Source organism: Quercus lobata, chromosome 10 (genome assembly GCF_001633185.2).
Source record: "Quercus lobata isolate SW786 chromosome 10, ValleyOak3.0 Primary Assembly, whole genome shotgun sequence".
Lineage (NCBI taxonomy): Eukaryota > Viridiplantae > Streptophyta > Magnoliopsida > Fagales > Fagaceae > Quercus > Quercus lobata.
Window position 1 is genome coordinate 16,095,276 of NC_044913.1, and position 57,047 is coordinate 16,152,322.

At 35.5% G+C, this 57,047-nt stretch overlaps 1 protein-coding gene and 1 pseudogene across 3 annotated transcripts; one reads left to right on the forward strand and one right to left on the reverse strand.

The window, feature by feature from the left end:
* Positions 1 to 18,261: 18,261 nt before the first annotated feature.
* LOC115963119 lies at positions 18,262 to 33,255 on the reverse strand (annotated as a pseudogene).
* A 5,465-nt stretch (positions 33,256 to 38,720) lies between these two features.
* LOC115963552 (ABC transporter A family member 12-like) lies at positions 38,721 to 53,256 on the forward strand. Of its 3 annotated transcripts, XR_004085856.1 has the most exons (19): positions 38,721 to 39,002; positions 40,628 to 40,946; positions 41,162 to 41,259; positions 41,408 to 41,519; positions 42,275 to 42,391; positions 42,525 to 42,634; positions 44,980 to 45,141; positions 46,054 to 46,216; positions 46,304 to 46,429; positions 46,526 to 46,609; positions 47,620 to 47,963; positions 49,028 to 49,228; positions 50,395 to 50,504; positions 50,653 to 50,737; positions 51,278 to 51,406; positions 51,504 to 51,609; positions 51,862 to 51,950; positions 52,205 to 52,353; positions 52,711 to 52,796. XR_004085856.1 is itself a non-coding variant. In XM_031082592.1 (18 exons), exons 1-18 carry the CDS (start codon positions 38,925 to 38,927, stop codon positions 53,008 to 53,010), a joined length of 2,733 nt encoding a protein of 910 aa, XP_030938452.1. In that variant the 5' UTR covers positions 38,724 to 38,924; the 3' UTR covers positions 53,011 to 53,256. The 3 variants fall into 3 exon arrangements, 2 of the variants coding, with proteins under 2 accessions (XP_030938452.1, XP_030938453.1); XM_031082592.1 differs by lacking the exon at positions 52,205 to 52,353 and having other exon boundaries at positions 38,724 to 39,002; positions 52,711 to 53,256; XM_031082593.1 differs by lacking the exon at positions 52,205 to 52,353 and having other exon boundaries at positions 38,724 to 39,002; positions 46,394 to 46,429; positions 52,711 to 53,256.
* Positions 53,257 to 57,047: the final 3,791 nt, after the last annotated feature.

The window sequence follows — 57,047 nt, forward strand, 5'->3', positions numbered from 1 at the left end:
CAACAACTTCTAACATCTTCTACTTTTACCCCCAACCCAATTACAATTCAAAAAAATTGAATTCATGGAAATTATTATGATTACATTAAAACTTTTGACACATAATTAGACAACACTAAAATGACCCTAGCAAAAATTAAGATCAGCATTCAGTAGTTTGAAATGCCTTGTTAAAAAAAGAAAAGAAAAAAGCTCTGGTTTTGTGGCATCATATATGGCCCGTATGAGTTTCAGTATTCTAGGATATAATGCAACAGTTTACAGCAAACAATTGTAACATTATTACTTTCCTCATCCGTCAGTTACTCAGGTAATCAATAATGTAAACATTTCCAATGCAGCTGAAGTTCTTCACCAAATTGTTCAAGATCTTTTGAACAAAGAAAACAAAAAAAAGTGATCTAATGGAAGAAGAGTTGGAATAAGAAGAACTTGGGTTCGAATATTTTCACCCCTACTTATTGAAAGAGAGAGTTTTTGGGAATGTCACATACTTAATAAATCATGACGAGTGGTGATAGCTCAACACTCCTTATTACACAAAGACCGTACGCCCTCATTAGAGCCTTGCATGCTAAGGAGTAATAAATCATATACCCAGAAGTTTTAATGGCATAGGACTTCCATCCACCTATGCCATTAAACCATACAATATCAAGTGCGTGGTGATAGCTCAACACTCCTTATTACACAAAGACCGTACGCCCTCATTAGAGCCTTGCATGCTAAGGAGTAATAAATCATATACCCAGAAGTTTTAATGGCATAGGACTTCCATCCACCTATGCCATTAAACCATACAATATCAAGTGCTAATGTGATACACCGATTCAATGCGAAAATCATGCTAATATATAACACATAAATATAAATGTTGTTTGGGTTCAAGTTAGCTCAACTGATAAAATCTTTGATGGTTGAATAAAAGATCTAGACTTCAATCTCTGCCTATACCAAAAAACCAATTAGTGTCTTAGTTTAATGATAAAAAGCACAATCCCTGTTAGTGGCGGAGCCACATTGGGACCCAAGGGGGCCTTGGCCCCCTCAAAATATTTGAAAAAATTAGTATGTATATATACTAGAGTTATTTTAATAAAGAAATGCTATATTCACAATATTTTTACAATAAATCTTAAGTGGCAAGTTATTATTGGTTGTTACGTGTGCGCAAAAAAGTTATTTAAGTTGTGGATTAAAATTAGAACTAATAACAACTTACCACTTAGGATTTATTGTGAAATTGTTGTAAAAATATTGTGTATGTAGCACTTAAATTATTTTCCTCCACTACATAACCGTGTGTGGTTAAAATCAAGGTTTTGAAACCCAGACCGGACCGTATAGTCCAACCGGAAAAACCTCGAACTGCTTATCTTTGCGGTTCTTTTAGCTTCAAGAACCCCTCTATGTGAAAAAAGTAGGACCCATACGAACCGCAATCGGACCTCACGGTTATGAGAACCGTGGTTAAAATACTTCCTGCAAAAGCAGGTGTGTAGCTGTGTAGGCTACACTCACTTTCTCATATTTTTATTTGTTCTTAAAATATTAAAATAATCAATGTATCATAACATCATAAATGTATATGATTAAAATATATTATTTTTATCATTTAATTTATATATATATATATATGAAACCGAAACTTTTCAAACTCCCACAATTTTCCACGTCAGCATTTATTTATTTATTTTTTCTATTCTTTAGATTTCGTTTTTTTTTTTTTCTACTTTTTAAATTTCGCTTTTAAAAAAATATTTTTTTATTTTTATTTTTTTCAGTCTTTTATGCGACTCACTCATTCACTCTCTCTAACCTATATGCATTCTTAAAAGTTAAAACCCGAAACCCTAACTTTTGAGCTCTCTCTCTCTCTCTCTCTCTCCGCTTTGTCTTAGGTTCTGCCGTTTCCCCTTTCTCTCTTTATTCCTCAAACCTCTCCCTTACAAGCCATCCCCATTCGTTCATTCGCTCAGTTAAAAGCTTTTTCTCAGCTTGCTTTGCTCGCTCTTCGCCGATTTCGGCGTATTTTTAGGTAATCTATACGATTTCACATTGGATTTGAAATTTTCTGCATTTTTTCATTAAAAAATATACATATTGCATCAGATGGTTGAATTAGAACTTTGTTTCAAAAAATTAGGGTTCGTTTTTCTTCTTCTTCTTCTTCTATTTCTTATTTTTTGAGATTTTCGATCAAAATCGCATAAAGTTGATTTTTTTTTCTTTATCAAACCTAGGGTTCGATTCGATTAATTAGCAATAGATTAATACTGAGTACTTCGACTTTGTGTGTGTGTGTGTGTGTGTTCAGATCTGTAAAACTATTTGTTGATTTGAGTAAAATCTCTATGGATTTTCAAGGGACTAGAAATTTAACTAGGGTTTTGTAAATTTTGTTCTGTTACTGAACTGCTTGATTCTGATTTGATCATTTTTTTTTTGTTGGATTTTTTTCGATGAACCGTTTGGTCTTCACTACTCATTTGATCTATTGAGTTGATTTTGCTTTTGAGTCCGTTTGATCTGTATGTATATTTATGTTCTGTTTGTGTGTATGTGTACATACTATTTGTGATTTTTTTGGTATAAATAGTTATGTGGTTTGGTATTTGTTGTTTCATATTTTGCAGCAAAGTGAAAAAAAATCAAGTTAATGCTTCTATGTCATCGTAAGATTTTTTTTTTTTTGATAGATTACTTCATGCTTCCTAAATCTCATTCGAAGTAATTTGTTGACTAATTGATATTTTTTGGCAACATGTAAAACCCAAAAATATGGAATCATTGATTCAATGAAAATTATTAATGCAGAAAGACTGATTGCACAATTTTTATGAACATTTTCTATCAAATGTAAAATAGCATATATAGCCACCAAACACTCTACAGCTAACATGAAAAACAAACCAACATAAGACAATATACAAAGGCTGAAATTCAGTGCCACCTAAATTAAGCCTTTAATAGAATGGAATGGAAAGCTTTGTTTGTATAGAGGATAGAATGAAGGAAATGAAGGTCATATTACTTGAAATTGATTTACTTAATATTGGGTTTCTTCCTTTTAAGACTTGTATGAGCTTTATTTTAGAATTGCTTGAATTAGTGTAGGATATCTATGGCTGTCAATACATGAGGTAAAATTAGCCTAATAGTCAGTTTGCTTAGCTACAAGCTATTTGATTAGCATGGGCTTTAGGAGATGATGACTAAAAGAAATTGACCATTAACCCAGAATTTTGGGTGCAAATTGGTTACATATGCATAGCAAAAACAAAACTAACGAATGTGTGCTAAAAAGGTGACCGTCATAGTAAAACAAGCATATATGGGGTCTGTAAGATAAACCTCTAATGTTCTCTGCTGATTCTGGTACTTAGGACACCAGTTGCCTCAGTTGTTGCAACTCCGAGTTGAGAAATCTGTTTTGCTGATTAAGTCCATGAACTTCTTGCTTGAGATTTCTAATTTCCTGGTTAAGTCTATCCTTATGGAAGTACAATATCCAATTTGTCTATGTATAATTTTATGATTTTTGAATTTAATGTAAGATACAATCACTTCCAAGTGATTCTGAATTGCAAAATATCAAAATGATTTGTTTCTATAATATTCCTTAAGAATGTTTATTTTTTTGGCAACATGTAAAACCCAAAAATATGGGGCCTTGCATGTCCATGAGAAAGGTTTTTAGAAGTAGAAGTTATGAAATCAATGATTCCATCAGAAGTTCATCCTCTTGGGATAAGTTTCTGTGTCTAAGCCTTTTAAAGTGGTACTATATTGTTCTATCCCGTACACATCCATGACTTAGATTTGCTACCAAAAGGAAAAAAAAAAGCTTTAAGTGGATAAGGATAGGATGAGTGAAGATAAAATTTCTTTGTTAATGTTTAAGACAATAACATGAAGAAGTCTATTTAGTATTTTTGCACACTGTTTGTGTAACTTCTTTTCTTTTTTTCAGTACAGTTTTCATTTTTATTATATTAATTGGTTTCTCAATTCTAAGAAACTCTTTTTTTCCCTTTGGTTTCTCAACTCCCCTAAAAGTGTTCAAAGAAATGCTTGAATAGAACTTTTCATCAATATATTTGATTGGATTGGTGTTGATTGCTTGCTTTCTAATTTTTTGGGTTGCATATACTTTAAATTTGTAGAATTTTAGTGTTTTGACTATTTTCAGTTCAACTAAACTAAGGAGGTTGTAATCAAATTATAACATATAATTTAGCAAATATAAATATTCATTAGGTTAGTTGTAATCAGATATAATATATAGTTAAGCAACTAAGAGATCAATTTAGTCCAGTATTAAAAGATTAAATGCAAATCATATTCATTTTAAAATATAATGTTATAGTGGCAATATAAGCCATGCATTACAAGGTTTGTCACATTTTACACTTAGAAAAAGTAATGCAGCAAAATGGTTGAAATCATGACGAATCCAATCAGATTTTAAATTTATTAAGAGATTAGTAAGGACTCGACAAATGTTCACAAATTCAATGGCCCACCACTACAACCAATGGATTAGATAGATAATTAGATTGCTAGGATAATATTGATGCTAAATCTTGTGCTACACTATCTATAGAGGTTTGCTTTGGTATTTCAGGTTCTGCAGCTGAATCTAGGCATGTACATTCATTTGTTTTACAAGTTTTCAAAAATAACTATTAGTATGTGTAAGTACAAGTATGGTGGAAGATATGAAGCATTCATTTTTAACAATTTTTTTTTTCTTTCTATTTCTTCTATATTATTTTCATGAATAAAAGGCAGTAGAACAAATTAAGTTTATATACGCTACACAAATCTGTTTGAGAAATTTTGGCTCTTTCTTTGTATTCAATATTTGAAGTTAGGGTATGTAGATTAGTAGATATATAGTTTAGTGATCTAGGGAGGTGGATGAAAATTGTGACTAAGATACTTGGAAATTCTTCCAGACATTGTGCTTTCAACCGGGGTGAGTAATTGGTTGCCATACATAGAGTTGAACTTGGAAATTGGTGCTGAAATATGTTTGAAGAACTTCATCTTTGAGACTTATTTAAGTTTTTATGTCGCTCCGCTTTCAGATAATGATTTAAAGTAGTTGATTCTTCAAGTGGTTTTTATTTGAAACTGATGTAAATTACTTATAGTTTTTGATAACGTTTTAGAGAAAAAGAATGATTGAACTTTTACTTTTAGTTTTAATATAGAGCTATATTCCATTTGCAATAAGATGTTGTCTCAAATTCCATTGATGACTTACATTAGTCCCCTCTCTATACCTGTCATCAATAAGTTATTTATGGAATGTTTTCCATATTATCATTTGACCCTTTTCAAGTTTTATACAGGTAATTTCCATTATTAGCAAGTATGCAACCATGAAATGCAACAATGACTTTTGTTCATGAGCTACAATGCCACTTGGGTTGATTACTTGATGGACAAAGTAGTCTCTTAATAGTTCTTTTAGCCTTTTCTTTTACTATGAGGTTGATTAATTATCTTTTTATTTAACTATCCCGTGCATCGCACGGGTTAGCAACTAGTTTATATATAAAATAATATAACATGTATTTGGTTGTAGTTATAGCTATTTTTTTTTTTTTATATATTGAAATTTGAATGATTTTTTGTCTTTTATTTAAAAATCTTTAAATTATTAGTATTGTGGGGACAATTTTTGCCTAGACCAAGTGTTGCACTTGTAGTCATTTTTGGCTTGGAGAGTCCCACATTGGAAGGAAAGCCTTCCTCTTCATGCCATATAAGGGATGACCAATGGTGATAGAGTACCACTAGTTGATACCAACTATTATACTAAGAGAAAAGAAGAAACAGAAGCTAGAGGGAAGACTAAAATAGAGGGTGTGAGAAGATTATGGAAACTGGTTAATTAGGTAGATTACTAGTAACATATAAAATAAAACATTGAAATGTGGAATAGAGCATAACACCAGATACAACAAACTGAGGGATATTATTAGATTCAACAACTTTTTTACATTGGATACACTAGTGGACATCTTACAAGGATTCTTTTCTCTACTTGCTTCACTCTGCCCTTTACAAAGCCTTCTAGGGCTATTTATAAGCAAAACATTACAGAAATATCTTACATTCAGAGTACAATGGTTTCTAAAGAAAGAGTAGGGGTCGGCTCTATGTTGACAATTGTCCAAAGGGGCAGAGGCCTAAGTTAGCCCTAATTGGGTTGTGAAGCAGGTGTCATACATGGTAGGGGTCCTTACTTGAGAGATAGACAGCTGGGTGTACGTTCTGAAAAGTAAAATGTAGGGATAAGGATGGAACGTCTGAAGACGTTTCTAGGGCCTTTTTTTTTTTGTTAGGAATGTCTAGTCCCATCCATTTCTTCCTTGGAACCATTCTTCATCTACATCAGCATCTACATTTGGATCATAGTTGTGGTAGTAGGGGTCATCATATCCTTCAAGAGGATTAGGCATTTCCCAATGATCTTTATGTGGCCACTGTTGTCTACAAGTTTCTGGATCCATTGGTACTGTTTCAGATAAGATCCCCTTATTTAGAGATTCTGTCAATGTGAGAGCATAGTAACAGGATACCCAAGATGGGTCCCAGTGTGTGTGTAAAGTGCCATCTGGATTAGTAATCCACTGTATTTCTGCAGGGTGGAAAAGTCCTTCTGCACGAACATCATTTTTGGAGTTAAGCTTGACAATTAAAGTTGCTGAAGTGATCTTGCTTGCAAATCTTGGATGTTCCGTAGTAGAATATTTTATCCAATCACCATCAAAGGCATCATTTTTCAAAATATCAAACCAGAATTTATGGAAGTATCTGTTTACACGTGGGAAAATATATTTGTAAAATTCTGGCTCAAAATGGATGCACAAATGATACTCATTGAGTAAATACCACATGTAGAGGTAATGTGCTACCGTCCAATTTGTTATCCAAAAGGCAAAAGGGATTTTCCATGGTTGGTCAATATTAGGGAAAACAACAAGGAAGTGGGGCTGGTGTTTTTTAAGGTAATCATGGAGGGTTTTGATAATTCTTTTACTTCTAGCTTCAAGGGTCAAGATTTTGATTTGATCTTTTATTTCTGAGGGAAGGTTTTCTATCATGTTAAGGATATCATTAAGGTCTGTAGAGGAAGAGCTTGAGGATGATGATGGGTCTGTAACAGGATATACACATAAAGGTGGGGGGATAATTGTGGTATTAAGGACTGGAGGTTTCCTGGAAAGGTAATCAGTGATAAGGTTGTCCTTACCTTTAATGTGCTTGACTTGAAAAGACCATTGTGAAAACCAGTTTGGCCATCTGAGTAGCTGAGGATGTGGGAGCATTTTCCTTTTGAACTGGAGCATCTTGGGAAAGGAAGACATGTCCATTTCTACTAAGAAATTATGTCCAAGAAGATGAAATTGGAAATTTTCAATTCCATGCTTGACTGCAAGGATTTCTTTGAAAGTAGAATGGTAATGAAGTTCTGAGGGCTTGAATGCCCCACTTTTGTAGCCACAAATATTCCTTTTGCCATCAATTTCTTCAAAAAGAGCTGCTGCCCAATATTCATCACTTGCGTCTGTCTGTAAGATTCATTTACCTGGTCCTGGAATCTGTAAGGGAGGAAGTTTTTTTGACAATCTTTTCAATTGTTGGACTGCTTCTGTGTGAATAGAATTCCATTCTGGAGGAGACTTCTTCAACAATTGAGCCAAACAGTTCCTGTATCTAGAGACTTTTGGAATGAAGTCCGACATGTAATTTACAATTCCAAGGAACTGTTGTATTTGCTTAGTGCTTGTGAGCTTGTCTGGAAATTCACCCAAAGAGGTCGCTATGTGAGACTGCAGAGTATACTTTCCATCTGAAATATTTACTCCCAAAAAGTCTATAGAAGACTGCCTTATGAGCATTTTCTTTTCTGAAAGCATTATCCCTTGGGATTTCACTAAATTATAGAATTCAGTGAGCAACTTGGCATGGGATTCTTCATCTTTTGAGAACAAAAGGATATCATCCACATAGATTAATGCATTGGGATGGAGCATTTTTAAGACCAAAAGGCATAACAGTCCACTGGTAATGGTGGTCTGGGATACAAAAGGCCGTCTTGTATCTTTCTCCTGGATGGATGCCTAGCTGCCAAAATCCTGCTTTAAGATCAAACTTTGAGAATACTTTTGCATTTGAAAGATGCTGAAACAGAGCACTCTTGTTTGGCAAGGGAAATTTGTCATCTGCGAGAAAGTGATTAAGATCCTGGTAATTGATTACCAGTCTGAGTTTGCCTCGAACTTGCTCAGCATGCTTATTGACATAGAAGGCTTCACATGCCCAAGGAGAAGTTGTGGGTTCAATAAGGCCTTCAGTTAGGAGAGTGGATAGTTCCTGAGTGGCCAAACCTAAATGTTCTGGATTCATCCCTCTGTGACTGGCTCTTGTGGGATTGACATCTTCATTTTTCTTGAATGGAAGGTGTATGAAAAATTTTGGGTTTTTCCACAGAAGATTTGGATTTTTAAGGAGGAATTCAGAATGGCTGTTTGCACAACAGTTACTGATAATCTGGGATTTTAAGGAATCAAAGGGATCCATGGTAAACAGGTGGGGTACTTGGGTCCAGGTAAGAAGGTGTTGTTTGTGCATAAGCCCTTTTGAAGACCATCTAAGACTTGGTATTTGATGAAGGAGATCAAATCCAATAAGAAGGTCTCTACCTGTAAGAGGGGATCCAAGGACTTGGTGTTTAATGGTTAAAGTTGGAAAAATTCTGATGAGGATAGATTTACTCTTCAAGGTTATAAGGAATGTTTCTCCATTGGCTACTCTAAACATCTGGTGATGGGGTAGCCAGAATTCTTGGGGTAAAATTTTGGGGTGAAGGATTGTTGCTGCTGCTCCTGTATCAAATAAAGCTATCACCGGAATAGGTCTAGAGTATGTGTCAAGGAGAAGGTGCACTTGGGCTATAGGGGTTGGGTTGGTCAAGGGGGCTATTATTGGTTGGGATATGAAGATGGTTTGGATTTCTGGGTCTGAATCATATTCACTATCTGGTTCTGAGTCTTCTTCCGAGGTAGAATAAGCCACTACTGCCAAGGCTTGAGGAGAATATTCATCGTCCAAGGAAAAGAGTGACTCTATATCCGAGAAAGGAACATCATCTGCATGGATCTGGGCTTGTTCAAGGAGCTTTGCTGCTTTCTCCCTTTTCGGGCAATTTTTAGCAAAATGGCCTAGTCTCCTGCATACAAAGCAAACTTTCGAAGTTTTGCTTTTAAACTGCTTCTTCCTAAGAAACTTCCATTTCTTCTTTCTGAAAGTGTTTTTCTTTTTTTCTGCATAATGTCTTTTCTTTCCAAAATATTTTTTGAAATGATGTCTTTTTTTCTGTGGATAGGAACAATTTTTCTCATAGCACTTTATCTGCAACTCTTTTCTCCTGCAGTTGTCTTTAAGTTTGCTATGGACTTTATCAATTTCGGAAAGAAATTTCCTCTGATTGCAGAGCTTTTCCAGGGCAATAAGTACATGTTGATAAATTTCTCCCAAGGAAGCTTGTTGTAGAGTTATTTTTTGGAGATTCATCATGCGAAGAGTTTCATCTCCCAATGGTTCTGGAAGGGAGTTGAGAAAAGTATGCTTGGCATTAACATCATCCATACCATTAAAGGAATAATATCTCCTTGACATTCTGTCAAAATGCTTTTCCAAATCTTTCCTTTCAAATGAGCAACATTTCATCAAGAGGAATTCTTCCTGGCTACCTCTATGTAATTAGTTACGGAGCCAAGAAATTCATTTTGGACAATTGTGAAAAAATCTTCCAACGTGTTACACTGGGCTGCTTGTCTTTGTCTGTATTCTCCTAAATTGATCCACCACTCTCTTAGCCTTCCTGTAACTCTTGCCACAAATTTAGCAATTATCTAGGGCACAGTGGCATTCGGGGCTTGCAGTTCAACAATACACCAGGAATACATGCTAAAGATCTCATCATGCCATCTGGAAGGAGGAGCATTGTCAAGGGTAAACAAATGTTTTGAATTTGTAGTTGGCGAATAAGCCAACCTTGTTTGGTTTTCTGGTATAAAAGGTGGTGGGGGAAAAATTGGTGGCGGTGGGGGTGGGTGAAGAACATCATCTTCCTCTTCTCCTTTTGGTTCATTATTTGTCCTAAACACCTCTTCTAGGCCAAGATCAGACAGATCTAAGTCAAAATCCTCAATTACGGGAAGCAAGAAAGGTTCTCTAGAGTCACTAAGGGTGAGAGTTTTAAGGAATGACGAAATTGGGTTTGGGGGGTCAAGGTCCACAGTTAACATGTTCATATCTGGAGGTCTTGAGGAAGCACCTATAGTTGGATCTGGAAGTTGGTATACTGGTTCTTTGTCCTTTTTCATGGAAGAAGAGTCATTTTGGGGTTTAACTTGTGATTCAGGTTGGGGTGGAAAAGGATTTAATGCTGGGGAGAATTCCACCAGGCTTAAAGGGATTATGATTGGGATGTGTCATGACTAATGGTTGTAGATTTTGAGAAGTTTGTGAAAATGGTGAGGTCAAGGGCATGGCAAGGTCTTTATACAATAATTGCCGAGGCTGGTAAGGCATCTGAATATGCATTGGAAGAGCTTGAATAGCTTCTTTCTGTGATCCTTCCATAGATTGGAGTTGTAACAACAGCTGCTTTTTTTCTTTTTCTTTTTGTCCAATAAAAGGAAAGGAGACAGATAGGTCCTTGACTGTGGAAGCAATAATTGCCAACTCTTGTTCCACTGCCTTGATTTTCTTCTTCAAATCTTCAATAAGAGAATTGGAAGATGAAAAGGTATGATTGACTGCTTCAGCCATCCTTTGCTGGTTATCCAGGATTTTTGAAAGGACCTTATTTTGTGCTACAGCATTTTCTGCTTGCCAGTTTAACACTGCTTCTATTGAAAAGACCTGTTTCTTGGTACCATCAGAATTAGTTCCAACAGGATTCTTTATTTTCTAGATGTGTTTGGTATTGGTTTGAGGGTGGTCAAAATTTTCTAATGGAGGAAAATTCTGGGAATAGGAAGGAGAGGCTTGGTCAAACATGTAGCAGGGAGAAAATTCTGGTATCTGGGTTGATTTAGTGGGAAGAGGTTGACATTTTAAAGTTTGGGGAAGGACTTTCTGGTAGTATGGGATTAATGAAGGTTTCTGGTTTTAGGTATGATTTCCCTTGGATGAAAAGGGAGAGATTTGTTTCTTGGTTCTAGGATAGAGGACATAATAATCAAACTTTCCAGAGAGCTCTCCTAGAAGGTCAACTTCTGGATCTCCTGCTTCATATCTTTCTTTGAGCTTTTGCTAGGAGGATTTTTTCTTTCTCTTTGAATAATCTTCTTCAAAGCTTTCTTCTTCCTGGCAGTCAATACAATCATAAACGTCCCACCATATGTGGCCAGAGGATGATTTCCCTTCATAACAAGGCTTTCCATCTTCTCGAAATGCTTTAATTTGAAGTCCTTCTTCACAGGCATTGGATACTGATTGGAGCATGGCAATTTGAGTCGGGAAAACTATGACATCCTTCTTTTCTGATGATGCCATCAAGAATTTTGTTTCTACATCACCATTTGCTTTTCTGATAAAGAGAGGATCTTTAGACTGGATTGGTCTAGTTGCTTGATGGAGCATTTCATATTTCTTAATCCATGATTCTGGGAAAAGGGACATCATTTGGTCCTTATTGAGTTGCCTTGGGACAAAAGTACACATGGGTGTCATTCCCGGATCAACCTGAATCAGCAACACCTCATTGGATTGGGCTATGTCTGGAACCGCCATGTCAAAAGCATGATTCTGAAGTCTATAAGCTAGCTGATAGTGAAGTGTAGCAGCAAATGTATCTTGCACCTGGGAAGCTCCTGTGATTTGGACCTGCACTTTAAGAGCATCACAAAGATGGGGGTCCTTTAGGGACATATTAAAGTTAGGAAAAAGGGTAACAAAAATTGTTCCCGCATTTAAGGTGGTTTGGACTGTCCCTATAATAGCATTTTGATACTCCAAAAATCTGGAGTCAAGAAGTGAAATTCTGGAGATTACAGGGAGTCCCTTCTTCCATGGAAAGTTAATGCCAACCTTACTGCTCCAAAGTGGAGATGTGTACATCCCTGTTTCTGCCATGGAATTATAAACTCTCTAGGAAATGCAAGAGTACTGAAATTTTCTGTTTCACTAGCTGGAATATTATATTGATCAAACTCAAAAGCTTGGACATATTCTTTAACAGTGGAAGATTGAGAGGGACCTAACAATTTTTTTATGGATTTTTTGAAAGAGACTTGAGGTTTATCAAACACAGTATAAGGATTTACAATAGGAAAGTCAGTAATAGGGATCTTACTATCCTCAGGTACATGAGAAATTTCATACAAATAGTCTAACCTATTAGCAGTAGACTTACGAAGAGAAAGGTCAAAAGTAGGTTTAGTGGTATCAATTACTTCCGAAGATGAACTTGCCATGATTGTTTCCTAGAAAAAGAACTATTTACCAAAGACCTATCAGGACTGAAACACCTACTCCAGGCTTAAACGTCCCCAAAAAGACTATGGCAAATAAGATTCTCTAAGACTTTTTAAAACAAACTCCTCAGTGTTCTACTTTGATTATCAAATCCAGTGTTCTAATGTGATTAAGACAGAGGATCCACGTAATGTGGCAACTGTAAATCACAGAGCATACTAAACAGGACAATAATCAAAGTATACTAATCAAAGGAAGGGGAAACCAATGACATGGCTCTGATAAGTTTAGGAGATGGTAGTTTAGAAATAATACACTTTTGGGTTTTGATTATTAAATTGTATGTACATTACTGTTAGTATGGATATAATTAATAAATACACAAAAATAATTAATTGTCTAATTTTATGTTTGGCCCCCCCAAATATAAATTCCTGACTTCGCCACTGATCCCTGTCATGCAATGACTTTCTTCATTGTTGGTTTCAGCCTTTTCTCTCATAGCTAACCCTTAGGACGTACCACTTTAGGACTCCTTGTGTTTATATTTTATGCAATAGGATCTTCAACTCCTACTGCAACATTTGAGTCTTATATCATTCCTCCAAGGGTCTAAGACATACCTACTACTGACTTCTGTCACCTTCTCTTGGCTAAGAACAGTTAATGCATGCATGCATAATAAACCTTTAAACTCAAACATCAAGCATGAGCATCCCACAAAACATTCAGATCTATTGAATTTTACTTTGAACATACACTCAATTTTCAGCTGTCCAACCATAGCTTTTTTTTTTTTTTTTTTTTTCCCTAGATTCAAATTGAACCTCCTTCAACTTTGCATGCGTGTAAACACACTGGAATTGTCACATTTGCATCTTTGAATAATAAGGTTGATGAATCATTTTAGTCATATTAGCAGTGTTAGCTACTTTCCACCTTCTAAGACAATATGATAAATTTGGAATTAATAGTAATTATTCACCCTAAAATATAGATTATTTGCAATATCTACTATAAACAACAAATTTTTATAATTGACTTTGTAATTTGAGATTAATTTCTAATTTCTAATTTATCATCCAAAATTAGTACAAAATTGAATAAATTAATGGTCTGATAAGGGTGAAATTACAAATTAATGGGAACTATTTGTTAGTTGTGACCTACCTAGTTAATCCTACCACCTAAACAATCCACTAATTTGTTAAATTCCAACACTAGTTTTGGGACAGTGGGATTAACATCATGATTGACATCAAAATAGGGTGTTTTTTTTTTTTTTTTTTTTTTTTTTTGAGAATAAACGGCAGAACATCAAAATAGGGTGTTGACTAAAAAATTTATAATTTAGGGTGGACATTGCAAATAATGCCATAGTTTAGGATCCATGTATTTTACACAGAAAGAAGAACTTGTGTTTACACAACACATATAATCATTCAATTAAGTTACATGTTTTGAATTGGTGTCAGTTTCTTATTTTCTCTTAGCAGAGTAGCAGTGACTCCATACATTTGTGCAAAGTTATGGTAAGCAGAACATCTTCCTCTTGCATGGGAAGAGAACTAACAAAAGAAAAGGATAAGAGCTAAGTCAAGGGACATGAGTTTCTCCATTGACTCAAAAGGGGTTAATAAGCCCCTTTTTTTTTATTGGTTGCCATTAACACAAGTTGGTATTGTGTATAACTGTTTCATGCAACATCTCTCCCACATGGGGGGAGTTTCACAATTGTAGAGTCCACCCTCGTGTAAGAGGGATATTGCATGCAACTATTACACAAAATAATAAATCATTTATCACACGGGAGCCCTATCATCATAGCTCTGTGTCACTTGGTCATACTAGCAAGTTGCAACTACATATTTTGTGGCTAGCTAGGCTCTTGGTTTGATAACCTAGTCAGAGATTTGTATTAACCAATGATGGTCGTCATGTATCAATTGGTCATCATGTACCAAGGGGTCGTCAGGTACCTAGCGGTTGTCAGGCACCTTCCTTGACACTACGCAACACGTTCCGCCCTGACGGTCGTCACGTATCAATAAGTCGTCAAGTACCAAGGGGTCGTCAGGTACCCAACGGTCATCAAAAACCTTCCCTAACACTGCGCGACACGTTTCACCCTGACGATCGTCACGTATTAATGGGTCGTCAAGTACCAAGGGGTTGTCAGGTACCCAACGATCATTAAGTACCTTCCCTGACATCGTGCGACACGTTCCGCCCTGACAGTCGTCACGCATCAATGGGTTGTCAAGTACCAAGGGGTCGTCAGGTACCCAACGGTCGTCAGAGACCTTCCCTGACACCGCGCAACACGTTTCCCCCTGACGGTCGTCACGTATTAATGGGTTGTCAAGTACCAAAAGGTCAGGTACCCAACGATCATTAGGTGCCTTCCTTGACACCGTGCGACACGTTCCACCCTGATGGTCGTCACGTATCAATGGGTCGTCAAGTACCAAGGGGTCGTCAGGTACCTTCCCTAACACCACACGGTACACTTCGCCTTGACGGTCGTTAGGTATCAATGGGTCGTCAAGTACTAAGGGGTTGTCAGGGACCAGTAGTCATCAAGTACCTTCCTTGACACCGCTCGACATGCTCTGCCTTGACGATTGATAGAGATAAACCCCATAGCAAACGGATCCAATTTGCTAAGCTAATAATAAAGTGATGGTGACACCTAGAGATGATCCAGATAGCCTGATAGTCAAAAACCTGGTAGACGAAGTCTCGTCTTGAACGAAAAGTAGAGAGACAGATGGACCCTTTAAAGTGGACAGACTCTTTAATGGGGACGAGCTCTTTATGGTGGACGGACCCTTTAATGGGGATGGACTCTTTAAGGTGGACGGACCCTATGGAGATGGGTGGTAAAGCCATGTGGCACCCACATGACTTGAGTAGCCTCCAAGGAACCTAATATGGGAATGCCTTGCATTCTACATTCCACCATAATCTGAGGGAGCCCTACAAGGAAAGAATCCCACGATATATGGACGCTAGAAAAGATCTTCTCCATAAGGAAACACCTTCTCCATCAAGAAACTGAGGTCAACTCTACACTACTATAAAAACCCCAAAACCCTCAAAAATCAAGGTACGTGAATTCTCTCTAGCTTTTGCACTGTTGAGATCTTGGAGATTCTTCCATCACTGACTTAACTTTCGGAGGGTCTTTGGCTGGTACCCCATCAGTGCCCTTTGATTGGTTCTTCTCTTTCTTCTTTAGGTGCACCCATTGGCACGTGTGTGGACGATCAACTCATTGACGATTTTTGTGCATCATTAGTTTACAATAAAGTTTTTTTTTTCTTCTTTTTTTGTTTTTAATTGTTTTTTAATAAAAAGAAGATTCATTATTGAAAAATAGAGTCTATAAAGACACCAACATAAAGGTGGAGCCACTCAGACTTTATGTAGACACTGTACAAAAAAGAAATAAAAATAGTAATAGACCAACAAAAACACTAAACTAGCACTAACAGGCCTAAGACCAGTTCAATTACAATTTACAATAACTAACATTCCTAGGCCAACAAGGATTAGCACTAACATTCTAGTTGTGCTAATCTTCAGCAAATGATTAGCACAACCATTAGCTTCTCTCCAGAAGTGTCTAAGAGTGCACTTCGCATTCCTAGTCCAACAAGGACTTGCAATTCATAACCAAGTTAGTAAATTCAGAGGAAACTTTTTATCCTCAAATACTATCCAATTTATAACCAATTCTGAGTCTAATAGGAGGTAATAAAGTTAGATTACCTAGAAAACTCACTAAATAAATAAATTAAAAATAAAACTTTAAAAGTAAACACAACATATTAAGTAGAGAAGAACAAGTAAATATTTAATTAGACTTACACCACAATCTAATACACATCAATAGCAGATTCAACATCGAAAATCTTCATAGATTAAGTGTAAGCTTAACCATGTGTATATAAGCTCTTGGGCATCCTTTTTTTGCAAACCAATTTTCAAGAGTGATCCTACCGTTCCACATGGAGTAAACGTAAGTTTAACCATATATTTATAAGCCCCTAAACAAGGGTGAGTTTTACTCATGGATTCCTAACATTTGGTATTAGAGCCAACCACCACGTCGAGTAATCGAACGCACCTCATTGAGTATGAGACCAAATGAGTTGCGGCATTGTAGTCAGGTCTCGAAGGGAGCGATCTAGAGGCTAAATTAAAATGGCTTACTAGATTAAAATGGTTTTCAAGGATAAATGATACAAACTCGTGGATAGAACCCACTCTTGAAAACTGGCTTGCATGGGGAGGGTGCCTAAGAGCTTATATACACATGATTAAGCTTAAACGTGTATTTATAAGTCCCTTTTCAAGGGTGGGTTATATTCATGAGTTCCTAACATTTAGTTTCGAGTAATCGGACGTAACTCATTGAGTATGGGATCAAATGAGCTGAGGTTTTTATGGTCGGGTTTTGGAGGGGGTGACTTAGAGGCTAAACTAAAATGGCTTACTAGATTAAAATGGTTTTCAAGGGTGAATAATACAAACTTATGGGTAGAACTCACCCTTAAAAACCAGCTTGCAAGGGAAGGGTGTCTAAGAGCTTATATACACATGGTTAAGCTTACATTTAATCCATATGGGACATTAGGATCATAAAATAGCAGTTGCTAAAATTATTGATTGACTTGAGTTGTGCACCCAGAGAAATTTTATTTTAATTTATTTTAAAAAAAGGTTAGGTCACAAGTTAGATGGGTCATAAAAAAAGAGTTAAGTCACCTAAGGAAATAGTGTTTGTATGTGTGGTGAGACGAGTAGTGTCTACTTTCTCTTTCCTTCATCATCTGCCTCATTCTCCCCACTATGTTATATAGCATTAAAGGCAATTATTTCTATAATTTGTGCAATACTTTAATAGATATTCCCTTTGTCTCTATCATCAGTGAGTCCTTGCATGTTCTTCTTTGTCTTGCACTACTAGTCTCTATCTCATACCAGAGTGTATTTTTTCTATATATCTTTTCCTCAAATAAAAAAAAAAAATACAACTATCGTGAGTTGGACTTGACTCCCTTTTACTCTGAACTCAGGTTGATAGAACCAATTGATGGCCTTTCCAAATATCTACTTAAACACTCCTTAGCCAACATCTTTATCATATATGCCATGTACCAACATCTTCCTCTAACTTCTTGCACAGGGAAGAGAACTAAAAAACTTAGAGCTAAGTCAAGGCACGTGAGTTACTCCATTGATTCAAAAGGAGCAATAGTTTTCACCAGACAACTACTTTCTTATTTTCTAAAGTGGTGGATTGAGTACCAAGTAACTCCCATTTTTTTATTGGCCATCATTTATCACGGGATGATATTATATGTAATCGCTACATGCAACATCTCTCTCATGTTGGGGTGGGACAAGTAAGAGGGAGGTTGCATGCAATTGTTACACAAAATAATAAATCGTTTATCACTTGGAAGCCTTCCCATCAGTCATTGCTCCGTGTCACTTGGTCAAACTAGAAATTTGCTACTACATATTTTGTGGCTGCTGGCTAGCTACACTCTAGGTTTGGAGGTGGTATCTCATGTATTAGCTACATTGACATCTCTCACTTCGTGTGGATCCTATAGGTGGAGGGGGCCCTCATAATGTAAGAGAGATGTTACATATAGCTAATATATAAGATACTTTTTCCTAGGTCTGGTAACCTAGATAGAGACGTGTATTAACCAAATCACATGTTACCACATGGTTGTGATGATTGAAAGTACAATATACAATAACATTCTAAGTAAATTTATTATTTATAATTTATATTACTAGTTTGATGGGTTTAATCATGTCTATTTAGGAATGATGGATCAATCACAATTGCTTGAATTGGTCTTGTTTGGCCTGAGTTTGTGTTAGAATTTGATGAAGAGGCCATTGCTTGAGCACCAGGAGGTATTGGCATCTCATTTGAGTGGCCAGAAATGCGGAGGTTACCAGCATCATCTTGGTCCCAGTATACTTCTACCATAAGACCAGTAGGATTTTCTACAGACTCACTTTCTGGAATCCTCACTAGCTGAGCTCCTATAAGTATCTGCATAATAATAATTATAATTAAAAAATAAAATGAATCAAATCTATATGCAAGCACTAAACGGTAGCTTTCTAAAACAATATAATAACATAAAATAAATTATGTACCTGAAATGAGGTTCCTGATGTTAAAGTCAAAGTTGTTAACCTCCCCTCAGCAGTGGCGCTCTCTAGCTCTGCCTTCTTTGCAATGTTTAAGAAAACTTCATTAAGAGTTGTAAGGCCAATTTGGATGTCAGTTATTCCAAATTCTCTCTTTCTTTCTTCGAGATCCTTGAAAATTTTCTGTTTGAACATCAATGAAAAAAAAAAAAAAAAAAAAAAAAAACATAAATGCTGAAATTGTGACAATATCTTTCCTCAAAACTAATAGTCTAACATCAAGGTATAGAATTATAGAATCAATTTTGTTGTAATCAAGGTCCTTTTTTTTGGCATTATAAATATAACATCTAATCTTTCTAGAAGCATGTCATGAATCGCATTTTGGCTTATATACTCTTTCTTGTAAAACATTCATTCTCTTTCCTTTTCAAGATAACCCAAAGAATGCTTTATGTGAATTGTGGAAGTGTGCAACTGCGTCTGAGCTAATTCAATAGGGAAAGGATCATAAATCCCTATCCTATATGGTAGTAGGGACAACATCACTCAAGCCAAAAACTTAAGCCTATTGAAATGGACCCAAGTATGTTATATTAATTCTTCAACTTTTTCATTTTTTCTTCCTATAGGACTTCTACTCACACACATATATATATCCAACAATCTTCTCCTCAAGAGTGAGTGCATTGCCCCTTTGTGGGCTCCAAGACCTCTTTATGGGTCATGAACAAATCCTACTATGGGAACCCCATATGTCCACGTCAACTTGTGTTGGCTCCAAGTACATGCAACCTATCCTTGCTCCAACTATAAAAGGGACTTGTCCCCGCCCTATCTGCAAAAGGTACAACCTTACCACCTTGTGCACACCAACATTGGCTACAATATAACATGTTGGGAAGATAAAACCTCGGGAAGACTCTTAAGGACTTAATATTAGGACACCACTTAAATCAAAAGCTTAAGCCTTTGGGCCCAAGTATGTTATATTAATACCTCAATTTATATTTATATTTTTTTCTTCGCATGAGACTTTAACTCATACATGTGTACCCAACACATGTATTAATTAACATATACAGTAATTTGTGTTTCATCCAAGTTCAAATTGAAAACCAAGAACAAAAGACAGTTTCCATGTGAAGATAACAAAGTAGAAAGCATAGCACGCTTACCGTTAAAAGGCTCTCTCTATCATGAGGAATGACAAAAGTTAGGAAGGCCTCATTCTCCACTTTTGGCTCTATCTTTAAATTCTGTCCAAATTTTCCCAATATAAGAAAAACCAACCATTTGTGAGCCCAAACAAATTTTGGATCATTGTACTTATTCAACTTACATATTTAAAAAACTGCTTTACAGCCTCATGAGTTTCAGTGATTGTATCTTCAACAGGAAGAGCTTGTCCAACATCACTTCTAGAGAAGCTCACATTGGCAATAAAACCTGTCCCAAACCTTGACTTTAACCTGATTGATGTTCCAATGCAACGAAGCCTACCCTTTGCCATGATTCCTATTCGATCACTTAGGACATCAGCTTCTTCCATTGAGTGTGTTGTTAGTACAATTGCACGCCCTCTCTTTGCATCCTTTATTATATCCCAAACATGCCTTCTTGATATCGGATCCATGCCAGTTGTCTGCAAATCACAAATTACATCACATAAACATATCAAGTAAACCAATGTATAAAAGGAAGATTTCTTATCTGTTTACCGGTTCATCTAAAATGACTAATTTCGGATCACCAATAAGGGCTATTGCAAAGCTAAGGCGACGTTTCATTCCACCACTGTAACTGCCAGCTCTTCCATTGGCTGATTCAGTGAGTCTCACCTCATCCAATAATTTATAAGCAATCTGCATTTGAGTCAAAGCTTTTGTCTTTAAGAAGTGGAGAGTTTAAAAAGTCATTTTGTATCAAATGAGCTCATCAAGAATAGAAATAAGCATCTATTTAGAACAACATATTCAAAGAAAATTGCAAGTAGATGCTTAGTTTGGGATTAAAAAACATGTTCAGAGTCCTTAATCAATGGTAAGAAGGAATCTACCGATTCAATATAATTTGGTGGTTGGCCTTTGATACTTGCAAAGAGGTAGAGGTGCTCTTGACCAGACAACGCATCCCAAAGAATATCAAACTATATGGTGATACAAGATCCAAGCAAGTGTTAGTCTCTAATTTCCTAATAAATGTATTATCGCTATTTAGTGGAAAGATTTTTGATTATATAGACTTAAACTATGCATGCTATTGACACAAAAACTTGAGAAACAGAGGGGCTATTACCTGTGGACAAACTCCTATAAGTTTTCGAATGTTTGACATGCCAACAGAATTTCGAACAGAGTGTCCATAAATGGTTGCTATTAACAAGGTATTGAACAATGCAATTACATTCCAAGGAAATTGTAAATCATGAACCCAAAAAAGGGAAAAAAAAAATGGAAGAGAACCTACCATCTCCTCCAGTCACTGGGGAAATGCCTATTAAACAATTGATTGTTGTAGTTTTTCCAGCTCCATTTGGTCCAAGAAGACAAAATAGCTGATCTTTTCTAAAATTCACCCATAAGCCCTGGAGTAAATTTGCATAAAGGCAGTGGTTATCATAACAAATGAATAATCATGGTTTGTGTCATATGCTCAAATTTTCCTACAACATTCATATTGAGATCCCTAAGCTCCAATTATACACCTGCTCAAGTAATTATAGCAGAATCTGCCCTTAACTTGATTCTTCCAAATGACCATTTTTGACAACTATCAACCAATTTGATAAATTGTATTTATTCATGTTGGACAAGCTATGTCCACTAAGGTAGTAATGCAATATAAAATTTTAAATAATGGAGAAACAGGAAAGTCAAAAAATGTGCACTAAACTCATGATATACATTGTTTATGTCAATTTCCCCAACATCTCTAAATATAGAAACTATGAAATGTTAAGTCCTCATAACCATGTGTAAACTAAAATATAATGGAGGGATGAAAACAACAACTTTCTTCTCCTCCAAAGCATGCAACAAAAGTTAGATGTCAAGATATTCTTATATAAACATGGAAAGTTATACTTTCCTACAATTCTTACATTAATAGCATGGTAAGGTGGAGTCTGTTTGCATCGACAACAACCAATTTTTATCGTCTTAGGATATGTTTTTACAAGGCCATGTATCTGAACTGCAGCATTTGGATCATCTATCCCCTCCCTGGCTTGTTGTTTTACAAGGTTTTCCTCTTCAAGGACATCTTCATCATCTGGAGTAATAAGCTCAGGCAATGGCTCTAAACCAATGCACCTGCAAATGTTGCCCTCTGCAAAAAGAAACTACAAAATAAGTGCCTATCTTTGATATCAACTAACAAGGAGAAGCAGTGGCCACATATATATCAAGAATTTACCTTTCACCTTGTTTTCACCTTTGCCTGTCCAATACGAAGGATTTAAAAAGTAGAACAATGGTTTCCTCAAACCAGATGCATTTGGGATTATGTTATCAAAGTAGATAGCCAAAACAAACCACAGGATAAATGTAGATGCAAGCCACTTATATATACCATCCTGAAAGAACATGAGAAAAGACATTTGAACTTTTATGAACAACTTTACTTAGAGAAAGAGAACAAAAATGTAAATAGTGGAAAAAGGATACAACATAAAAGGAAAGCTATGTTGATGTAGATTGATATTAAGATATTGAGATTTGAAGTGTGTACTTACAATTGTCATTACACAATCACTACTGTCTGGTGGACAGTCAGCCCGCCTATCCCAGCTAATGCCAACACCTTCAGGCTGTGAACTCGCATCTTTAAACATGTTAAGGGCCTGGGCAAGCAGATTTGGTGGAAAAAATGACCACATAATTCTATACTTTATAGCAATGGATTGATCATAGGGGAATCCAAATGCTACTGTTATCTGAGACCAAAAAGAAAATTATTACAATCAAATGGAAAACCCATTTTCTTAGGATTTATTATTAGAATCTTGCCTGAGTTATGAAGCCAATGACAAATATAGAGAATCCCATTGTTGTTGTTGAAGATGACTTGCGAATGAAAGTCGACAACATGAATGCAAAACTAAGCTATCATCATAAGTTAGAAAAAAAACAAAAAATTAGGCATAATATATTAAAAAAATACATTTTCAATTACAAATTGAACGCATACCAATTACCAAATAAAGGAATAATAATCAGGAAAAATATAATTACTTTCAAGATTGCTTAACTTCTTATTGATTCAATTAGTTAAGTTTCTTTTACAGAGGAGTGAACTTTTTCAATTTTTCTTTTTCAGTAGAAGTCTTAGAATAAGATTTAAGTGCATATGAAAGCTTATATATATTGAACATGTGCATTTTAACTACTGTAGCTTACATATAGATTTTCTCCTTTATTGTAGCTCTATTTGGAACAACGTATGTCTCTGTTGCTTATTTCTTTGAAATGAATTTCTAAGTCAAATCCCCTTAATGAAAAATTGAACACAATTTTTCTGAAATTTCATCATAGTATAGCTAGTGTTGCAAGAAAGAAATTTACCATATTGATTTGGAAAAGAAAGAATAAAAGGAAGACAACTGCAAAGCTGTTCTTCAAGAAAATATCAAATCGAAACAGCATTCCAAAGAGAACCGTTAAAAGTGATGAAAGAATTGTAAGAATTCCCTCCCATGTGAGCCATGACAACCAATAAGCAGAATCATAGAGACCCATCATAGTCATTGCCTGTTGGAAATAATTGAGTACAGAGAAACCAAAAAATAAGACAAGAAAGTGGAATGAAACACATAACAGTACTAATCCTACAAGGGCCAGCATGCATGCCCTAGTTCCATCTTTATAAGTTCAGACATTAGATAGTTGGGGTGTCATTCTTGTGTTGTATCCGTGTCGTAGCTGTGTCCTACTTGCCGTATTATGTTATAATTTTTCAAAAATTTCTCGTGTCACTGTATTGTACCCTTATCCATGTCCGTGTATGTGCATCCTAGGTAATAAGTTACCTTCTTTGAGAGGCCTGGCTACCTCGAATTAGTCACAATATTTGTGTTTTGTCCTCTGTTGTTATGGGGGGTTCAATTTTCTTTTTCGTTGAATCTAAGACTTTCGAATTCTCAGTCGAGGAGGGAGGTACGTATTTCATGTTACGCATTTTTGAGCGAAGTCGGGATTCTCTCCGATCAGTTTTCATGGGCAGAGAAAGCGCTAAGCGTTTGCTAGCTATTGTGGAGGATCTAATGTCTACTAAAACATCCGGTAACTTTGCTCGTACCTTTAGGGATAATGAGAAAGTTTTTATTTTGCAATTGGGCGCCAATTCACACGGCAGTTTTTTAATGATCTCGGAACTCATCCATGGCCGTCGGAAAGGACTTCTCGTGGTCCCAGAAGGGAAAGCTAGTAGTGGGTGGCGAGGTTTTGGATTTCATCTAAGGAAAGCAATCGCACCTGGGACACTTGCAACCAAACAGTCTTTTACCTCTGTCCTGAAACCGAGAGTGGAGAATCACAAAACTTTTCTGCTGGCAGCGGCGGAGGGTGATCGGAGAGAGGGTAATGGTAGCAGAAAAGGAAAGCAATTAATGCCGGAGTTTCAAATTTCAACCGAATCAATCTTGAGCAATAAGAGCCACGATATACGCGATTTGAATGCTGGGAAGAAACAAGCTATATCTAAGGCTGAATTGTCGGTTGAGATTACAGAGAGTAACAGCTGTATCAATGACTCACCTTTAACGTTGGATGTTGGCCTGAGATTGGAGCGTGGGCCAGATGGTGAGTGGCAGGTAGTGTGGTCCAAAGTCAAGGAAGTGGGCTGCATAGAAAAACCCAAAGACAAAAACTTTAAGCCCGTTAGCCATTTTAAACCCACAGCTCCCTTCAATGCAAAGCCCAAACTTAATCCCAAGCCCATCAAAGTCTGGAGGCCCAAGTCAAAACAAACTCTTCAAAGCAGCGAGACTCACCCACGTAACTTGTTTTCTGCTTCAAAGAGCTCAGTCAGCGATACACGCAGAGGCGCTGAGGACTCGACCTCGGAACTTCCACAAGCTGACTCCCAAAGCTTGTTGAGGCTATCCCAGTCGATTAAAGCCTCCGACGGTGCCGGTATTGACTTTATCGGCGCCGATGAGCCCGATAATGAGATTCTCGGCTCCGATGGGTCCGATACAGCTTCTTTCAGCTCCGATGAGTCCGATGAGTCAGCAAACACCTCCGACGGTGAAGAGAAATTGCACCGAGACATCCGTTTGATACTTCAGGAGAATTCCGGCAATGTTAGCAAGAAATGGGGGAATTCAGATCAGTGGGTGCTTGAACTTCGAGATGGAAGAAGAGTGGCGGTTCCGATTCAAATTTCTCTGCCTCCAGGTGAAGTCACAGAGGTATTGGAAGAGCAAACCCAATTGGCCTTGGTCCCCTTGAAGTGTTCAAATGTTGTGGAGGTGTCCTCAGCCCAAGTTGATGACAATGAAGTACTTGTGGAGGATTGGGTCTCAGACACTTCAGAGTCTTCTGAGCTACCTAATGTAGAGGGTTTGTCGCCTCTAAGTGTGGAACCACTGGCCTTTTCTCTACCTTTGGCAATGGAAGGGCAGGAAGTGTTGGGTGTGGAGAATCCAGTGAGGGGAGAAGCTTACTCTGAGTGGGTCCAAAGCAGATTTAAAGGGTTTGATAACTTCCTAGGCACGTCCCTAAAAGGTTTGGAAAATCAAGCAACCACCTTTTTATTGGCTGTTGAGGCTGAATTACACCGTAGGGCTGCTTTGGAAAAAAAAGCACGTGAGTTGAAGAGTTCTGGAGTGAAGGGTATTAGAGAGCTGAAGGGTCTATTCAGCTCGATTAATTATGGTTCTACTTCAACTAGGCGCAGTGGTATTAATAGGGAGCGGGCTCTCTCTGTTCCTAAATGAATCTGAAGATGATTTCCTGGAATGTCAGAGGATTGAATGAGGCTGGGAAGAGACTTCAGATTCGTAATTTATTGCGTGCATGGAGACCTGATATTGTCTGTTTGCAGGAGACTAAGCTTGAATGGATTACTAGAGGAGTAGTCAGAAGTATATGGAGTTGTCCATATGTAGACTGGTTGTACTTGGGTTCAGAAGGTGCTTCTGGAGGTATTGTATTGATGTGGGATCGGAGGATAGTGGAAAAGGTGGAAGAAGCAGTAGGGCGCTTTTCTGTTTCATGCAGATTTAAAAACATAGGCGATCAATTTGAGTGGGCTTTTACAGGTGTATATGGGCCAAATTCGAACAAGAGGCGTAGGAAGATGTGGGAGGAATTGACAGGGCTGATTAGTTGGTGGGATGTGCCATGGTGCCTAGGAGGTGACTTTAATATAATTCGTTTTCCATCGGAGAGATTAGGGGCTACAACTAGTACTCGGGCTATGTATGAATTTTCGGATTTTATCTCTTTTCATGGGCTGATGGATATACCTATGGAAGGAGGCCTTTATACTTGGTCCAACAATTTCTCTGCCTCTAGAATTGACCGGTTTCTTTTCTCTCCACTTTTGGCGGATCATTTCACTCTATTGGCACAGAGAAGGTTGTCTAAGATACTTTCAGACCACTACCCAATTCAGTTGGAAGGGGGGAGTCATCGGAGAGGTAGAACACCTTTTCGTTTTGAAAATATGTGGTTGAAGGCGAAAAATTTTGTGGATAAAGTGAAATCTTGGTGGGCATCCTATTTGTTTCAAGGCAACCCGAGTTTTATACTAGCTAAGAAGTTGGCAGCCTTGAAGTTGGACCTAAAAAAATGGAATGAAACGGAGTTTGGCAATGTCACTTTAAAGAAACAGTTGTTATGGAACAAATTGAATGACTTGGATGTTAAAGAGGAGACTCAACCTTTAATAGCTGAGGAGAAGTTAGAACAAGTTAATCTCCGTACCAAGATTGAAAAGCTTATTCTTTTGGAAGAAATTAGTTGGAGGCAGAAGTCTAGAATGCTACACTTGAGGGAGGGGGACGCAAGTACAAAATTTTTTCATAGAATGGCTAATTCCAATCGAAGAAATAATGGTATTGAGAGCCTTATGGTTGATGGAACCTTGTCTTCTGATCAAGGTATGATTGCTGATTGTATTACTCAATTCTTTATGAACTTATACTCGGAGCAGCAAGTTGTTCGACCTTTTCCAGAAGTCTTGGTATTTCCTAGGATATCCGGTGATAATGCTGATTGGTTAGATAGACCCTTTGAGGAGGCAGAAATTTTGGATGTCATACAGAATTTTAATGGTGACAAAGCTCCTGGACCTGATGGGTTTCCAATGGCCTTCTTCCAAGCATGTTGGGGTATTCTCAAAACTGATCTTATGGCTGTATTTCACCATTTTTTTGCTAAAGGTCAGTTTGAGAAAAGTTTAAATGCAACATTCATCACTCTCATCCCTAAAAAAAATCCAGCAATTGAAGTCAAGGATTTTCGCCCCATTAGTCTTGTTGGGGGGGTTTATAAAATCATTGCCAAGGTCTTAGCCACCAGACTTCGCACGGTCATGGAAGATATAATTTCTCCTTCTCAAAATGCATTTGTGAGGAACAGGCAGATTCTTGACCCTGTGCTTATTGCTAATGAATGCCTCGATAGTAGAGTTAAAACTGGTTTGCCAGGGATACTTTGCAAATTAGATGTTGAGAAGGCTTTTGATCATGTCAACTGGGGTTTTCTTATGCAGTTACTAGAACGGAGTGGGTTCTCTGCTAAATGGAGGCAGTGGATTTTCTTTTGTATATCTACCGTTCGATTCTCTATATTGATAAATGGCACTCCTTGTGGGTTTTTTGAGAGCTCCAGGGGGTTAAGACAAGGAGACCCATTGTCCCCTTTGTTGTTTGTCTTGGTGATGGAAGCCCTTGGGAGAATGTTGGATAAGGCTGTCCATGATAGTCACATGTCAGGTTTTGCTGTGGGTCGTTTAGAGGGAAGATCTTTGGAGGTGTCCCATTTGCTCTTTGCAGACGACACTTTAATTTTTTGTGATGCTGATTTGGACCAAGTTTTGTTTCTCCGTATGATTCTCATTTGGTTTGAGGCGGTTTCTGGTCTGAAGATAAACTTGGGCAAGTCAGAGCTGGTTCCTATTGGTATGGTGCATAATCTTGACTTATTGTTGAATGTCCTTGGTTGTAAACAAGGTACCCTTCCAATGAAATATTTAGGCCTTCCTTTGGGAGCTAAATGTAAGGATAAATCAATTTGGAACCCAATTCTGGAGAAGATAGAACGGAGATTAGCAGGATGGAAACGTTTGTACTTATCCAAGGGAGGTAGAGTCACTTTAATTAAAAGCACTCTATCTAACTTACCCACTTATTTTCTATCTTTATTTCCTATTCCTGCTTCTGTGGCTAACAGAATTGAGAAACTTCAGAGGGATTTTTTATGGGGTGGCATTGGTGATGAACCAAAATTCCATTTGGTCAAATGGGCTACTGTTTGCACACCCATTGCTTCGGGTGGTTTGGGGATAAGAAAGGTAAGACCTTTTAATGAAGCTCTACTTGGGAAGTGGCTATGGAGATTTGGGATGGAGAGGGCTGCTCTTTGGAGGCAGGTGATAGCTGTGAAATATGGCTGTGAATGGGGAAGTTGGTGTACTAGGCCTTCTAACGGTCCATATGGTGTTGGCTTGTGGAAAAATATTAGTCGGGGATGGTCTACTTTCTCTCGACACATTCTATATGAGATTGGGGATGGGTCTAGGGTGAAATTTTGGCAAGACCATTGGTGTGGTGAAACTTCTCTTGCAGTCAGCTATCCTGAATTGTTTAGATTTTGCCGAGATCAAGAGGTTAGTGTGGCTGAGGTTATGAAGTTTGATAACGGAATCCTGTTTTGGGATGTAAGTTTCTTTCGGGGTGTGCATGCTCGGGAACTAGAGGCACTGGCCAGTTTCATGGATACCATATATGGTGTCTCGGTTAGAGGGCTTGGTGAGGATAAAATGTGCTGGAAGTCTGTTAGAGAGAAGGGATTCACAGTTAGGGATTATTACAATCTCTTAGTGGGCCCTACTGACTATTGTTTTCCTTGGAAAAGCATTTGGAAGCAGAAGGTTCCTTCTCGAGTAGCTTTCTTTGTTTGGACTGTTGCTTTAGGGAAATGCTTAACGATTGACAATTTACGAAGAAGGAAGGTTTGGATATTAGATTGGTGCTATATGTGCAAGTGTAATGGGGAATCAGTTGATCATCTTTTTCTTCATTGCCCGGTTGCAATGGATATGTGGGCTATGGTGTTCGGGTTGTTTGGAGTGAGTTGGGTTATGCCACAATATGTAGTGGGGCTTCTAGCTTGTTGGCAAGGCAGTTTTGGCCGTCATCGAAATGGGTATATATGGCTTATGGTTCCTCATTGCTTATTGTGGTGCCTTTGGAGGGAGAGAAATAGTCGGTGCTTTGAAGATAAGGAGAGATCCATATCAGATTTGAAGCTATTTTTCTTTAGAACATTAATGGATTGGTTGGCTGCTTTGCGGAACCAATCCTTTCCATCCTTTCTTGATTTCTTAGATTCTTGTAATTTTTGTTCTTGATTGTTTGAACCCTTGTACACTCCCTGTGTACTAGGGTGTTCCATTTTTTGAGATCAATAAACTTTTACTTATCAAAAAAAAGTTCAGACATTAGATAGTGAGTACCTGCCGAAGTTTGAGCTCTTTCTCTGTGACCAATGAACCCATTTGAAACACAAAACCAAACATGGCAGCTGCAAGGAAAAATGGAGTATCATTGCATCCAAAGAAGAGGAGAATTCCATTCTTGGGTGTGCAAATTCTTTAAGCCCAACTATCCAGCTAAAGTTTGGATCTGAAATTCAAGAAGTAGAGAGAAAGATAATCATATAAAATAAAGGACCTATTAACTATTGAGCAGAAACATATGAAGGCAATGTTTATGACCTCCAATGAGAGACCTAGCAATTTCACGCTCTGCAGCCAACTGAAGTGGAATTTGAAACTTAAATGTGCGATCTTCTCGATTAGTAATTGAAGTTAAATTAGTTTGAACGCCATAGCTTATCACAGTCTTGTTCCTCACTACAAAATGCAAAGCTCCTGGACACCGCCTGGGATTGCTTAAAAGCCATGCATCTACGTCATCTTGTGTTCTAAATGCTTTAACCTGCACAAACAAGTTACAGAACCAGTGGTTTTATGATACATGATGTTCTAAATATGCGCATGCAGTATGTTTCTTTATAGTCTTGCCCAAATATTTTGGTTGGAAATAGAAAAGCAAAAGATTTTTTACACTGAAATTGAACAATCAACCTTGGTTCTTTTTTAATGAAAACATCTTGGGAAGATATTTTTTGAGAGACATCTTAGTTTAAATTGATATTATGGTATAATGACCCAGTAATAAGTTATAGTAGAAAAAGACATTGCACTGTTTAGAGGCCTTGTTTGGTCCAAGCCCCTAAGAGCTTATTAGCTTACTTTTTGGCCTAAATTTTGAACGCTTTTATTATCTAAATTGCTGATTTTTTTTTCTAACTAACTAAGAAAACACATAAATTTCCCATGTCCCACTCTAAAAATATTAGCCATAGATCTGTTTTGAGCGTAAAGTTACATATGTGTGCTAATGATCCACATGCATTCCTTCAGAGGCTGGCCATTAGTTTGCAAAGGATGTATCTATTATTGATGTTTCTCATTGCAGAAGTTTTGTCAGAATAAATTAACATTCAGGAAGAAAGTATCTTATGAAATACTTTATAAGAAATCTCACCATGCTCAAGCATTATACGAAAAAGGAGTTCTCAATAAAAAGAGAAATTTTATTAATACTTAGAACATTACACACACATTGCTACACACCACACACTCATCACAATTTCATTCTTTGCTTTCCTATTTCCTTATACTTGCATTTGCTTTTTAGCTTATGCACTTGTTGGACACTCTTTCATGCAAAGAACACATACAAAACGTTTTAAGACAAATCACTGTCCAATTGTAGAAGTCAGTGATGAATCCTACAAAAATTGGTCTTTGTTTACAAGAGATGGTTGCTTTACAAGAGATGGCAAAGCCCCTACTAGTAATTGGGACCCATGCCATGAGAATCATTGTCATGCCAAAAGGATATTCAATTTTTTCATAAAAGGGCAAGAGGGCTTAGATTCTCTTGAAGCATTTTCTAGGATCTTCTTTAGAAATGACGGTATTAGATATGTAGAAAACTTGAAATCTATAGCTCATTAGATTCGATTTACTTCTCTCAATGAAGGAGGAGAGAGAGGGGGTTACGACTTTGGATGAAGGAGGGAAAGAGAAAATGGAGAATTTTTTCACTCTCATAGGGGGTGTGGCCTCATAGAAATGAATAATTTCTCAAGAAAATAGATGACTACTTCAACAGGGATTAGACCTTTTAATTTGAGTTAAATCTGCCACCTAATGGTTTGAAGGAATTTTATGCAAACTGGGTTATGGTTACACTTTGTCTTCTTTCTTTCTTTTTCTTTTTTTTTTCTTTTTTTTTTTTTTTGGATAATTTACCTATTAAAGCAAGTGGGAGAGGGGGATCTGAACCATGGCTCTATTCATAAAAGAGATTAGACAATACCACTAAGCTACAAAACTCATAACATCTAGGGAACGAAGTTAGTTCCCAACATAACATGCAATATTATGAATGATTAATATTTGAAATATTTATTATTGAGGAGGCTGGCTTATTGTATTTATCTTCTTTCTTAGTTTTTTCCCCTTTCATTTTCTCATCAACTAAACAAAGTGCAAAATTTCAAAAAGACCAAATTCTCACCAATGACAACCTCATTTTTTATATGAACAATAATATTTCTGCACCATAATAATTTTAAATAAATATACTAATTGTATTGTTTATCAAAAAAAAATATACTAATTGTATTTGCAATTGGTACTGCCAAACCAAGTGTTAGTAAACAAATACTGCCTTTGTCCCAAATTATAGGTCCTCTATTCCATTTTGGGATATCTGAAAATGTAGTCCTCTTTGAAAAGCTACTAAATAAATTTCCTAACTTACCCTTTATTTTATTTAAAAAGTTAACACCATTCCTTTACTAAAGTTTAAATTAATGAAGATGGTTTTGGAAACTCATACATTTTTAACTAAACAATAAGATCTTAAACAATGCTCCCTTACAAAATTTGATTTTCTAAACATGACGAACAATATAAGACGAAGGTAGCATCCATTACCATATTTTCCACCAAAAGAAAAAGGAAATGCTAAATGCACTACAAGTTTTACTACATAGCCTAAAAACTAAGGACAGAGTTTGATCCCAAGCATATTTGTCGCCTTAAGCTTCAACCCCTAATAGGAAGATGAAATGTGTCATTGTCATATGCAATGCACATGAGTCACATAATCAAACTTAATCCAACCAACCAATCAACCAAGTGAGTTATGTGCATTGCACACAACATAATACATGTCATCTTCCCATTAAAGGTTGTAGCTAAGGCTCCATACATGTTTGCAACCAAACTATTTCCAAAAACAAACGTGGCAATGAATGTAATCGGTAGGCTTCAACTATCTCATAAATGTTTGAATTTTATTTTAAGATAAAGTTTAGTTACAAAATTAGTTGTAACCTAACTTACTCAATATCTTTTTATTGAATGTGAATTTTGACAAATCCACCATTAGATTACATTTTCTTCTTATATCCTTTACGCTTGCAAAATTTTTTGAAAATTAAAGATCAATAGATATGTCATTAATAAATTGTTTAAATTGCAATTTTTTATAGTTTATTATTATGCATAAAATATAAGCTTATATAAATCATATAGTAAATAATATCTGATTAACATAAAATTTGACATGTGTATTAAAGAACATGCAATTCAACGACTAGATTTTCAAAATATGTAGCAATGTTTATTTTATTAAGTAAAGTTATATCCTTAGCCTAAAACCAATTTTGCAGTTAAACTTTGTCTTTTATTTTATTATTATAATTATTTTTTATTTTTGTATTTTATAACATCAATTGTAAGCTCAATCTATTAATATTGTAATAACCCTACCATCACTCAAAAAAAAAAAAAATGCAGTATAACATATTGACATGTAAAGTAACACCCACATAATCCAAAGGCAAGTAGGATTGGTACACAACAAAACTAAATTATTGATATTGTATGTATACCTTGTTTAAGGGAATCTGACGGCCAGGATTATTGTTCATAATGGCAGTGACAATGGTGTTAATGGTGGCGCTTCCATTTCCACTCCACACAAAGTCGAAACAGGGTTTCCTGATGTGAGCCTTGCGTTCACATGGTGGGATTGGGAACGACACAGCCGCCTTTGGATCAGTGACTTCGGCACAGTTACGCTTGCTGCCTTTTTGAATGCAGAACAGGAGGAACACGAATATGAAGGGCGCAAAGAGTTGGACCAACGTGGACTTTTTGTTTCGCTTTGCGAGGAGAAAGTTTTTCTTGAACAGTGCTTGTATTGTTGGAAAAGTAGAGGTAAGCCCCTCTGCAAATCCATGAATGACTTGTAGCTTTTTTTTTTAGTTTTGGACTTTGCATAGGAACATTATATATGTGGGTGAGTAATTATTGAAAAAAAAAAAAAAAAAAAAACCAAAGAGTAATTATTTATGGCTTTTGGCGGTGCTTTCAAGTTTCAAGAATCCGAATAGGTTTGCTAGGACATTTGTTAACCAAAAATGACAGGTATATAGACTCTTTACGTGGTAAGCGGTGGCTAAGTAAAAAAGTGGTGTGAATGACCGATCCAAATAAGAATCAGTAAGAATTAGTCACGACAATTATTTGTAAAAATACTATAAAATACTAGTTTGTAGTTGATGAATTACTCTCTTTATCTCAAATTGTTTGACCTCTGTTTCATATTAAGATAATCCTCCAATGCATACACACAAATCTTACATAATTCTCACCTAAATAACGAGTTGCCGTTGGCTTGCTAGCTACATCACCCTAACCACGTCCCTCTCATTGGATATTGTCTCGATGATCAATAGACGATCCTAGTCTACGAATCTTTAGTCTAGTCTAGATCAATTCACATGTTGATCTAGACTAGACAGACCTTTGGTTACGGCTGGATAAATCAACACTGTAGTAAAAACGTGTAGACTCACTTTTTTTTTTTTCTCTTTCTTTTTCTTTTTCGGGTCCAAATTACTCAGCTAGAGAGTCTTTGGATATTGTATCGATGATCAACAGACGATCCTAGTCTACGAATCTTTAGTCTAGTCTAGATCAATTCACATGTTGATCTAGACTAGACAAACCTTTGGTTACGGCTGAATGAATCAACACTCTTTGTAGTAAAAACGTGTAGACTCACTTTTCTACAAACTTTTAGAGCTTTTTTTTTTTTTCTCTTTCTTTTTCTTTTTGGGGTCCAGATTACTCAGCTAGAGAGTCTTTGTTTTTTTTTTTATATATATATATATATATTAAAAAAAAAAAAATCAAGTACTTGGCTGGAGTTTGTGAGGATGATTCTTATCCATTTCCCTCTTGAGAGTTGAGAACATCAATCAATGTTTGGTTGTTTATTATTTGATTCAAGAGTCAATATAGCAATTGCAAGTTGGCCCCACAAAGAGGAAAACACTTTCCAACAATCCAAATCATGCAAAAGACTTAATGAAATACAAACGCAACGCGGTTAGCGTAAGGTTTGGGTCGGAAAATCAAAATCTAGTAAAAAGATTCCCAAAAAGTTTGAATATCCTCTTATTAGTAAAACAAAATCCTAAATAATTTTCCACCAAGAAATTTCGCTATAAATAAATTCTTTATCCTTTTTTTTTTCCCTTTGAACTTTTAATATTGGACAACTAAATTTATTTTTGGTGAAATATCAATTTATGTAAATTGATATTTCATCTTACATGAATTCTTTATCTTTATCTATATTGGAAAAGTAAATTTAGAATTATAACAAAAATATCAATTACATAATTCAAAAATAAGATGGCATCAATGTAATTGTTAATTGTTCCAAATATACATGTCGCATTCGCATCCATATGAATTATTTTTGTGGAAAAATCAAACCTAATTTTTTATTTATTTATTAAACATGATAGAGACTTTAGAAAACATTCTCTACTTAAAAGTTAAATAAGTCTTATTCCAAATCCGATTTCTATCTCCCCCTAATAATTGTAGATAACATTTCCATTTTCAGGATCAGCAACGCCGAGCTAGTAAACATGAATGAATTTCCACTTTCATTATTAGGCCAAACTATTATTTCATTTCTGAAAATTCAATTTCATATCTGAACTTTTGAAAATGGCTTAATACTTTAATGTCACCCGTGTCTTTACTTATCATCAAAATTAACTGTCATAATCATACAAATAGAGTAATAACTCCTTCAAACTTTTTGATCTAACTACAAAATTGAATCACTTCATTTTACAGAAATTATTTAACTTCTTAAAAGAGTGTGGTATCTATTTTTTGCTGAGAAAAAAATGGATAGGAGGAGGCGACCAAAGTAGTTTTCTTATCTAAGCATTATCATAGTAACATCGTACCTATTAGGTTAGAGCTTGCAAGCAAGGGAACTAGTAAACTATAACTGTTATCGTAGCCCCACAAGGCACTAGTGGCCATTGAGCCGAGATGTGGGGTTTTTCCCAAGCACTTCCTATTGCAGAATTCGAATTTGCAACCTCCACCCCTCAAACCACTTGAAAATAAGCCCAATAACCACCAGACCACCACTTTTGATAATTAAAAGAGAAAGGTATTAGTAATATTGAATTATTATTATTATTATTATTAAGAAACAAACACATACACACAAGGGAGAGGGAAAGGGGTTCTAATACAAAGACACACCACAACTCCACTCAAAATCCATGGTAATTTTTAAGGGAGGGTGAAACAAGTTATACTACACACAATACACTTTCTTAAACAATGTGTGACAATTACTTTTTTTTTTTTTTTGAAAAACAAACACACACACAAGGGAGAATCATTATTATTTAATTTAGAATAATTGACATGTTCAAGACGAAATTAAACTGATAATTTATAATAACTAATATCCATTCTTTTTTTGAGAAACAACTGATATCCATTCTAATCGATAAAAGGGATTCAAATTCATATTCTCCTTATTTAGAGAATCAAACAATATTATTGAACAAAAAAAACTCTTGATTCATGCCACATATTGTGGATTCGGAAATAACATGCATTAGTGTGTAAAAATGAAACTAATATATTCATTAGTGTTAAAAAACATATCCCATATAGAAGTCGTCCGAAATTGTAGAAAATTAGCAACCTAGTGATTGGCTGGTGTAGTCTCTCACTTTATGTCGCTATCAAGACGTAAATTATTATATGATCCAACGGCCCACAAAGGCCTAAAGACTTCTAATAGTGTTCGTTGACTTGACTTGCGGTAAACCCCAGAGTGTTGACTAGAGACTTCGTAGAAGCTTCATTTCATTTTGTTAATTCACCCAATTAACATGAAAGAAAATTTTCATTCTTTATTCTTTGATGAGAGAGTCAGGGCCGTTTGGTACGTATGCTTGGCCAACAGTTTTCAATTTTTTTGAAAATATATGTGAGTAAAAAAGTATATAAAAATATGTGTAATATTATTTAAAAGTTGAAAACAAGTGATTAAACTTGCGTACCAAATGGAGTCTCATTAATTTAAAATATTGGGCATGCTGGATGGTCTTAGACCCTTCAAAAAAATAGTAAACAAAGAAAGCTTAAATGAAATACTATGATTTTTTATTTATTTATTTATAAGAAAGCTTTTATGAGAAGTTTTATTTGTACGAAGAAAAGTACATGTAAATTGAAAATAAAACAGATGGTTTCAATTTACGTATTCTTCTCTTCTCTTTGAATTTAACTAGAGAATTATAATTTACGTATTCTTCTCTTCTCTTCGAATTTAACTAGAGAATTATAAGTATTTTTAATTTATATATTTTTCCTCTACATACAAGTAAATTGAAAAGCTTATTTGAAACTTTTCTGAAAAGCTTTTCTAAGAAGTATTTTCAATTTACATATTCTTCTCTTCGTACGAGTAAAAAAAAAAAAAAAAATACTACGATTGATTAAAACAATGAGATAATGAGTACAAGGCACTTTTTTTTTTGGTGGTTAATAGAAATGGACCATTTCCTAATTAAATTTCATTTTTTGTGAATATAAAAAAGTGTATTGATATCACTTTATTAAAATTTATGTCAAAATTGAGAAAATTCTAACACTACATAATTTAAAAATCAATCATTTGCTTTGAAAGACAATATTGAGCCTACCAAAGAGAGAATATCCTAATCCTAGGTAACTTCCTACCACAAGGGAGCAATAAAGGGTTTTTGTATTTTGGTTATTTTAATTGAAAGAAAGAAACGAATAAACTTAATCTTATATGGTATAACTATAAAGTTTAATTGATCTCATTTGAGGCAGCATACTTGAGTTCCTTGGACAGCATTATCTTCTTCTAATCTCCTACCACTTGCTAGATAGTAAAAATGGATCAAGATCCTATCAGTTTCTTTCAAAATGAAGAAAGCTTATTGAAATTTAACTTTCATGAATTCAAAGAGGTAAATAATGTCATGTTATTCAAAATTTTATTACGTAAAAAAAAAAGGATAATAATTATTTTTGAATGACATGTTATTATATTTACTCTAAAATTTGTAAACTACTAAATCTTTACTATAAATTAGACTCTCTCCAATTCAAAACAAACGAAGAATATCATTTTTTTTTCACATTCAAAAGTACTAGTTGAAATATAAAACTCTTGTGGGTTCCAGTTAGCTCAACTGGTAAAGTATTTAACGATTGTATAAGAGATCTGGGGTTCAATCCCCGCCTACACCAAAAATTGATTGGTGTCTTAGTCTGATGATAAAGAGCTATCATTAGGAGTGGACGTCATAAGTTGAAACTCTCTCAACAAAAAAAAAAAAAAAAATACAAAACTCTTGACATGTAAAACACATAATTAATTATAATGAATTTATGCGTGTAAATAAATATATTATAAATTCTTATTGGAAAATATGCATCGCAGATTTTTTTTTTTTTTTTTACACGTGCCTTTACAAAGTACTTAAAGATGGTTAGGTATAATTATTAATGTCTTTGAAGAAGAGGTAAGCCACTCTGCAAAGCCATGGATGGCTTTTGGGTGCTTTATTCAAGTTTCAACAATTCGCTTTCTTCCAATCCAAACTAGGTTTTGGATGTTGCATAGAGGCATCAATTATATATGGAGTGAGTAATTATATATCACTTTTGGGTGCTTTGAAGAATCCAATCGGCCTTGCATAGGGACATTATATATGGTAATTGCCCATTCCCTTTAATAAAGGTTTTTATTTATTTATAAAAAGTAAAATAAAATATAAAAATGATACTAAATGATATCACAAATTTTATTATATAGAACTTGTAAACTAACGAGCCACCAATCATCATAAATTTATATACCATAGTAAAATTTATATTACTTTAGCATTTTTTGTTTAAATTTCTCACTAGTTACCACCTAAAATTATATTACTTTTAGCATTTTCCGTTTAAATTTCTCACCAGTTACCACCTAAAATGATAAGAGAAAGAAAAATTTGTAGTATCCTATAAAATATTGAGTAAGACTTTGGTACAGTACTTAGGTGTTGTTCCTTAGATTCCCATTTTAAGATTCTGTAATGTGATTTTTTTTTTCTTATAGGATGAAAATGTATTTTTTAGTCAAGTAACCACATGACTAAAATTTTAAGAAGGAAATCTAAAGAATAGTACTTAAGACACTGTACCCAAGTTTTGTCCTAAAATATTTGTCCTCACATTAGTTTTTAAGCTCTATTTACTAAAAGTTGTGGTATCACTCAACGCAAACATAGGTGCATTAGATACGTAAGACAAAACAATATTAAACACTAAAACGTCAACCCATATATCAAGCGAGGGAGATAACCCATATTTTTTTTTTGAGAAACGAGAGATAACCCATATAGCCAAATAGGAAGAGCAAACAGACACAACCCATATAAGTATAAACCATAACTCATGGAAGGAAGAAGCTGAGCTTTTTTGTTTTGGATTGATAGAAGAATAGAGAAAAGCTTCAAAAGGATTTGACGCTCATATTGACTTTTGGGTGCTTTGAAATGGCTGGTCCATCACATGGTCCTGCAAACTTCTGGACTCAGGCCAATGCTTTGCTCAGAAAGAACTTAACGTTCCAGGTCCTCTCTCTCTCTCTCTCTCTCTCTCAATATACAGATACACACATCTTCTTATTTGGGTAGGGATTGATTAAGGTTGAATTTGTGCTCCCATATTCATTTGAACATTAAGTATGCATGCATTGGTTTTTATTTTTTTATTTTTTTTATTTTTTATTTTTTTAATATATATGATAATAGTATGCATGAATTGGTAGTAAAGAATTTAGAAGCTATGACTATGATCCATTATGTCAAATGAAACCTTTGAAAAAGTTTAACTTATCAAATATATTTCTTGGTAACATGTATTTAAATATATCATGAAAAGTCAACAATTGAGGTTTTTATTACCAGGCTGCTATCCATGTAAAAATGATAAAATTGTAATAAAAAAAATGAGGCAATTCAAATTTCATTGATTTTTCAAAAGTGCTCTCAAATTTTTATTTTTTTAATTTTTTTTTCTCCCCTTGATTTGTTGATCATTGGTTTATTTTGGTAAAATTTATTGGCTTTCTTTTAACGACAGTCGTGCTAATTGGGACAACGGAAGCTTTCACACTATTTTGTTTGGCCAAATTATCATGTGTGTGTGAATTATGAACCCTAAGTAACAGAGAAAAAAAATGCATGTAAGCACCGAGAAAATCAATTGCATGAGAGCACCCCAAATTTATGTGGAAAAACTTGTAGTATAGAGGAAAACAATCACAGGAAAAAATATCCGACCAATCCACTATAATCAAATAGATATTATAATACTTAACTTTATATTTAAAAGTCTTGCAACTCAACTAGTTGACACTTCATACCTTCTGCTATGTCCATGACATCTAGGATTCAAAATCCCAAAACTTGAGTTGGAAAAATACAATACAGAACCTCTCTAAGAAAAAATACAAACTCACCACACACACAAATACAAAAAATTAGAACCTATTGAAACCAAGAACACAGTAAGATTTGCACTCTGAAGACTTCAATTCTCTATGATTACTCAAAGAACCTGCCTAGCTAGAGAAAACCCCAGTTAATCTGTGTGTGTCTTGAATAAAAGAAGAATCACGGTTTGCAAACTTTGCACTACCTTCTTTTTCTTAAGACATGACTCTTGACTTTTAGTCTCCTAATGCAAGCAAAAATAGGAGTACTAAAACCCGTAGGCCACGATTATGTTATATGATATGCTCATGTAATAGTTATTACACACACCGTATACACACGCTTGTTTTTAATTGAAATTGTTTTAACTGAAATTGTGAGCGATTTCAGTTAAAAACAAGTGTGTGTAAGAGTTACTTCCCTTTATTTTATGACTAGTTCTCAATTATGTATTTCATAGACATATATTTCAATAGTTGATGGGTAGTGTTGTATAAAGCTAATATGTTACTAATGAAACTTATAAATTATCATATATATATGTTTCTAGGCTTTGCATTGTACAATAACATCTGCCTGTTGTTGTTGGAACTGGATCAATTTTTTTTTGGCATTGGGTCCTTTAGAAGTTAGAAACCCATGTTCCAATTTGTTTGTGCCTTTTCTTTTATCAATCTATATCTTCAAAACTTCAAAAACTTTTTTTTTTGGGTTAATTTTGTTGGTGCTCAACTAATATTTTCATCTTTTGTGTTTTGCAGAAACGAAATATGAAGACAAATATTTTTCTCATTTGCTATCCTGCTTTGCTCTGCATACTAATCGCTGTCCTCCAACATTACTATAATAAAATGGTCCATAATGAAACGGCCAAAGAATGTGACCCAAAAACCAATTCTAGCTGTCCCATTCCTCAGATTCCAGCATTTCCTCCACTGTTACAACTACCCCATTATTCCTATAGTGCAGTCAGAACTGATTTTTTGCCATTTAACGACTTGCCAGATGAGTCATGCAGGAGGAATCGTTCTTGTCCTGCAACTATTCTTCTCACAGGGGATAATCAATCTCTTGGAGAAAGTATACCCTTCTCTCTACCTCAGTGTGTTTACGCATGCACACATGTGTTTTAATTAACATAAATAACTGATTACTTGTGTGAGTGTGTGTACTCGCGCTTATGTGTTTTAATTAACTTAAAGAGCTTATTGCTTCACCTGATCGAATTATGTAATTTTTTTTTTAATAAATGATTTGATCGAACTTACTTTGACTTACTCTGATTGTTTTGATAGTTTTGGCTGGGACTATGATCACAAACTCTCTTAATACCTCTCAAGTTACAGCTAGTTTTGAGAAACATGACTTTGCTAGTCTAGCTAGCAATGTTCTGGTAAGTTGTCTTTCCTCTTCTTTTTTGTCCCTCTTTCTGTTTCTTTTTACCTTCATTTCATGTCCGTCATCACTAGCACATTGTTTATTTTGCTTCTCGATTTCTTGGTAGCTTTTTGCTGCTATTGTGACTTTTGTAATCCTTATAGGGATCGCCACGGAGTCCGCCTCAAGATTTAATTTCTGACGGTTATGGATATTATGGAATCTCTAATGTCCAACGTCAATGCACAGACAACGAGTCTTTATCTGAAATTGAAAGTACGTTGAAAGTATGAATGCTTTTTGTACGTGGTTTTTATTAGGCAGACAGTTTATCTTTACCTTCCATGTCAAACCACACCTGTACACGTGCTTTGCAAATGGCTTTATTTATGAATTTGACACAAAAGAACATGCCTGCATTTTCAAGAATAGTGAGAAGTAAGCTAGAACTTTATTTCATGTATGAAAGTTCCATGCAACAATTATTAGTAGAGGTGCTTCTCACGTATAGCCCTTCCAATTTCTTTTTTGAAAAAAAGAGAAAAGTAAACAGTCATTTAATAGTTATTAATCTTCTAAAATTCCATCCACTAACCATACATTATGTTTTACAAAAGAAAATCATGGCCACTGCTCTCTCTGCAGAGTGCTGGATGGATGAAAAGTTAGCAGATTCATTGATTCATATCATGCAGGTTTAATGAGGGAATCTTCTTTTTGGTGTTTTGAGACTTTAATGGTTAGACTCTGCTATAATTGAACCATCTTTGTATTTTATCCTTGATGTTTTTTTTTTTTTTACTAAAGTCAAATTAGACTAATTGTCTTATGGTGTGTGAGAATTGCTTGTTTGTTTTGTTAGAAGTGGGTCTTATCTAAATCTGGGTGAACTATGCTAGGCCTAAGTTAACAACTTAGTACAATGTTGTTAGATTCACTCTCTCTCTCTCTCACACACAAATCACGGAGACAGAAAGTTGTTTGCACAAAACATACTAATTCTTTGTTAATTTTCCTTGTCTTGAATCCAGTGCAATGTGTTAAAGGTTTGGTTTTATGGCGCAATGATTATACTGTGGTAAATGATGAATTATATAAGGGTTATTATGAAGGGAATCCAGATGGAAAGATTAATGAGATAAGTGCAGGTTAGTCTTGTTGATCTTTCTTGGAATAATCGTTTCTCTTGACTTTACAACTACCTCAGGTGGGCTTATAGTTCAATTATCAAAAATCAAATGAAAATAAGTAGGAAATACTTAAGGTTTGATATTTTCACAGCCTTTGATTTTCTAAACTCAAATGAGGAAAATTTTGATGTGAGCATCTGGTACAATTCAACGCTCAATGATGGTGATTTATTGCTTAATATTCCACGCTCAGTGAATCTGGTAAGTATATGTAACTTGATTATTTGTTGATTTCTTTTGTCATGCCAGTATTTGTTGGTGTCCATTTAATGGCTATGATTTAAAGTGGAGTAAATGTAGGGTCTAGATTGTGCCAACTCATTCCATTTCACTTGGAAATGGAGAGGATCCAAATCCTTTTGTGTTTTGGGCTCTGCCTAGCTCCATTTTGTATTGAATGTTTGCATGTGATTAAGATTGTTATTAGATTATGAAGAAATATGAAACATGGTGAAAGCCTCTTTCTCTCCATACCAAGCAAATTTTGGAACCATCCATCCTCTATTATCTCCTTCTTCCCTTCTCAATCCTCTCCCTTTCCTCTCCTATAAGCAAAGCTTAATAATCCTACTACCATTTTAGTATCATACATACTAGATTTCAAAACATGTAAAATCAATACTTCCATAGAAGACTAGTTATCAAAAGGCTTGGCCTAGTATTAGTGCATAGCCATTGCTGTAATTCATTTGGTTCCAGATCCTAAAATTATATATAAGGGAAAGCAATGCTCATTGCTTGTCCCTTTTTGAATTCCAAAAATGAACTCTTTCTTGCTACAAAAAATGACCTCTACTACTTTTTAGACATTGTCCCAATCTGATTTATCAAGCAAACATCACACTAGACTCATTAACCCAATCTGGTTTATCAAGCAAACATCAAACTGCCACCCACAATTTGTGGTGTGAGTCTTCTGCATTTGAAGAATGATAGAGGGGGGGGGGGGGGGGGGAGAGAAAGCAGGACCAGTACAGCCAAGTTGAACTATGTAGTGGCATTGATTCCAAAGGCAAAAAAATTACAATCCCCTTGTTGGTTTCATAATTCTAAAATTCCTTCATGTACAGTTCAACTAAGATGTGACTAATATTTGATAGAATTGGTTTATAAACCCTACCTTGCTCCAAATCTAACTGTTACCACCTCATGTATTTAGCACATTCCAGTGGGGGTGGCTACCAAAAAAATTACATCACTAAATAGTATCTACTATCTTCTTGTTTACATCAAGGAGAAGCATGTCCTATACATATTTGTGAAAAATGCACAATTACAATTTTCACTGCACCATTTAATTGACTTAATGAGCTTCTTTTAGTGGTTTACTTGGTCATGTCATATTAGGGACATCATACCCCCTGATTTGGCTACAAAATGATATAAAATGCTATTATCTTTTTATAACATGATTGTACTATTTCTTAGTTTTGGAATTATACTTTTCATGACTAATATGGCACTCCTATTAGAAACAAGGTTTCCTTAAGAATTAAGATCGTTTATTGCACTAATCCAGTTCCAACAATTTAGATCCGAATTTTACAGCTTAGTCAAATTTAAGCTAACTATTGGAATTAAGCCCAAATGTTTAATCGATTAACCAACTAACGTAAGCATGCATGGAAAAACACAAAAACAAACCCAAACACAGAAAATCAATCACCCACAAGAACATTGAAGTGTTTACGAAGATGAAAACCAGAGAATTGGGTAGAAAAACCTCTCTAGGCCGTCACAACACCAAACAGTCCATTAATGAGAACAGTTGCAGTACATATTACTTACAAAACCCTCCAAGCTGAGTTGTAACTATGTACTCAAGCCTCCGACTCCTGCTAGCAACCCATTCCTTGAATCCTTTCTTCTCACTAGACTTTGGATTCACAGTTGAGCCTCCAATTGCAATCTCCAAGTCTTCTTGGCAAATCTGGGCTTGCTCCAATGATTCCCAAGCTCTAATCAACACCAAAACTCTAAAGGTTGTAATGGGTGTGATGGTTTTAATCTCCTCTCATGAAATTGGACAATTAGAGAGGGAGAAGGTAGAGAGATTGATAAGGGTTTAAGCTCTAGGGTTTATGGGTTCTCTCTAGCTCTTCAGATGGGAATTGGGTGTAGAAATTCATAGGAAATGTTATCTTAAATAGTGAGGGTAAGGATTAGAATAGCAGAGAAAAAAATAACAAAATTGTCTTTGGTTTGTAAAACTCTGCACGTACAAGAGAGAGCCAAACTCTCAGGTTCAACTGATTTTCAAATTCTGTTTTTGTATCTCTTTTTGCCTGACACTACCAACTTCATACAAGTGAAATTTTGCAGCACTTCACCTCATAAACCCAATACAAATAAAACCCCACAGGGTTACATGAATACACATAGAGTTACGAATAAAAATTTACATTGCAATTTGTCATGGAATTAGCCAACAACTAAGAGTCCTAACGAAGGTACATGAACATTTTTTTGTGTCAATATATATTCTAATGTTTGCATCAAATGACAAACTATCCTAGTTGCTGAAATGTCGTAATGCTTGTTGACAGGCATCCAATGCCTACCTTCGTTCTCAGCGAGGGCCTGGAACACAAATGCTATTTGAGTTTGTCAAAGGCATGCACCCAGAAACAAACCAGGTTGCCCACGTGGATTTTGCTTCTTATTTAGGTCCTCTCTTCTTCACATGGGTTGTTCTACAGTTATTCCCTGTAAGTTTGTGACCTTTTGTTGCTTGCATTATAACTGTTTGACTTGTCCATAAGGTTTTCTTTTTCTTACAAATGTTGTTAGAGTTTGCACCTATTAAACCCCATTACCAATTATAGTCGGGAAAAAGGCCCTGTCTGCCCGATCATTAGTTGATCATAATTTGATTTTCCCCCCCTGTATGTGCAGATGCTATAAACAGCTAGATCTTTTTTTTTTTTTTCTTAATTAGTCGTAATTCACTTGATAAGTTTCATGCTTAGGAATTCTAAAGATGGACTTGGTGATGCACTTTTTAGACTTTAGTAGACTACTTATACTGTAATATTCTAGTTTTGGAAATGACCAACAATACATGATATTGATGTTGATGCCACTCCAAGTCTGGAAAGCTGAATGTGCACCGATAAAAAGAAAGATGTATGTGTGGAAGGTTCAAAGTGCAAAAAAATGGATTCAGAATTGTTTTACAAGTTGGATATATCTGAGGTCATGTTGACAAATTGATCATTTTCAGTGCACATAATTTTGCATATGAGGAGGAAGGCCTTTATACAAAGCTACTGTACATGGTGAAGTCAAGTAGTGAAAACAATAATGATATGTGAGAGGAGAAGAGAAGCATAATTTCCAGAATAATTCTTCTATTCTAAATCATTCAAACTCTAGATCTATGTTTATCTGTGTTACAGTGACATTTCCTTGCAATCCTAGGATCAGGCATTGAGTGGTATGTATTAACCTTTTGTTGGAGGTCCTTGTTACAATATCTTATGTTTCTTTCTTGAGAGGTGTGGTTAATGATTGAATCTAACATCTGTTTTCTTTTTCATTTTTTTTTTTTTAAACTTTTTGGCTATAGATTTCGCCCTCCATGATTACAGATATTTTTAACATTTTTCTTAATAATGTAGGTTGCTTTGAAATCATTGGTTTATGAGAAACAACGGAAACTAAGAATCATGATGAAAATGCATGGGCTTGGTGATTGGCCTTATTGGATGATTTCCTACCTTTACTTTCTTTTTGTATCTTCAATTTACATGTTGATTTTTGTAGCATCTGGTGCACTTCTAGGTAAGAGTGCAAGCCAATTACAAACTTGCTTTTTTCCCCCTTTAATTTGTTATAATGTTGCTAAAATGTAGGTTATATCTATTGCAGGGTTACAATTTTTTCAATTGAACGACTTCGGCATTCAGTTTGTCTTTTATTTCATATATATAAACTTACAAATTTCGTTCGCCTTTCTAGGAGCTACATTGTTTTCAAATGTTAAGACTGCTACAGGTTTGAGATTTACTATATTGGTGGGTAAAATCTCTATATCCAATTAAAAGATTAACTAACTAACACAGGGTCATGTTTGAAATTTGATGCTTGCAGTGGTAGCATACATATGTGTCTTTGGAACAGGGTTCTTAGCAAGATTTCTTTTCCAGTCTTTTGTTGAAAGTAACTCATTTCCGAGTAAGTGGCAGAAATTGTGAGAAAGAAGACCTATTATCTCATTCATAGGGCTTCATAAATATACCTTTGATTTTTATGGCTTCAACACGATGTTTTCTTTAGCGAAAGCTCATCTTTCAATTGATGGCCCTTTAGAGGAGATAATTAATCTTATACAGCAAAAGCTTGATATCTAGGAATTTTCTTGCAGATTGTCACTCTTTTGTACATTAGAGGCAGCCTTTGTTGTCAGAGACAATAAAAATGTCTAAAAGAATTGTTTTTCGTTTGGGTTGCTTGTGAATAGATATTTATATAGGTTATAAAAGTGCATGGACAATGAGAACCCTAGGCTTCTCTTTCTGTTAGATTGAACTGATGAAAACTTTTAAACTGAAAATTTTCTGATTTGCGTGGGTTCTTTAAAAAATCATGCATTAGTACCTTTTGAAGACCCATTAAAACATAGAAGTATTGAAAACTTTTGTAAATGAATTGTATGGTTGGGGCAGAGTTCCAATGGATGATCAAATCCCTATGCTAGGCAATACTTAATCGGGGCAAGAACAATGCTACTTTCTTTTTCTTGAAAATAGAATTGAAGTGGAGTGGCTTACACATTAAACTAGTTCAGTAAAGTTATTTTACTTTTAAGAATTGAAACCTATAGCAAAAATGTAAATATTTGACCCTCTAGTTTAGTCTCATCTATGTGGATTTCCTGCCAATAGTGGAGGCAAGGTGGAACCTTTGCATAATACTAGCATTAGCTGTAAATGTTTGAACATCCATGTTCAGGAGAGTGGAGGAATGTGGACATCTGCTCAGGTTGAATTTGTTCGTTTGACTCGAGTAATATACTAGGTTTAGTTTCTTTAGAAAACATGTAGAATCGTGTGTTGGTTTTGAATCATGCTGAATTATTTGGTAGCTTAGATATTTTTCTTTTAGTGTTGTCTACATTGTTTCAACCCTTTGCAAGAATCTTTTCCACCAACTCTAATCATTCTGAGGCTAATTTTTGGTTGCAGAAATGTGGGTTATGGTAATGGAGATATATCCAGGCTTTTCTCTATATCGTGGGATATATGAGTTTGCACAATATATTATCTTGGAAGGTGGGATGCGGTGGGAAGATTTAAATGATAGTGAAAATGGGATGAAAGAGGTCTTGATTATCATGTCCCTGGAGTGGTTGGTGGTGCTTTTTGCTGCATATGGTATGGATGTAGTTGTGTCACTAGGAAGTGGGGTTGGAAGAAGGCAATCTCAAAATTCTCGAATGAATCCTCTCTCATTTTTTTGGAAGCCTAATTTACAACATAAGGACTCTAGACTTCATGTTCAGATGGATAATGCTGATGTTATCCAAGAGGTAACTTTCTCTTTTTTTTCTAATTTATATACTAAATTTCTCACCACCGACAGTATAGAGTTTTGAAGAAGCTTTGTTAGCACTTAGTAAATAGTCATAAAACCTGTATATATAAAATATAATCATTTTTTGATCCTGTGTTTTATCTGCAAGGTGTGGTAGGCATTGCCTTAGATCTCATGGAGATAGGTTTCTTGAGATTTGTTGCTATATAAGTTTTGTTAGAATAATAAATTTAACACTCAAGAAGAAAGTATCAAATACTTTGCAATAAATCTCATCACACTCAAGTAGAATACACAAAAGAGTTATCAATAAAAAGAATTGTTATTTATACTTATAATATTACACATACGCTACTATTCACTATTTCACTCATTGCTTTCTATTCCCTACACTTTCATTTGCTTTCTTGCCACACTTGTGGGATTGCTTGATATATTATGTGGGAATGACTATGTATAGAATACATTCAAGACTACCTATACTTCACTTCATAGACAACAAAGGAGACAAGGAATTTATATCCTATCACCTAGGAAGGAAAATAAAGCTATGCTAAAGTTGCAAATTTTGAATTCAAAGCAAGAAAAGTCAACTTTTCTTCCTTTGGAACTCCATCTCCATGTGTTAGTTTTCTTTCACAATTTGAATGTGAAAGACAACCCACCAAATGCAAAATGTTTTAAGGTAAACTACTACCCAATGTTGGTGATGAATCTTACAAGGTTGAAAAATTAAAAAGTTCCAGATTGTTTGTCAATTCAATCTCATGATGAGTTTTTATTTTTTATTTATATATATATATATATATATATTTTTTTTTTTATATGCCTTGGTCAGAAATTTGTTCTCTTCATTTTTTTTTCCATCCTTGCCCCTTCCCTAGGTTCATACCATGTGATAGAGATGATTGTTGCAATAAAATTTTGTTAATTGAATAGAAATTTTGGGAAGAGTATCTTATACAATCCCTGAAATTGTTGTGAAATCTGTCTTACTCAATGAATTGACATAACTCAGTTATACACATTAATGATAAATTCAAATTTATCCATTTCCAGAGGGAGAAGGTTGACCAATTGCTCCATGAATCAAGCACAAGCCATGCCATTGTTTGTGACAACCTCCAAAAGATATACCCAGGAAGAGATGGAAACCCTGAAAAACTTGCAGTGCAAGGACTATATCTTGCTATGCCTCGAGCGGAATGCTTTGGTGTTCTTGGTCCCAATGGTGCAGGCAAAACCTCTTTTATCAGTATGGTCAGTATACAAAATTCTGTCATGTAAATTTTTTGGAATTTGCATACATGTTTTCCTGTTGGTGGAAGCAAATAGAAAATACTTTCAAAGGGGCTTCTTTTGAAGCATTTACCTTTCTTGAATCCTAAACAGGAACTATTTAATGTCGAGGATAGATTAAAGATACAAAGTTTACCTTGAAAAACTAGGAAGTAGCAATAAATTTATTTAATTGTAATTATACACTCTTTGGCATTTACTTTATACTTGCTTGTTGTAACGACTCAAGAAAAAGCACAAGCCATATCTGTGTTATACCTCAAAAGGACTAATTACAATTGAGGCTCCTTGTAATTGTTAATAAAACCTAAATCTATCTAGTAAATAATTGATATGGGACTCATCACACACCCACACACATCACACAATCAATCAAATTGAGGGATCACAATCTCCCCCACTTAAATCCCTAACGTCCTCGTTAAGGCCCACTTTGTGGGGTAGTGTCTCCGATCCCACACGGGATTGATGAGCCGGCTCTGATACCATATGTAATGACCCAAAGAAAAGCACTAGCCACATCTGCGCTATACCTCAAAAGGACTAATTACAATTGAGATTCCTTGTAATTGTTAATAAAACCCAAATCTATCCAGTAAATAACCGATGTGGGACTCATCATACACCCACACACATCACACAATCAATCAAATTGAGGTATCACAATCTCTCCCATTTAAATCCTTAACGTCTTCGTTAAGGCCCACTTTGTGGGGTAGTGTCTCCGATCTCACACGGGATTGACGAGCCGGCTCTGATACCATATGTAATGACCCAAAGAAAAGTACTAGCCACATCTGCGCTGTACCTCAAAAGGACTAGTCACAATTAAAGCTCCTTGTAGTTATTAATAAAGCCCTAATAAAGCCCAGATCTACTTAATATTAGATCTGGGCTTTATTAATAACTACAAGAAGTCTCAATTGTGACTAGTTCTTTTGAGGTATAGCACAGATGTGGCTAGCGCTTTTCCTTGGGTCGTTACACTTGTACTTGATATTCTCTTGGATTTGATTCCAAGATGTCTTGCTTCATGGGGTAATATTTTGGGTTTTAATCACTTTTGTTAGGGAAGTTAATTCATCTTTTGTAGCAATATTTAGGAGTTAACACGCATCTGTTGACAGATGATTGGACTTATAAAGCCAACCTCTGGTACTGCATTTGTTCAAGGCCTTGATATACGGACTCATATGGATCAAATATACACCAGCATGGGTGTATGCCCACAGGATGAGTAAGCTAGATCATTCTCCTGTTGTTTCAAGGAAACCTTTTGTTTTCTTTTTTTAGTTTAAACTTCCATTTTGGTTTGTTTGCTTTGAATTTGTAAGTCCATGAATTTTCTTATATATATATGTATTTTTTTGCTCCTTGGATGACAGCCTTCTTTGGGAAACACTAACAGGGAGGGAGCATTTACTATTTTATGGAAGACTTAAGAACCTTAGAGGTTCTGCATTAACACAAGTAAGTCAATGTTACTTTCACTCTTAGTTTGTTAAATGAAGGTTCATTTGTAATTGAGAGCCATAGATTCATGAGGGAGGGCATTCTAGCATTGCGACTGGAATTTGAGTGAGGCCCCATATGTTTTGACTGATTGTTATTACTTACAAATGCTCAAGGTAGGAAAAGTGACTTGATATATGATAATTGCACTAGTTAAGCTAAATTTGAAATGTGAATTTTACAATTTTTTGAAAAGTAGAAAGGAAAGAGGGGGGACAGGGGAATGTCATGGGTGCTATGCTAAGTATCAATTTGTTGGTGTCTTGATAACTCTGACATAAAATGAAGGTAATTTTGTGGACTCTGTATATGGCTGTGTCCAGTATATGGATAGCTTAGTTTGTGTGTGTGTGTGTGTGTGTGTGAGTGTGTGTGAAAGAGGGAGAGAAAGCAAGAATAGAGTATTATGATAAAGCTGCTACAATGCATTATTTTTCTGGTCATCTTCAACATGACATGTTTTGAGTTCTGTTGTCCATTCCTTTGCTCTGTCTTCAGGCAGTAGAAGAATCTCTTAAGAGTCTCAACCTATTTCACGGAGGAGTTTCTGACAAACAAGCTGGAAAATATAGCGGTGGTATGAAAAGGAGGCTAAGTGTAGCCATTTCATTAATTGGGGATCCCAAAGTATGTCTTAATTTTTATTTCACTTTACTTTGCTGCTTATTCCATTTTGGTATTTATCTTATGTTGTTTATGATGTAATCCTTGGGAATTTTGCAAGGTTGTCTACATGGATGAACCAAGTACTGGATTAGATCCAGCTTCAAGGAACAACTTATGGAGTGTTGTGAAGAAAGCAAAACAAGATCGAGCTATCATTCTAACAAGTTCTCTCTCTCTCTCACCCCAAAAAAATAAAAGAAACCAATTATTGCTGATGCTGTATCATTTAGACACTTGGAACTGCAGTTTTATAGGCTTGTAAATGATTAATAAAAAATAAAAATAAAAAACTGTTGGCCTCCTTGCCCTACTATATGGTTCCATTGGATCTAAACTTGTCTTGCTAGACAAAAGCATAAGGGCTTTATTTTTTTCCTTGATACCATCACTAATGAAACTTGTATACATGGTTTCAGCTCATTCAATGGAAGAGGCAGAGTTTCTATGTGACCGATTAGGATTTTTTGTTGATGGCAGCTTGCGGTGCATAGGAAACCCAAAAGAGGTACCATAATAACATGTATTCATAGAGTTTTATTTTTGGGTGAAGTTATGCACAAACAGAGCTAGTGGTCCTCAATGGATTTTCCTGTTGTTGATCTTTACTTATCTAACTTCTCTCTAGATGGAAAGATGCATATGATAAAAACTTAATAATGCATTATAGTTTTAGTATCTGAGAAGCATTGAAAAGCAAGCAAGCTAACTGGATGTGCACTGCTGACTAAAAATCCTGAATTAATTTGATTTGTATTGAAGTACTCAACAACAATTGTCACAATCAGCACCAACAGTCAAATTAGTATAAGCTACAAAATTCCTGTTTCAAAGCTTGAGGGTTTTTTATAACACCAACATGTTGTATTTACCTCCCAATGGGCGCTCAGCAGTCAGCACTATCCATGGAGGTAGCCATCTCTTATCTCTTAAACCCCTCTTTTTTGGGCTCCTAATCTGTTCTTAAATGACAAAAGACTTTACTAGTTAGGCTAGCTGACAGCCATCATTTTCCCCATTCAAATTCATTCTTGAGACTTTTTGTACCACCAATGCAATGCTCTTCCCTGTGTCATCTTGACTTTGAGTATCTTGCTATGGTTTGAACCACCTTTGTCCCAGTTCAAGGGCTCTAACATCCCACAAGCCTACAACTGTTTAGCAGTTTTTTTGTTTTTTGTTTTTGTTTTTTTCCCTTATAAAATTGCAAATGAACAAGTGGATTCTTCATAACACTTTATAATTGGGATTTATACTGTTTTTGACAGCTGAAGGCTAGATATGGAGGGTCTTATGTGTTTACAATTACAACATCTTCGGATCATGAAGAAGAAGTGGAGAACATGGTGCAACATCTTTCACCAAGTGCCAACAAGGTATACCAATTATCCGGAACCCAGAAGTTTGAGATACCAAAAAGTGAGGTCAGAATTGCAGATGTATTCCAAGCAGTTGAGACTGCAAAGAGCAAGTTCACTGTTTTTGCTTGGGGTTTGGCTGACACAAATATGGAGGATGTTTTTATCAAGGTTTCACGTGAGGCCCATCAATCCAACTCTTTGACATGATTGTTCAGTGATTCCTGCAATTTACTTTGATACCAATCTTATTTTCAAACAATTAGTTCCCCTTGTGGTTTAAATGTAGTCATTGTATGGTAATTAAGCATTTTCTCTGCAGTTCACCCTTCTTTTTTTCTCTTTTTTCTTTTTGATATAATTATATTTGTTGTCCCTTCATTGCTAAGGGTTCTTCATGCAATCAAGGTGGCATTTCAAAGCCATGAATAGAAAAATCAAGATTAGCATTCAGCAGTTCAAAATGCCCTGCAAAACAAAAGCTTTGGTTCTGTGGTCTGTGGGACATCAAATATGGCCAGTATGAGTTTCAGTACACCAGGATATGATGCAACAGTGTACAGAAAAAAAAAAATTTAACATAATTTCTTTTCTCATCCGTCAATCTCTCAAGTAATCAATGATTTTAACATTGTCAATGCAGTAGAAGTTCTTCACTGAATTCTTCAAGATCTATTGGACAAAGAAAACAAAGAAAAGTGATCCGCAGAAGAAGAGTTAGAACATGCCAACAAAGATAGAGGATAGAAAGAAAACAAGAGGGAAAGGTGTGAATTGAGTAAAATAGCATGCATGAAACTTTGTTTGAGTTCAAAGGAAGGGAAGATATTAAATTAAGTGAGGTCTCAATTTGTTAAATTGGGACGCCACTTCACGTGTGAATCATTGCATCCACTTATTGGGGAGGTCTCACTTAACTCAAAAGTTTAGGTTTATAAATTTGGATTCAATTATATTATCTTAATTAATTTCTCAAATTCTGTAAGGTTGAATTTAATCAACCATCTTATTGGTTTTATTCCGTGCCAAATTTGCTTGTATTTCAGCATTTAGTAACCCTGTATTTAGGTGGGTTGTGTTGTAAGGGTAGTGAGTGAGATAGAGTGTTGAATGCTCAAGAGTGTGCAAGAAAACAGAGACTCGCGGCTGGATCTCGTGGATGACTTGCGGCTACAAGCCGCCAGATGTAGCACACGAGTCAAGCATGCCAGAAGGTGAACAGTCATGCTAGCTAGAGCATTACAGAACAAAACAGGACAACTGGTCATACGGTTATCTCGCGACTCAGTCAAGTCGCAAGGCCAAGCTGCGAGCCAGCCCTGTTTTGAAAAACCTGACGTTTCACATTCCTCTCTCACCCTAGTATATATCCCCCTTATACCCACAAAAGAAAGAGAGCTTCCAGAGAGAAACTCTAGAGTAAAACAAGATTGATTCACCTACAATCTATACATTAGAATCTCTTCAAATTCCTCAACTCTCTTCCTCTCCATTGTCAAACCCTTGAGAGGCATTTTACCAAAATCTTGTTCTCACCATATTCATTACTGTGAGAGGGCTGTTTGGTGTTCTGAGAAGTAGTTAGGAAGGAACCAATCTACATTAGTTGATGCTATGGTCTAGTAGCGGAATCCGGGAAGTTAGAAAAGAAAAAAGTTCGGCGCAACCTCGTTGGAGCAAGAAGTTTGGAGGGTTTAGGTGCACTGGGTAGATTAGGCTTGGAGGGTTTATTGCTGTCCATGTATCCCAACTACATTTTCTAGTGGATTGTTTACCGCTTGGAGGGCGGCGGAGAGGTTTTACGCTGAGGGCTTCGGTTTCCTCTTCTATAACACATCGTGTGTTGTCTTTGTGTTTGCATCTTCCTTCCCTTTTTATCTTTGCCTTTTATTATCTGCTGTGGGTTGTGATTTTAATTTGGCTTAGATTGTTTTTCCAATTCTATATTATAGTTTTTGTTCATTTTCCGCACACTAGTTGTTTGATATAAAACTTGAATTGGTTAATTTATAAATTGGGGGTCTAAACGTTCAATGGTGTTTTTACACTATTTGAACTTTCAAATTCCTCCATATAAAACTTCTACTCACACTTGTATATTCAACATTGGAAGGGATATTTGAACCCTTGATGTTTGGGAGATATTAAAAAGTGCCAACCAATTGAGTTATAAGACTCTTGGCCTGTTATTTCAATATGTAATTTTTTTACTATTTCTATTAACGTTGTTTTGCTCTTCCTCTACATTTTTTTTTCTTGTTCTATGAACTTGAATCAACTCACTCTTTCTCATTTTTACATTAATCGCTTTCCTCTAAACATTAGCAAATCATAAAAAGTGACTCTCCTTCATCTTTTCATCAATAAGGGTATGTTGTGAACATTGTGAAATAATCTATGTATGCAAGGCTAAAGAATAAAGAAGAGAAAATAGTACACAATGAAATTTACGTAGTTCGGCAATAAGCCTACGTCCATGAGAGGTGATAGAATAAAGTTTCACTATAGTTTTGGAAATTACAACAATAGCTTGAAGACACTTTTACACAAACCCAAATCTCAAATACATCCTTGGTTCTCTCACAAATATATAGAGAAAACCTATTGTATTTAGACAAAAGTTTTAGGACACTCTAGCTTCCTATCTATGGCGCACACAGAGAGAAGAAGCTGATTCTCTTTGCTATCTCACATAGGAGCTCTTGTCTACTCCAACTCTTCACTAGGGCTAATGTGGCGCAACTGATGACGTCAGTGGACCGAGTTTTGGCGTGTGGAAGCGCGTGAAGAGGATTGGTGACATGTGGTGGCACGTGATATTAACGCCGAGAATTGTAGCAGCGCGTGGAGGTGCGTGAAAGGTCCAATGAAGACGATATTTTCATAGAAAGGCAAATCGAAGGGATTACTTTCTGATGGTGCAATCTGTGGTCTGATCGGAGAAGCGAAAGTGGTGGTGGCAGCAAGGTAGTGGTCTTTGATGTACTGGAGTCGCGGCGGCACACCAAAGGATTAGAGCAGTGGCTCTAATATAATGTTAGAAATACTAAATAATTGTATTGTATTTCTCAAATGAAAGAATATACATAAGTGTCTTTATATATGAGGCATATGAGTGCAGTACAAGTAAGAGTGTAGTACAAGAATGTGTACTATACAAGTAATCTAGTTGGGCCTAAAGCTCACAACACTATACACGTTAACACATACAAATCCAATAGCTCCACCAACCATTTCCATGGTTTTGATAATTAAGAAATATCAAATTACATTGTTTTGATCTTATGGAATAACAACTCAACTCTTCAAAGAAAAGTTTCAAAATCAAAAACATAATTGTCTATGCTGCGATTACTTGAGCCCTATTAAGGATTCTACTGATACTAATCATCATACTAGTTTGAGTTCAAATACAAGAGATAGAGATAAAAACATATCCAGCAACCAAACCAAATAAAAGTCCCAAGTCTGTAGAAGTTTATCCTTAGTGATAAGATAATCAAGTTGTATCTTAGGTGATGAGGTTGTTTGCAAATCAATGAACATTTAAAAAAGATTAAAAAAATCAAGTAAGTAAAATTGGAACACAAGATACAAAGTACCTAAACTAAAAATAATTAGAAGTTCTTTTCAAGAAATTTGTGGTCTTGTTGTAGTTGTCTGATCCTATTTGTAGCTACTGCTATGAATATTTTTGCTTGAACATTTTGTTAAAAAGGATGAGGAAAGTGATAGGTTTTATTTAGGGAAGAAAAAAACTAACCAAAATAAGAAAAGTATAGAAAGATGGAGATGGTGGAAATATACAAGGAATTGCATAGAAAAAGGAATTACAATGAAAAATGAAAAACTTAATAAGGAGAGAGAAAAAGAGACACAAGAAGCATTTAATAAGGAGAGAAATAATGCGAATGCTATTAATTTGGTAAATATGTAATGATATAATAATGGATAACAATTTTTTATTTTTAACCATTCAATCTTTTAGGAATCTACAACTTAAAAATGGTGTAACTCCACAAGTGTAACTTGAATCTCTCTCTCTCTCTCTCTCTCTCTCTCTCTCTCTCTCTCTCTCTCTTTATATATATATACATACATATATATATATATATATATATATCAAAACACCAAAAACAATAAAATTATATATTTGTAAAAATAAAGAGATAGAAATTACTTTTAGAAATTGTTTTATTTTTAAGGAGAACTAATTATGCTACAATAAAATTGAGTAAATAAATTAT

Coding starts and splice junctions, on each gene's coding strand:
- LOC115963552 (XM_031082592.1), top strand. CDS start 38,925: ATGGCTGGTCCATCACATGGTCCTGCAAACTTCTGGACTCAGGCCAAT. Junction 46,610..47,619: donor TGAAAGTAACTCATTTCCGA/GTAAGTGGCAGA, acceptor TTTTGGTTGCAG/AAATGTGGGTTATGGTAATG. Junction 50,738..51,277: donor GAGGTTCTGCATTAACACAA/GTAAGTCAATGT, acceptor CTCTGTCTTCAG/GCAGTAGAAGAATCTCTTAA.